Below are 72,089 nucleotides of genomic sequence, written 5' to 3'. Positions count from 1 at the left end.
CGGATGAACCACTGACCATCTTGTCACGGATGTCATCACAGACACGGACATATGAAAAAGGTCTTAAAGGCTATGTACACCTTTGGGGGCAATTTTTTTTATTATTGCATTATACTTTTTTTGAGCTAAAAATATTTTTTTCAATTGGTCTTTATTAACAATATGGACCACTTTTTTCTGTACAGAGCTGACATGCTTTACTAGCTGCCTGTGGATTGTTTGTCTTTTCCGTCATCTGGGGAGCAGACAGACTCCTTATCTCTGCTCTCTGACATTATAAACACTCATTACAGCTCAATCCTTATCTTACTGATAAGAATGTGGCTTAAATAAGTGTTTATGACCTCTTAGTAATTTACAGATAAGGGTAATTGGATGACCAGGCACAAAGTGAAAGTGAAAGTACCAGTCACTCAGCTAGAAAAACAGTTAACCCTTTGTGAGCGAACAGCTCAATTTTTTTTTATTAAAGACCAATTGAAAATATGATTTTTAGCCAAAAATAAGTTGAATGCAATCATAAGAAAATTGACTCCAAAGGTGTACATAGCCTTTAAAGTGACTCTGTCATGTCTTCTATATGTGCAGCATAAGATAGAGGAGGAAAAGAGAATCTTCGGGATATATACTCCGTTAAGTATTTTCAGGTATACAGCTGTTTACATGCTGCCTGGACTCATACAGAAAGCCAGAGAGTCCTGTTTTGTCCTCCCACATATTGATTGACAGCTTTGCCTGTATATAAACAAATCAGGAGGAATGACCAATCAATGTGTGTGGATGGGGTCGGCAGGACTCACAGGTATTCTCAATGAGTCCTGGCAGCTGCTGCACAAGTTTTCATGTGAAAATACTGATTAAAATAATGGAAACCATGTATCCTAGAAGTCTGGTTTACCCCCTGTATACTATGCTCCTCTGTACTGATGCCTTTGGAGAATGTTTCCATGCAGTAAGATTATGTGGTTTCTAGACAAATTTTGTACCTTGCAAAAATAGTCCCCCCCCCAAAAAAAAAGCAACAAATTTGTTTGGATTAGCATGAAGGTATTAAGGTTTCATTCACTGTATGGTGGAACATGGAGTCTGTCAGGCTGAGACTGGCCAACAGGGGTGCAGGTGAGTACCCCCCCCCCCCCCCCCCGCTGGGCTCTGAGCCAGAGAGGGTCCCTAATCCCCCAACCCTTGCAAAAGTAGCACATGGCACAGCACACTGACCGTACTACATAAAGAAAATGTAAGGGCAATGTACAGCATCTCAGCAAGTACTATTTGCATGTACCTGTATTGTAGGGGTCAGGTAATATTTGCATGTAGCTGTATTGTAGGGGTCAGGTAATATTTGCAGGTACCTGTACTGGAGGGGTCAGGTAATATTTGCATGTAGCTGTACTGTAGGGGTCAGGTAATATTTGCAGGTACCTGTACTGGAGGGGTCAGGTAATATTTGCAGGTACCTGTACTGTAGGGGTCAGGTAATATTTGCAGGTACCTGTACTGTAGAGGTCAGGTAATATTTGCAGGTACCTGTACTGTAGGGATCAGGTAATATTTGCAGGTACCTGTACTGTGGGGGTCAGGTAATATTTGCATTTAACTGTACTGTGGAGGTCAGGTAATATTTGCATTTAACTGTACTGTGGAGGTCAGGTAATATTTGCAGGTACCTATACTGTGGGGGTCAGGTAATATTTGCATTTAGCTGTACTGTGGGGTCAGGTAATATTTTCAGGTACCTGTACTGTGGGGGTCAGGTAATATTTGTATGTAGCTATACTGTAGGGGTCAGGTAATATTTTCAGGTACCTGTACTGTGGGGGTCAGGTAATATTTGTATGTAGCTGTACTGTAGGGGTCAGGTAATATTTGCAGGTACCTGTACTGGAGGGGTCAGTTAATATTTACAGGTACCTGTACTGTAGGGGTCAGGTAATATTCGCATGTACCTGTTCTGTAGGGGTCAGGTAATATTTGCAGGTACCTGTACTGTGGGGGTCAGGTAATATTTCCATGTATCTGTACTGTAGGGGTCAGGTAATATTTGAAGGTACCTGTACTGTAGGGGTCAGGTAATATTTACATGTACCTGTACTGTAGAGGTCAGGTAATATTTTCAGGTACCTGTATTGTAGGGGTCAGGTAATATTTTCAGGTACCTGTATTGTAGGGGTCAGGTAATATTTGCAGGTACCTGTATTGTAGGGGTCAGGTAATATTTGCATGTACCTGTACTGTAGGGGTCAGGTAATATTTTCAGGTACCTGTACTGTGGGGGTCAGGTAATATTTGCATGTACCTGTACTGTGGGGGTCAGGTGATATTTGCATGTACCTGTACTGTAGGGCTCAGCTCTCTCTGCAACTGAGAGGCCCCTTGCACTTAGATAAAGTTTAGGAGAAATCAGGGTCATGAATGATCACTTCATCATTCCTGGCGCTGTCAATCAAAGTGCAGAGGACGCGGTAGTTGCAGAGTGAGCAGAGCCTCTAGGAGTAACAGCGACGCCCCCGTTGTACTGCATGTTTACAAAAAAGATGTTTCATACAATCATTTATGGACTTAAGATCTAGTTTTTCTACCAAGAAACCTTCTTCATTTATCTCGGCTTAAGCTGCGTTTCCAAAGCTCGAAGTCATGAAATTCATTGCAATCCGGTTTCAAAATAAATAATTGTATTAGTTCATTGTTAATGTAACCGTATGTCTGCAAATGCTTTGTGCAATGTTTTATTCCTCCTGTGTGCAATTTATTATATCATGTAACACAAATCTGCAGCAACGATCCATTTTTACATGGAAGTCCCTTTCAAGTTACATGATTAGCCCTGAAGAAATGTAATGCTAAATTCTTGCAGAGATCAGTGGCTGCTAATAGGGCATGCAATGTCTAATTTCCATCTCATTTACCTTGGCAGTCTTCAAGAGGAAACTGTATGGTCACCCCAAGTCATAAAAAGTACAACCACTGAAGACCACTCTGTGACCGTTAGATAAAATAGACCAAATATTTATAGGTCTATAGATCTAAATGTGCAGTCTTTTTACATGTAAGAAGTGATGTGGGTTTAGATTTTGAGTACAAAAACATCTGTAACAACATAACAGAAAGATGAGACATTATAAATCTTACGTGACCCCTTCTTGTTATGATTTTTTTAATTTCTGTGTTCTCCTAAATCTTTGTTCATTATTTTTGCATTGTGACATCACTTTGTTTATTATCCCTGTACTCAGCCTGATGAAGGTGGCGGACTGCCACAGAAACGCATAGCTTGTATAGTTTGTTTTATATTTTTTATATGTTTTTAATAAATTCTTACTTACTTCTGGTGCAGCGCACTGTTTTGTGTACCTTTGGTAGACTGTTCCTGTCTCTATTATCTCTGTACTGTGACATCACTGTGTTTATTATCCCTGTACTGTGACATCACTGTGTTTATTATCCTGTACTGTGACATCACTGTGTTTACTATCTCTGTGCTGTGACATCACTTTGTTTATTAACCCTGTACTGTGACATCACTGTGTTTATTATCCCTGTACCGTGACATCACTGTGTTTATTATCCCTGTACCGTGACATCACTGTATACATTAACCCTGTACTGTGACATCACTGTGTTTATTATCCCTGTACTGTGACATCACTGTTTTTATTATCCCTGTACTGTGACATCACTGTGTTTATTATCCCAGTACTGTGACATCACTGTGTTTATTAACCCTGTACTGTGACATCACTGTGTTTATTATCCCTGTACCGTGACATCACTGTTTTTATTATCCCTGTACCGTGACATCACTGTATACATTAACCCTGTACTGTGACATCATTGTGTTTATTATCCCTGTACTGTGACATCACTGTGTTTATTAACCCTGTACTGTGACATCACTGTGTTTATTATCCCTGTACCGTGACATCACTGTTTTTATTATCCCTGTACTGTGACATCACTGTGTTTATTATCCCTGTACTGTGACATCACTGTGTGTATTATCCCTGTACTGTGACATCACTGTATTTATTATCCCTGTACTGTGACATCACTGTTTTTATTATCCCCGTGCCGTGACATCACTGTGTTTATTAACCCTGTACTGTGACATCACTGTGTTTATTATCCCTGTACCGTGACATCACTGTTTTTATTATCCCTGTACCGTGACATCACTGTGTTTATTAACCCTGTACTGTGACATCACTGTTTTTATTATCCCTGTACTGTGACATCACTGTTTTTATTATCCCCGTACCGTGACATCACTGTGTTTATTAACCCTGTACTGTGACATCACTGTTTTAATTATCCCTGTACTGTGACATCACTGTTTTTATTATCCCTGTACTGTGACATCACTGTATACATTATCCCTGTACTGTGACATCACTGTATACATTATCCCTGTACTGTGACATCACTGTGATTACTATCTCTGTACTGTGACATCACTGTATTAATTATCTCTGTACTCTGACATCATTGTATTATATCTGTACTGTGACATCACTGTGATTACTATCTCTGTACTGTGACATCACTGTATTAATTATCTCTGTACTCTGACATCATTGTATTATATCTGTACTGTGACATGAAGCTGGGGGACATTGTTTGGGTCCCAGAAACATGAGGTTGGAGACAATATTGATAAAAGTTCTCTATAGTGTTTTGACCCCTCTTTCGTAATTTTTTTGTTTTTCTTTTAGATGCATTTACTACATTTGCACTCTTCCTATATTTGGGAGGAAAAAATTGTTATTTCAGAAATCACATTTAAATGCTGTATTTGCAGTTTTCCTGTCATTCTGCGGCAAATATGATTTGTGAACAGCAGGGGGTGAGTAGAACATTCGGTCAGTACAGACTGTAAAGCCAGAGGCTGCAACCAATTGTCTGGAAACTGTTCCTTGCCAAAGTGTCTCTTAATTTCAAGACTCTGTTGGCGTTTTATCTGCATGGGGGAGATCCTCAGAAACAGAGAAGAAAACATATTTTTTTGTAAAACAAATTAAGTGAAACAATAAACAATGTGAATTTTACCCCACACATACAATTAAAAGAAAAACAGAAAAACGCTTAAACATTCTGCTGAGCCCAAGAGGCATTTTTGAAAACCCTTGTGTTATTAAAAATGCACAATAGTTTTCTTTCACAATACAAACATGGTCAGAAATTATCTCCCACAAATACAGTCTATTAAGCTGTACAAACAGCTGCAAGCAATAAAATGGTAGTCAGATCGACCCTATTGTTACTTTGGGCTGCTATGATTGCAAGGCTATGAATTTCAATAGACTGATATTGTAACCGCAAAAGACTGCTTAATGCATTTATGTAGAGTAAAATTATTAACATTGGAGCATTCAATCTCAGACACAGACTTAAAGGGAACATTCACATTTTAGCACCATGTAGGTTGTACTCTCTCTGGCTGACGTGTTGCTTGTGTGCTTGGCGGCTGAAGCCATCTGTGTTGGTCCCATGTTCTTATGTGCCCACATGCCTGAGAAAAAGGATGTTTCAATATATGCAAATGAGCCTCTAGGAGCAATGGGGGCGTTGCCGTTACACCTACAGGTCAAGCGCACATGCAACAGGTCAGCCAGTTTGATAGGTACCAAGCTGCTGACGGATGCCCTTTAAAGACATTTATTGTCCTTGTATAAGGGGTTCTAAAGATTACATGGTATCAGTAAGAAATGTCTCTTTCATTCCTTTCAATCCCTGTTAGGTAAGGATCTGTTTCCTCTACAAGTTGCTGACCAAGAACATGTATGTGGAGAAGTCTCTGCTCCAGAGCTTACTGGCGAATGAAGCATACAAGAGCCACACCAAGATCCTGCTTATAGCAAACTTGGCCATCAGATCACAAATGAAAGCACTGGAGACAAGATGACTTGGGCGATTTGGGGGGGGGGGGGGCATTATGGAGGTGACAAGTTCCCTTCATATTGCCTAGGACTTTTGCTATACAACTAGCTTAACCTTAGCTTTGATTGGTTAAGCTTCCTTTAAATGTTGTTGCTTTCTGTTGTTTAGTTGATGAGTATAGTGTGAATTCTGCATTTGCGTCCTACCGTCCTTTTTCTAACCTTTATTTGTTGTGTCAGTGCAACTTGGTCCTTCTGCCATACACTGCTTCACTGTGGACTCTGTTATAGTCTATTTGCTGAGTTTCATTTTTGATTTATCCCTGGGTCAGATCCTTCTTGTTGTCTTCCTTGGTTAGTATTGCAGAATGGGGTCGGTGTTTGTCACTGCCTATATTTCTGTTCACTATAATTCATCCACTCTCATCCTGTATATCGTTACCTTCTCCTTTCTGCTCCAATGCCGGACTGCCATCTCCTTCATCCATTTGCTACCATCATTCAGTTCCTGTCCTCTATCGGTGAGTTACTTCTGTTGATACATGCTTCATAATGTATTTTTGTGACCATACAGTTGTTGCATAATTTGGAACTACTGTAAGTCCTTGGAGTTTCTGAGACACTGCTAGTTTTTCGGAAAGGTGGCTACTATAGGTGAAGTCTTATGGACAACCGACGTCCTTACAGGTGGTTGATCGACACAACAGGGAGTTCAGGAGCCCCAAGCACTTTCCTATCTTGGGTCCACATATTTCTGATGATGGCCCTGATTTAAGGTTATATTTTGGTTCTGGTTCTGATTCTTAAAGAGGAATTTAACTGTAAACCTAAAATTGACTATTAGCAAATGAGAAGTTAGACCGAGAACTAAAGTTTGACACTTCTACTTGATTGATTTACATATTGTAATTTTCTAATCGATTGTGGACATTTTTTGCAAAAATATAATTGTAGCCCTATTTGTTGTGACCCAGACATCTCCCATTCTCTGCAATTGTCCCACTACTGTAAATGGGAAATTCCCAATGATTGCATAAAAATATTATCACATTTCTATTCAGTAAAAAAAAAGGAATCATACATGTAGACATTTCAGATTCACCTTTTTAGTTTTTCCCCCCGTTCTTACCCTGCTCTCCTATCATGAAACAATACAAAAACAGCACATAAGACAAGTACAGTATGTGCTGTTTTAAAAAAAAAATAAAATCCCCATCCCCTCAGAGGATAGATTTGCCAGCCAATCTGTTCTTTCATTCTGTTTTCATTTACATGGGCCCAACACTTTATTAAAACATTCATCAGGGCTTCAGGACAGAAGAATGTCTCTTCCCAGAGATGGCCATAAAATAAAACAACAGTATTCGGCAGTCTTGCGCCTGGGGCAGAAAAACAAGATGAAGCTGAGGAAAAGGAAAAGTTTGTTCATGAGCGCGAGTGGTTCATGTTGGAGACCGCCTCATGGTGTTATTCTATGAACTTGTGACCATCTGATAAAGACAAACACATACACGGGGAATGTTGGCACTTTTACCAAATGTTATTTTTTAGGTAATAAAGTCTCTTTTTGCCTGCAGAAAGTACCATTTGAGGATTTAGGTTGTAGGTCTGGAGACAAAAAGGGTGTAAATCATCGATGGAGCTGCACCGTTTGTACAACACATGTAGAAGAAGAGAAGTAAAATGGCCTACCTTCGAAATCTTGAAGGGGTCCAATGTTTTCCACCAATGAGAAGATCAATCTAATAATACAGTGAATTGTCTTTGAGATGACCACCCAAAATTTCATTCAAAAATAGACATCTGGAGGGGAGGTCCTCTCAAGGAAGAGGGCTAGTCCTGGTTTTTTCTCTGTAATATGGACACTAAGGTATGGAGCATCCTACTGCTGCTTGATTGCAGCCTAACAGGACATTTCTGGAAAAAAAATAATAGAAAATAAAAACCGTTTCCCATTCTCTTAAAGGGACACTACCATCAACAATATGAAATCACATATTAGCAGTCTACATATAAATATTCTTTGTAATTTTTCCCCCAAAAACCGATGAATAGTTTTCTGTATATCATTTTTGGAAGTCCCTCCATGAATTCCACTTCCTGTCCTGGCTCTTTAACATCCTCCTTTGTTTGGACTTCTAACATGGCAGACAGTCTCTCTAGACTTGCTCAATCAGACCATTCACTCTGACCAGAATGGAAAGGGGATGAGTTAGGGTCCGGATCTAGCAGATTGTCAGGATGAAAGCGTTCCTTCCTGACAATCTGCTGATCGCTAGCAGAACAAACCAGTGCATTTTCATGTACCGATCTCCTCCAGAGTATTGGGGGTAGTGATCGCTAATGCCATCGCTCTTCCCCATACTGTCTCGTTGTTTCCCAGAAGCAGATCGTGTTTACACAGCACGATCTGCTTCTGGGAAACAATGATCTATTGTGCTGCACAAAAGATACAATTACCCAATGAACGAGCATTTTGCTCATTCATTGGATAATCGGCGGTACAGTTACACCGCCAGATCATCGCTAATAAGCGTTACTAGTAACACTGGTTAGCCATGATCTGTTCAATTGTTGGCCCTTTACTTAAAGTGCAATGCTCTTCTGTTGACATCTTTATCTAGACTTGCCATATAGAACAATAGACTTGCCATTCTGTTATCCTAATTCCACCAGTAAACTATTTTACTAACAGATAACATTTTCCCATTACAGCAGCATTAAAGTGTCAATGATTTTTAACTCTCAGTGCTGACAAAAAGGACAATATTTGGTATTTAATTTTCAGTGATATAGTACTGGCGACGTGAAAAAGAAAAACAGCCAAAAATTCTTTTTCAAAACTGTTTTTGATGAATATTGAGTTAAAAAAAAAAACTTTCTGAATGAAGTATTCCCTTCGATGGGACTAGTGGACTTAAAGGTCATCAGTATTGAAATCCCGGAAAAACTCTTTAAATATGAGGATAACACTTTTATTGTAGGAAGGATAATAAAACTTGAACATGAAAAATGAAGCAGGTTATTTAATAGGTAAAGTGTGTCACTGCTTTAACGTGTGACCATTGTCCATTACATCTGATTAATATTTCCTTTTCAGATATTTCCCAGATGTCCTTGCTGAAAAAATATTAACGCATTCTGATAAAACTGTTTGTTACAAATGGCTATCTTTTCAATATCACAAAAGTTTTAAGAGCAACATTCAGACAGGCTAGTAAACATCGAGGACGTGGAAGAACCGTGAACTTTCTGAATGGAAGTGCACAATTAAAGCTGGAACTGGAAGACTTTACATTGATGCATAATGGTCTATAGTTCTCAGGTCAAGAAGGAATGCTTTATATAATATTTATAAAGCGGGATGACAACATCCATTCTGAATGTAAATGCTACAGTTGTGCTTAAACAGGACCTATCACCACTTCTGACTTGTCGGTTTTACTAAATCCTTGCATTCCACATCATCTACATCTTTTATTTTAACTCTGTATTGTTGTCAGGGATGTTGTAGGGGATAACACCAAAGGACAACAAGAAGGAAGGGAAAAGACACTAGGCCTCACCGCTAGGAAAGGAAAAGGGTCACCATCTATAAAACCCTGCTCCTGGCTCTAGCTCCTATCCGTATGGGCACCTCTCGATGGTAGAGATGCCCATACACAGGAACCTAGAAAACCCTGGTGGCCCTCAGTTGCCCTAATAGTAATGACCGGGCAGAGACAACCCGCTCCTTCCCTGGTGAAGGAACCAGCGTCTCGCTGAGGCCTAGTAAACAACAAAGGTGGGGGGGAATACAAAACACAACAAGCGGAACACTTAACTTCTGAGGCTGATGGATGATGGACGAACAGGACTTCACCACGAACCACACTCCAGCTCTTCCAAAAACCAAATGAAGCTATCCAGAGCAAGGAGTGATGGGTAAAGTCAGACTAAATAGGGAGAGGTGAAGGTCACATGATCCACACCTGAACAGGAGGTGTGGACATACCAGCAACACACAGACAAAGTGAAACCAAAAGAGGCTGTCAGATCACTCATGTGTAGATATTCTTTCAGACCTTCTCAAACCTGTCACTGGCGTGACAATTGTGCCTCTGTTATCTCTCCTAAAAGTTTATGGATAATTGACCACTGGGTGTTAACATTCCTTCTGTCAAAGGAAGTATCCCTACATAGTCTGACGGTGTCAGCTCTATCTACTGTGCTTTTGTACCTATATTTTTTCTTAAAGGGTCTTTCGTGCTCCTGATATTGATGGCCCATCCTCAAGATATTTATTCATCTGTCTATCTATCTATCTATCTATCTATCTATCTATCTATCTATCTATCTATCTATCTATCTGTCCCTCAATCTCATATTATTTCTATCTTATACTGTTTATCTATCTTGTTTTTTAATCTTTCTTTCTTTCTTTTCCTCAATTGGTCTATATCTATCTATCTATCTATCTATCTATCTATCTATCCATCTATCTATCTATCTATCTATCTATCTATCTATCTATTAGTGTTGAACGAATCGTAGTCCACAAAGTAGACTTCGGTCCAAATTTGAGGGAAAATTTGAGTCGCCGCAAAGCCGAATTTCCTCGTGCCTTGTGGAACGGCAGTAAAAAAAAAAGTTAAAATTCTTACCTCATTCATTTGATTGCTACGAGCCGGCCGCCGCCATCTTGATTGAAGATCTCACACGAAATCCTGTGCACTGTGACGTATGACATCCCTACTCCGGCCGACGTGATAACATCATCATGGGCTGTGTGAGATTTCGTGCTAGATCTTCAAGCGAGATGGCGGCGACTGGCTCGTCGCGATCAAATGGATGAGGTAAGTATGAATACATTTTTTTTTGTTTATTTTATACTCTGTTATCAGCTATCTGAGGGGTACAATGACGGGGGGCGTGCAATTGCCGTTCCCTGTCATTGAACCCACCACTTACAAAGACATGCGCTAACAAAGTAATTAGTCGCAAAAGCTAATTTTTTAGTAAAATTCTGAGAAGCAGCCGAATCGAATTTTACAATACTTCGCTCATCTCTATTATCTATCTTTCTATGTATTTTTTTTTTTTTTTTTTTACAACAGGCTTCACTTTGCAAACAGAACAGTTTTTACACTTCATCCTTTCTGCAGTTTAATGCAGAAAAGAAGCGTAAAAGAAGCATAAGGAGATGTCTTGACACAGAAGAAGAGGTCAGTGCGCACATGTTGAGTGACAGGACATGCCACAGCAGATGACTTCACTTTTAGACTCTTGTCTCTCTCAGGCTGTTCCTCTGTACGGAGGAGAATTGAATTGATTTTCCAGATTGGGTCTGGTGGCCTCACATGTTGACACAGCAATAATTTTTAATGAGAATTTTTTCAGTATTTGTGTGGGGGAGAAGTGAGTGTTGTATACACAGATGCAGTTCTGCCCACCATGCTGAGAGCCAGGGCACTCCCTAACATGCTGAGTTCAGTCCTAAAACAGATTCCTTTCAGGCTAAAAGAAACATTTAGGCTTACTCACCTTTGAACTGCTTGCAATTATGTTTACTTTGGCAAAGCCAAGAGGCAGCTTTACAGATATTAAATACAGTCCAAAGGGGAATCTGGAGGCCTTCCTAAAATTTAATCACCCAATTTAGCAGATTTTAGCAAGGGGTTACTAGCAAAGAGCTGCTTCTCATCGCACAAAATAAGTTAAGCCTGTGAAGTGTATTTATTTATCTCTTCCTAGGACTGGAACCACATTAGAATTCTGGATCCCAAATACTTGGATGGATTTAGGCAGCAAGATGTTATTCTTGGTAACAGTTGTGCTATCAAGTCATGTACATGTCAGTCTCCGTTACATCATACACCGGGAACAACGGTTAGGAAAATAAATCCTGACAGATATGAGATAGATCTGAGATAAATAGATTTGAGATAGATATTAGATAGGTATGAGATAGATAGGTATATAGATAGCTAGGAGATAGATAGATAGATAGGAGATAGGAGATAGATAGACAGATAGATAGATAGATAGATAGATAGATAGATAGATAGATAGATAGGAGATAGATAGATAGGAGATAGATAGATGTATAGGAGATAGATAGATAGATAGATAGATAGGAGATAGATAGATAGATAGATAGATAGGAGATAGATAGATAGATAGGAGATAGATAGATAGATAGATAGATAGATAGATAGATAGATAGATAGATAGGAGATAGACAGATAGATAGATATTGTGGGGATTCGCTCTGGTAGTTGGGATAAGCGTGTGCAGTACAGAGGCAAAGTACAAGTTCGTAATTCAAATGTCCGTGTTTATTCACACATAAGGATAAACAAAAAACACTGTTTGCAAGGTTGGTGTTTGCTCACACCGAGTAGAAAGTTCATGCATAACAAAAAATGTCACCTTGTTGGTGGTTCTGCCTCCAGCAGTATAAATGCAGGCTTTAGGTGGCCTGCACAGGGCTCAGATCACAACACACACCCTGTGTCTCTGCTTCTGAGCCCAGCTGCCTTTTTAAGGATAGCCAGGTGCTGTCAAATCCCCGCCTGGAACGTGGTGAATAGTCACCCACCCAGCACTTTGACTACTCCCAATAAGAGCCGTCCCGGATCAGCTATTTACAGCCATACTAAATAGCATTAGCTGCTGCTGACACATGAAAATACCGGCTCTTACTTCACTGAGGCCAGGAACCTCGGTGACACATACCTACCATCAATGACGACCCCTTGTACCTTCCTACAATATACATGAGATAGATGTATAATAAATAGATAAATGTGAGTTAGATTTAAAATACTGTAGATATGAGATAGATAGATAGATAGACATGCTGCCCTTTGTAATCAAGCAGTTGCTGCCGACAAAGTTTCCATATTAATAAATAAAGTTTTCATACTGCCAACATCTGCTCCTGCTTTTATTTACAGCAGATTTGTTACAAGTTTGTGTGTTTATGTTATGCTATCACATACACTGTGTTATAATGTAACCTTCTTTAAATCCCAGCTTTCTGCTATGCTTTGAATTAGAGGTTATTTCTGCAATTGTTGCTTAGTGCTCTCGGTTTAACTGTAATGGTTTACCTCAACAAGTTATTTGAACCTGGACAACTCTTCCACTGAATAAGTACCTTTTAGAGATCATTTGTCCAGAAGATAGAACCCACAGCGATCGGCTGATGTCTGCAGAATGGTTGCACACTTTTTATTTGCAGTGACCACTGCTGGAGAAATGTGGTATTGCATAATATTCATTAAGTTATCGGTGTAATCTATAATTAATCAGACTGGTCCTCCAGAGCTGAATCCACTCTTTATAGAGATTCTCTGCTATGGCTTATAGAGTGGTTGTCCAAACACGAGATACCCCCTCTGTGTTTCTGTGTAACATCCATATGCCCAAATCGGATATTTAGACAGAGGTTGCAATACTGGCATATCCCAGTATGGCAACCTCTGCAATCTGACACCCAGTGGTCTGGAAATCTTGCCTCCCCATTAAGGCCTGTTTCACATCAGCATTATGCAGATCCGGCAGGCTGCTCTGGCCGGGAACAGCCTGCCGGATCCGTCACTGCCGGAATTGTGTCCAGCCCCATTCACAATAATGGGAATTGGCGGAGATCCGGCACAGCAGGTTTCGTCCGGCCGATTCTCAGCATGTCTGCTGGGCTGTGGCTGGATCTCCGCCAGTCCCCATTATAGTGAATGGGGCTGGGTGGTATCAGGTAGCATCCATCAGTGCCGGACCCAGACATCTCCAGCAGGCTGCTCCCTGCGAAACTAGCCTAAGCCTGCTATACTTTATATACCTGACAGCTATTCCTCTCAACTTTATCAAGAACATGCATGTTTGGTTCATAAGTGTTTTTCTTTTCTTTTTTTTTTTTTACACTTTTTTTCTGGCAAAATTATTACTTTGCGAAGTCGCGCAAGACTTCATGTAATAACTTCGGAAGTTAATTATTACTGTAAAAAACCTTGGTACCAAACTCAGATTTGGTACCAAGGTTTTTTACAGTACTAATTAATTCCTGAAGTTATTACACAAAGTCTCGTGCGACTGCGCGAAGTAATAACTTCGGCTCCATCGGAGCCAATACAGTATTAGAACTAAGTTTTAGTGAATCAACTTCGGATGTACCATCTAAAGTCAATTAGCTCATCTCTACTGATGACCTAACCTCTGGATAGGTCATAAGTATCTGATCGGTGGGGGCCCGACACCCGGGATCCCCACAGATCAGCTGTTTGAGAAGGCACCAGCACTGTTTTACCATGGCCATCTCCGTGCGTACCAAGCACAGCGCGATAGATTGTATAGTGGCCGTGCTTGGTATCGCAGCTCATCCCACCCCTTCAATGATGCTGAGCTTCTCCTATACCATGCGACCGATTAACGCGTCGTCACTGGCCTAGAAAAAGCTGTGAGAAGGCCGCAGAGCTACTACGAGCACCGATGATCGGCGGAGGTCCCAGGTGTCAGACCCCCACCAATCTGAGGTGTCTGGCAGCAGCTTTCTCCTCTCTTGCCATTGAAAACACATGAACTCTAATAAATAACTTTTATCCCAACATGGTTAAAAAATAATTACACTGTGTCCATTGTGAGGCAATGACAGGCCTCATAGCTGTTAGGGGAGATGTATGTCAGGATTTTCCATATCTTCCCCATCAGTTGCCAGGTCTGAGGCAATACTAGGTGCCACAATCACCTGAGAATTAGGGCTCGTTCACGCAAACCTTTTTTGCGTTCCATATATACGGGCCATTCATTTCAATGGGTTCGCAAAAGATGCGGACAGCACTCTGTGTGCTGTCCGCATCCGTCGCTCCGTTCCGTGGCCCCTGCAAAAATTATGAGTCATGTCCTATTCTTGTCCGGACAAGAATAGGCATTTCTATAATGGGCCTCCTGTTCCGCACACGGGCGCCATTCGTTTTTTTGCGGATCCGCAATTTGCAGACCGCAAAAAACGGCACGGTTGTGTGCATGAGCCCTAAAATATACCTCAGAGTGAGAGAGGGTGGAGAGTGGGATCCTGGGAAGTGTGATCTTGGAGAGTGTGGAAGCAGAGTCTGGCAGAGGCTCTGTATTGGGATCTGAGGCTTGTGCTGGGCTTGGAGGTCTGAGACCAGCGTGAGGGTAAACAGGCCGCCCAGAGTCTGTTCATGGACTCTTTGAGGCAGAACTGCCAGCTGGGTGTAAACTAACACCAAAACCAAAAGGTGACTATTTGTTTATGAACTGCCAAGAGTTTGAATAAACACTGAACTGTTTGATTTAAGAACTGGTTGGTGCCTCTGTACTGCGTCCGCTTATCCTGTCTACCAGAGCGAATTCCCACAGTTGGTGGAGGATGCGGGCAAGACAACAGGTTGCTAGGAGCAATGAAAAGGCAAGGTGTTGCTGGGAGCAACGACAAGGCAGAAAGAGCAGGTGCTGCTGAAAACTGCTGTGTGGTGGTTTTAAGGGCCAGATGCCCAAGTTAAAGAGACTGACTCGTGGAAAAAAGTTTTGGTCAAAATGGTGACCTGGGTGAAAGATGGTCTGGTGTGGCAGAAAGTTCTCATACCGGAGGTGATGTCCTCTGTGAGAAGGGGTCCGGTTTGGCGGAAAACCGAGGTCACAGAGAAAGTAATGCAGCAGCTGGTGCAGGAAAAAAATTGCTTGTTGAGGAAGCCAAGTGCTGCACTGGGAGAGGCTGCTCTGAACCTGGCTGAGAGTCGAGTGCCGGAGGAAAAGATGATGGTGATATGTGCCGTTGCCAAGGGCAACCATTAGGAAGAAAAGGAGGTGGAGAGCGGTGTGGCTCTCAGGAATTCCTACGTTTCTGGCATGTGTGAGCAGAGTCCTAGAGAGGATGTGCGGAGGATCCACCAGGTGGTTGCTAGGGCAAAATCCCTGTTACCAGGCAGATTAGGTGTAATTTATACATCCCACCACTAGATGGGGATATAGTTCAGGTCATATATATACCCAGGTCAGGCCTAGTGAGGCAGATTAGAGTAGAGATGAGTTCAGACCAGATAAGAAAATGTAGTTCAGAAGAGAGCAGATCTGAGGGAGTCAGATCAGATTAGTGGAAGAGAATGTAGAGTGAAGACCTCATGACACAGATTAGTGAGTGGAGCCAACTTCGCTAGGAGGTGATACTCAGATGTGAGGCGCAGAAGAGCGTTTTCCTTCTGTGGCCGGACTATAGACTTGCATCCCTGACCAGTAGGAGAAGAGTTTGCCTCCCTGGAAAAGAAACAAGCTTTCCTAAGGAATCATCGGTGATAAGAGCCATTATTGAGGGCCACAGACACCTTTGCATGGTGGAGGACTTATAGCTTCAGGCAGCCACACCAAACTTCTGAGAGGCAGTCGAGTTTTCCTGTCTAAATATTCAGCTTGTAGGGAAAGACAAGGAATAGGATCCCACACATCAAAAAGGAACCGGGTACACCTAACCCACTGCTCCCAAAACTAAAAACCTGAAAAGCCTAGAAACAGTGGATTTGCAGAATTAACTCTGTACCATCAAATGACTGCATATTTGTACTGCTGCAACCAAAGACATCTAAAGTAAAAGTTGTGAGTTGTATCCTATCACTGTCTACCTTCTTATTACCACTATTGGTTGTACCACCATTAACGGTACTGGCGTCACGACAAAAACCATCAAGGGACTCAGCCGCAACAAGCACCCTAAGCACCCCTAACATCAAGGGCACCTCAACCACCATCTTGGCTGATGCTTCCTACCACAGAGCGTGCCCTGGAGGATTTCGTGCTGTCCACCTCAACACTGTGCTGCCGGCACAGGGAGGCTTTCTGCTAACCGTGAGTAAACTGATGAACTGTGTGTTATACCATTTGGCCCCTCATCGGTCCACCGTGCACCTCACGTGTTGCCCCTGCGACTGGCTGGCTGCACTGCTGGGCCGGTAAGTGATAAATCGATAGTTGTGAGGGACAATTATGCGGTTACTAAGAACTATCCGGTGGTTCTCGCTGAGCGTGAGAACTGGGGCTTTTGGACTTGCTGGTAAAGTACTCGTTCATGAGGTGAAGTGGAGCAGTGGTTTCCTTTTGGCATGGGGACTGTGGGGAAATAGAAACCCCCTCTGCAGAACCTGTACCTGTCCCTTTAAAGTAAAACAGTAGTACCCCTAGGGTGGAAAGTAAAAGTGCCCAGTCGGCTGCAGTACATAATGAAAACATGATGTCATGTGATGATGTTGATGACATGCCCTTTCCATTGCAGGTTGTAGTCAGGGGAGAAGCGCCCCCTGGTGGTGAAAAGGTGTATGATGAAAAAATGTTGGTTGATGTAAGAGCATTGTTAACTGCTGAGAGTATACAGCTGGGTCAACCAACAGGGGAAAGTGTGGCAATGCTAGAAAGTGTACCACACGTACCAGAGGTGGATGTGCGGTATCCACAAGTTTCTATGGTTAACGGAACACACTCAGATTGGGTCACTGTCACTAGTGGGGTACCTCAGGGGTCAGTATTGGGCCCTATTCTCTTTATATATATATTTATGAATGATCTTGTAGAAGGCTTGCATAGTAAAATATAAATTTTCGCAGACGACACTAAACTGTGTAAAGTAATTAACACTGAAGAGGACAGTATACTGTATATATATACTACAGAGGACAGTATACTGTATATATATACTACAGAGGACAGTATACTGTATATATATACTACAGAGGACAGTATACTGTATATATATACTACAGAGGACAGTATACTGCTACAGAGGGATCTGGATAGATTGGAGGCTTGGGCAGAGAAGTGGAAGATGAGGTTTAACACTGACAAATGTAAGGTTATGCACATGGGAAGGAATAATGCAAGTCACCCGTACATACTAAATGATAAAACACTCGGTAACACTGACATGGAAAAGGATCTAGGAATTTTAATAAACAGCAAACTAAGCTGCAAAAAACAGTGTCAGGCAGCTGCTGCCAGGGACAGTAAGATAATGGGTTTCATCAAAAGGGGCATAGATGCCCGTGATGAGAATATAGTCCTACCACTTTACAAATCACTAGTCAGACCACACATGGAGTACTGTGTACAGTTCTGGGCTCCTGTGAACAAGGCAGACATAGCAGAGCTGGAGAGGGTCCAGAGGAGGGCAACTAAAGTAATAACTGGAATGGGGCAACTACAGTACCCTGAAAGATTATCACAATTAGGGTTATTCACATTTAGAAAAAAGACGACTGAGGGGAGATCTAATTACTATGTATAAATATATCAGGGGTCAGTACAGAGATCTATCCCGTCATCTATTTATCCCCAGGACTGTGACTGTGACGAGGGGACATCCTCTGCGTCTGGAGGAAAGAAGGTTTGTACACAAACATAGAAGAGGATTCTTTACGGTAAGAGCAGTGAGACTATGGAGCTCTCTGCCTGAGGAGGTGGTGATGGTGAGTTCACTAAAAGAGTTCAAGAGGGGCCTGGATGTATTTCTGGAGTGTAATAATATTACAGGCTATAGCTACTAGAGAGGGGTCATTGATCCAGGGAGTTAGTCTGATTGCCTGATTGGAGACGGGAAGGAATTTTTTATTCCCCTAAAGTGGGGAAAATTGGCTTCTACCTCACAGTTTGTTTTTTTTGCCTTCCTCTGGATCAACTTGCAGGATGACAGGCCGAACTGGATGGACAGATGTCTTTTTTCGTCCTTATGTACTATGTTACTAATAAGAAAATGTCCCAGGTGGGGATTGACTCACAGGTGACCCTAAAGATCAGGATTAATGATGACACGAGGAGTATACATGAAACATGGGCTGTGACTAAAGGCAACTCAGTGAGTGAGCTTGCGACATCTAAGTCCGGTGAAACGAAGGTGGTTGCTAAGGGCAACCAGACGGCAACCAGACACACCAATCTGCCGTGTTTCCGACCCCTTAATCAAAGATGAGATTATCAGTTTTAGCGTCATGGATGCGACGGGTCAGCATTATGTGATCAGAGGCAGATGAGCGCGGAGGTAAGGAGCAGCGGAGTAAGACAAAATTACATAAAATAATTAGCTGGGTTATAATTAACCCTCGGTAAATATCTGAGGTTAAAAAATAAAACTATCCAACTGGTGTCAAGGTTGGATTTCAGTAAAAATAAAATAAAAGCGTTCTCAGCAAAGCACACAAACAAAATCTCTGCGGATGTTAAGAAAACATTAGTCTGCCAGTGACTCCCTCCCACGCAGTTCTCGCCTCCTCGCCGTAAACTTCTCCTTTGTTACTTACTGTCTGCCCCTGGATTTATAAACAGGTCCCTTTACACATCCCAAATTATGGGCAGTCACATTACATTAGGATGAACACAAGAGCATAACCGGTTATGGTGCACAGTTTACTGCAGCAAGAATCCAGTCCATAAATCATAGTTATGTGCGGGGTCTATATACTCCAATATAACTTAATAATGTCCGCACATGTTCTCGCAGAGGTGCATTCATCCACATTTCTACAAACCCTGAGGCTGGAAGGATAGTCTTGTGTGCGGTGGAGCAGGCTTGGGATTTTGCTCATTTACTTGCCATGATACAATGTATTGTACTTCCTTGAAGCAATGCTACATGTGTTATATGGCATCTCATAGGATATTCCATTATTTGTCATAAATTCTGAAAGAACATATGAGAAAAAGCTCCAGCCGCTTCCCTATTCCTTAGACTTCGAGCAAAGCTATAGTATGGCTCCACCAGTCCATAACATATAACATACAGTACAGACCAAAAGTTTGGACACACCTTCTCATTCAAAGAGTTTTCTTTATTTTCATGACTATGAAAATTGTAGATTCACACTGAAGGCATCAACACTATGAATTAACACATGTGGAATTATATACATAACAAACAAGTGTGAAACAACTGAAAATATGTCATATTCTAGGTTCTTCAAAGTAGCCACCTTTTGCTTTGATTACTGCTTTGCACACTTGGCATTCTCTTGATGAACTTCAAGAGGTAGTCCCCTGAAATGGTTTTCACTTCACATGTGTGCCCTGTCAGGTTTAATAAGTGGGATTTCCTGCCTTATAAATGGGGTTGGGACCATCAGTGGCGTTGAGGAGAAGTCAGGTGGATACACAGCTGATAGTCCTACTGAATAGACTGTTAGAATTTGTATTATGGCAAGAAAAAAGCAGCTAAGTAAAGAAAAACGAGTGGCCATCATTACTTTAAGAAATGAAGGTCAGTCAGTCAGCCGAAAAATTGGGAAAACTTTGAAAGTAAGGGCTATTTGACCATGAAGGAGAGTGATGGGGTGCTGCGCCAGATGACCTGGCCTCCACAGTCACCGGACCGGAACCCAATCGAGATGGTTTGGGGTGAGCTGGACCGCAGAGTGAAGGCAAAAGGGCCAACAAGGGCTAAGCATCTGTGGGAACTCCTTCAAGACTGTTGGAAGACCATTTCAGGGGACTACCTCTTGAAGCTCATCAAGAGAATGCCAAGAGTGTGCAAAGCAGTAATCAAAGCAAAAGGTGGCTACTTTGAAGAACCTAGAATATGACATATTTTCAGTTGTTTCACACTTGTTTGTTATGTATATAATTCCACATGTGTTAATTCATAGTGTTGATGCCTTCAGTGTGAATCTACAATTTTCATAGTCATGAAAATAAAGAAAACTCTTTGAATGAGAAGGTGTGTCCAAACTTTTGGTCTGTACTGTACATGGTCATTACACAAGGTCGGTATTTTTGAATTGAAACTGCTTTCACACGTTGCAGCCAGATCATGTTTTTTTGGCTGTCACTGGGATATTGTGATGAAATGCCATGGTTTTTCCCAGTTGCAGCAAAATCATAGCATTTTGCCACAGTTTCGCAGTACTTATGGCCATATGTGAATGTACCTTTGGTATTCAGCTGATCTCCGTGGGTTCAGGTCCTGAGAGTTCATCTGTCTACACATCACCGTTGCAATAAGCGCTACAGGGGACAATAAGTACTCGTCTGCCATTTTCATTAAATCGTTTTTTTTACAAGTTGCCTGCACTCACAGGACAGTTATGTCCCAACCATACATCCTCCTTACAACGTTCTTAAGATAAGAGGACGTCTCAGAGGTAGAACCTGCATCTCACCGTTTAAGGTTTCTGGTTCCTGTAGTTGCACTTCTCCTGCAGACTGTGGCAGATTTGTTTCTCTGTATTGTGGTCATTTATTTTAAAGGTAGACTGTCACCACCTCTTTCTGTTTTAAACTGTTCCTGGTGCCCTGTAGACATATGTATCTGGCACATCTGAACTCTGAGCAGCTTGGTATTATCCTGCTAATACACTGCGCTACAGCAGTTTTCGCAGGAAATACACCAGCTATAGTGTACCGTTTTTTTTTATACAGTGCTGATAATATATACGCTGCAGGTCACTATATATGGTAGCCATTGAATCCCCACCAGTTACGTTATACTGAGTGGTGGTTGGGCAGCCATTTATAGATTGTAGGGATTCACATATACTCCCTAATTTTAACGCATATCCAATAAAATATTGAAGTTTTATTTCACTTACAACGTTTCTCTTTGCATGGCATGTTCCATTGACATGACATAAAAGTGTAAAACCCTTTAAACATTTTTATCTACTGTGGGGATTCGCTCTGGTACTTAGGATTAGCGGGTGCAGCACAGAGGCAAAGTACAAGTTCTTGGTTCAAAACATCAGTGTTTCTTCACACGTGAAAGCAAAACAAAAACGCAAGTTGCTTGGTGATCGTTCACACACATGAAAAATTCAAATACAAAACAGTAACCTTTTCTCCCGGGTGTTACTTCACACCATGTTGGAAGTTCTGCTTTGTCAACTCCACAGGCAGGTGTTAGGCGGGGGTCTGAGCCCTCCAGCCCGGCTCAAGCCGCGGATCCCAACACAGCCCTGAGATCACAGCACACAGACCTCCTGAGCTCCACTGTCAGACAGAGGTGATCCTCCCCACCTGGCAGTGCTGGCTGGTTTTTATGCCTGGCAAAACCCAGCCTGGAACATGGGGAGTAGTCAACCACCCAGCACTTTGACTACTGCCAGTAAGAGCCGTCCCGGATCAGCTATTATAGCCATACTAAGTATCAAGGTGTCAAACAGCAACTGCTGCTGACACATAAAAAACGTCTCTTACTCAACCGAGGCCAGGAACCTCGGTGACAAGCACCTATTATCCACGATGATTCCTTGTACCTTCTTACACTACACACAGGATAGGTAATAAACATATGATTGCTGGGGTCCCATCGTTCTCTAAAACGGGGATCCCTCCTTATCGGGTGACTGCAGTGAGGAGGATTTTGAATGGTTTAGTGGCCTTGCTGCTCCATGTCTATGGGTCTAACAAAGGGCTCTGTTTTTTCCACCGGCTGTGTGTATTACTATTACTCCACTGAAACGTCACTTCACTGTTGTCCTGCCCTGAAGATGAATGGAGGCTTGGGGCCCATTTCTAGTGATCATCTGGGGGCCCACTAGTGAGGACTCCAGAAATCATATACTTATTCTTTATCTTGTGGATAGGGATACATGTTTTCATGAGATAGTGCAGCAGATTTACCTGCAGTACTCTAACATATTGTGACAGTAACTCACTGCTAATTGGTCTCCCCGTCACTAAACTTTCCCCTCTCCAAACTAACTGCTCATTCTCACCTTTCCAGCCCTCCCCCTACATCTCCTCCCCCATTTCTGTCTACCATCCTACCCGTGCTCTACTCTCTGCAAATTATTTACTTCTAAGGCCTTGTTCACATCAGCGTTCAGCCTTTCCGTTCTCCTGCTCCGTTATAGGAGCAGGAGAACGGAAAGGACGGATTCGGCACATAACTGAGCCGAACGGAGCCTACAGACCCCATAGACTATAATGGGGTCCGTTAGGTTTCCGCTCAGAAAATGATTTTGGAGCAGAGACAAAAGTCCTGCATGCAGGACTTTTGTCTCCGCTCCAAAATCATCTTCTGAGCGGAAACCTAACGGACCCCATTATAGTCTATGGGGGTCTATGAGGTCCGTAGGCTCCGCTCGGCTCAGTTATGTGCCGAATCCGTCCTTTCCGTTCAAACAGCTGGGAGTTGGACCCCCACCAATCAGATACTGATGACCCATCCAGAGAATAAGCTACAGTGCATGTCAGTCGGCGCTTCAGTTATGGCATTGTGGTGCACGTGTTTTGGGGAAGGCGTCCCGTATGAACAATAGTAGTAAAGGACACTCACCGGTAGTCTGCTTGCATCAGTTGTTTATTATGTGCCTTCCTTACACAGTAACTACTGTCATTCAGAGAATAAGTCATGAGTTAAAAAAAATCTCAGAAAACCCCTTTACAATTGGTTGGGAGTCAAATGAAAAACTTCTATATCTGTACCTTTTCTCTTGTTGCTTGTAGCTTATTGCTTAGCCACAAACACAAGTGATAAGGTTAATAAATATCTGACAGTGATACATCTCATGAAATGAAATACTAAGTAACAATGTGTTTGCTACCTTGTACAAGCAAAACAAAGGTCGCGTCCTAGAATGCTCATACACACAGGCAGAATACCAGTCAAAAGCTTTTTATTGGATTTTCTGTAAAATACTGGACTTACAGTCTGATCTTCAAACCCCTATTTCTAGGCTTGATTGACATCCCTCTGCCCACTCCATGCTACTAGCCTCTTTATTGAGCGCCTTCAAAGGCCGCTACTGTCTGGAAATCGACAGACACTTCCAAGACGAACACACTCTAGGGTCGTCATTCTCAATGTTTATTGATCTGCAACAACGTATCTAAAACCTTACTGAGGCTCATTCAGGTCACCATGTAGGCAGCAATGGCCTGATAATCTCCTTCCTCTTTTTGATGTTTTAGTTTGTTATTCTAACCTTGTTATAAGCAAAATGATGTCCTTTCCTAGAGAACTTGTGTTAGGCTTGTTGGTTCAGATCCAGGTTAGATGAGATAAAAAATTTGCACATTTTCTGAGGTGCATGGGTATAAGCATAGGAGGAGAGTCCCATGGTAAAGTAAAAGTGCCACCTTCCCCATGAAAGGCTTAATCTTGGTAATCTCTCCCCCCCTCCTTCCATTCCACCCGCTCTATAACAAAAAATGGTGCTCTCCCAAATAAACATGGCTGCTATAGTACTTTTGCAAGTTACTTTTAACAGGTAGTTCATTACAGTTTTGAACACTATGGTGGACATTTATCAAGCCCCATGAGCCAGTTTTATGGCATCAAAATAGTTGACTTTTTGTGCAAAAAATTTGCAGCTTTTTTCTTTGGAACTTTGTAAAAAAAAAAGTGGGCTGGCATTAGCAGACAAGGTGGGACGACCATCACCTAGAAAACTGGTATAAATTATAGCTTATGGCTGGCAAATATGTGAAAGAGGACCTTTCACAGGTCCTGATATTACAATATAAGTACCTGGCAGTGTGGGGCATATTGAGGAGATGTTATATTGCATTTTTTTTTTTTTCGATGAGTTGCTCCATTTGCCCGCTGTGCCCAATTGTCCTGGTTTCCCGCCCAGTATGCTAATCCATACCATCGGTACAGGGAGGAGGAAATGGCCATGTTTCTCAGGGGGCGTCTCCTTCTCCCTGGCTGTGAGCTGGCCAATCGCAGTGGAGAGCATGAGAAGGTGAGCTTTTTTTTTTCTCCCTGGGATAATGAAACATGGCTATCTCCTCCATCCTGTACCGATGGTATGGATTAGCATAGAGGGCGGGAAACCAGTACGGGGGGCACAGTGGTGGAACGGAGGAGCCCACCGAAAAAAAAAAAAAGTGATATCACATCTCCTAATCATGCCCTACACTGCCAGGTACTTATATTGTAATGTCAGGACCGGTGAAAGGTCCTCTTTAAGTTCTCGTCTACAGAGAGCACAAGATGCAACTAATTTATTAAGAAGCTTGTGCACATTTGGTTCATCTTACTGCGCTGGACTTTTGCTAGGGGTAAAACCACACGGTCAGGTTTCTGCATGCACTTTTGGGAGCCAAAACGGGTGAGAATTAAAAAAAAATAAAATAAATGGAGAAGTCATATGTGTCCTTTATACTTTCTCTCCTTTTATGATCCCCTCCTGATTTTGCCTTCCAAAAATGCATCAGGAATCTTGACCATGTGGCCGTGCCCTAAGGCCTCTTGCACACGAACGTTTTTTTTTTCCGTTTCCATTCCGTTTCTTTGCGTTCCGTATATGGAACCATTCATTTCAATGGATCCACAAAAAAAACTAAGGTACTCCGTATGCCTTCCGTTTCTGTATTTCCGTTCAAAGATAAAATATGTCCTATTATTGTCCGCATAACAGACAAGGATAGTACTGTTCTATCAGGGGCTAGCTGTTCCATTCCGCTAAAAACGGAATGCACACGGACGTCATCCGTATTTTTTGCAGATCTGTTTTTTGCAGACCGCAACATACTGGAAAAGCCATACGGTCGTGTGCAAGAGGCCTAAGACTGGTGCACGAAACACCAATGAATCTGCCCCCATATGATAAATGCAGTGGTGTGGCCCAGCCCCATACAGTACCCAGCGGGATAAGTTCACACCTGGTGCCCATACCTGTGGAAAGAAAGCTACAAAGGATTCCATTGATACCTTACAGCATTAAGTGAATATTTGGGCATTATACAGTTAACCCGGGCTGGGCATATACACATAAAAAGAAAAATAATAGTAGCGGTAATTATACCTTTAAAAGAAATTCTCAGCGGACAAAACTCAGCAACTGATGATGTCTATTTTATGGATTTCTCCTGACTTCCAAAAACATTCAGTTCATAGTAAATTAATAGTTAGTCAGATGAATCCTAAAGGTGAAGACTGGAATTTCAGCCTGTGGTGCAAAGTGGAATTTTTCAAAAAGTAAAAAAAAAATAATAGAAGCAGGAAAGAGACAAAAAAAGATATTTCCTATAAGTCAGAGATCTGGCTGCTGAGAGCTTCAGCTTCCCCGACCTGTCAGGATTTTCTCTGCGGGAACACTATCCATGTTGATTTTACTGAGATGGTTGTTATCCACATTTCACTCCTGATTTATTGGTTTTTAACCAGCTCCTTATGTTGAAACCATAAGAAAACAACTCGGTGCAACTCAAGAAGATGCCACAAATGGACACTCATCACATTAGAAAGGGAGAAGATAAGAATCTGTTATACAAAGTGCTGCTGAAGTGAGGAGACTTCTACACACTGATGCTTTGAGTGAAGAGCTTGCAAACTAGATTCTGCTCAGTCCAGGTGAAATGTGTGACGTCATTTGATTGATAACCCAGCCTACCAATTCCTTTTTTTGTTAGAAGGGTCTCTCGACTATTAACTGATTACTGCTATTTATTTTTTGTCTATAAAATATTCACTGGGGGCGACCATATTGAATCCACAGACATTTCCTTCCTCTATTTCTTGCAATGAAGGAACAGCAGGATGTGTGGGCTTTATTGCAGATGAAATGAATGGGAGTCAATTGACAGAATAATTTCCAAGGAAGTGATGCAGTGCAGTTTTCTTTCCCTAGAAACCAGGGGCAATGCATATAGTGCCTCATCTGCAAATACAGTGCAGCTCTTCTACCTTACATAGGACTCCAGCAGTACAGAAGAGCTGTCAATAATTTGCCCACCCTCTAATAATAATGTTATGACTCTCGCCATTCTGTCCCAGTCTACACAGCAAAGCACACTATAGAGAAGAAGAAATAACTTATTTTGATTGCCCTAGTGGTCAGCATATTAATGATATTAATAATAATAATAATAATAATAATTATAAATATTTATAATAGCATCTTTATTTATGTAACATACCATTTTCTGAAGGAACATCCCCTTTCAAAGCAATAGGTTGGCTGTCATCATGAACATCGTCCAGAGTGAGAGATGTTCTTCATAGTCACTCACCACTCTTATAGGGTTCCTGTTTGGAGGCCCCAGGGGCGTAACTACCATAGTGGCAGACCATGTGACTGCTATGGGGCCCAGGGCAAGAGGGGGCCCAGTCTTAGTTGGGATTATCTCCTCTTCTACTGGAGGTGAAAACTTGGTCAGGACTCTACCCTCTAAAGGAACAACTTTTAGCAAATGAGGCAGCGGAAAAATTGCCCAAAGGTGATTGAAAAGGGTTTAGGAGAAGACCCTTCTGTCCTGTGTGCGGGGCCTGGTTTAATCCTTGCTATGGGGCCCTTACGTCCCTATGTACGCCACTGGAGGATCCCCATAATTTCCCTAATAGCGTATGTGAACATAGGTTCATTTTGGCAGCTTTTAAGAGTGTTTAATGTCACAAACATAGAAGAAAATGGCATTGTGAACAGGTTTAAATAATGAACAGTGTCAAATAATGTAAGAATATAATTTTGTAAGGAGAATATACCTGATCTGCTCAGGAATAAGGGGTCCAGTTATTTGGTTGCTGAGCTCATCCATTCCATATCAATCTAATATATAAAGCTGAGTGTATGTATGTGTGTGTACAGTATGTCCACTAAAGGAATCCGCACCGTCGCATTTACAATCACGAAATTTGGCACACAGGTACATCAGGTGTCCGGGAAGGTTTTAGACCGGGTCTCCACTCTCTAGCACGTACCGTTCCTGAGATTTTCCCCAAAAATGCATTAGCCAATTGAAGCCTGGTCACATGACCCTTATCAGCCAATAGAAGCTCGCAGGCCCTTAGTCTCCACATACACACAGTTTAAAACCAGGTTTCCATAACAACCGAGCCATTTTTCTTCACTGCTGTAGGTCAGCTTTAAAGGGGCAGGGCGCTGTGGATGACACTGTTAAGGGAGCAGAGTGCTGTGGAGGTCACAGTTCAGGGGCAGGTAGGATGGCCATTCAGGCCACCCTCAAAAGAAGGACTTAAAAACCCGGCACCCAGGTCCGCTAAGCCACGCCCTGACCCTGATAGGCCATGCCCCCTCCCACTCCGCAGTTGACGGGGATTGAAACAATGAAGGTAAAAATCAACTTTTGTCAGCTGCAGGGGTGGGAGGGAGGGTGACTTTCTACCTGCAGCTCACGCTCACACTGCACAGTGCTGCTGTCTGAGAGTGAGCTGTTCAAAAGACATCCCTGTGTCCATCCAGGCCCTTCGCCAGACGGAGGACGGATCTCTGGCCACCCTAGGGGCAGGCTGCTGTGGAGGTCACGGTTAAGGGGACAGTCCGTTAAGGAGGTCAGTGTTAAGTAGAGGCCACTATTAAGGGGACAGGGTGTTGTGGAAATCACTGTTAAGGAGATGGGGTACTGTGGAGGTCACTAATAAAGGGGCGTCTAAAGAGGTGGGATGCTGTGGAGGTCACTGTTAAGGGAGCTGGATGCTGTGGAGGTCACTGTTAAAAGGGCGGGTTGCTGTGGAGGTCCCTGTTAAGGGGGTGGGATGCTGTGGAGGTCAGTGTTAAAGGGGCAAGTGCTGTGGAGGTCTCTGTTTAAGGGGCAGGGAACAGTGGAGGTCACAGTGAAGGGGACAGTCCACTATGGAGGTCAGTGTTAAGAGGCAGGGTGCTGTAGAGGTCACTGTTAAGGGGGCGGGTGTTGTGGAGATCACATTTTAATGGAACAGAGCTCTGTGGAGGTCACTGTTAAGGGGGCGGGTTATTGTGGAAATCACTGTTAATGAGACAAGGTACTGTGGAGGTCACTAATAAAGGGATGGCCACTGTGGAGGTCACTGTTAATGGGGAGGGCGCTGTGGATGTTACTGTTAAGGGGGCAGACCGCTGTGGAGGTTACTGTTAAAGGGGCGGGCACTGTGGAGGTCACTGTTATAGTGGATACTATTGATATCTTTTAACGACACACACAAAAATTAAATGAAATAGATGAAATATACCCGTGCGAAGCCGGGTCCTTCTGCTAGTCTAATATATAAAGCTGAGTGTATGTATGTATCTAAGTATGTCCGCTAAAAGAATCCGCACCGTCACATTTACAATCACAAAATTTTGCCCAGCCGCCTCCTGTGATTCGGGGAACGTCATAGACTATGTATTGAGTGGAAATTTTCACCCCGCACTTTCCAATTATTTGCTAAAAAATATGCTTAGTAACCGAACCGCCAAACTCCAGGAGCCATTGTCTGTTGGCTGTTGTGGCAGTTAGCCTGGATATTCATCAGGTTGCCTATAGCAACCAATCACAGCTCAGCTTCTATTTTGCTATAGGTCATTAATATGAGCTCTGATTGGTTGCTATAGGCAACAAAGAACATTCTTAGGATAAGACAGCTTATGTATTTAGCCAACGTTGTTGTAGAGGCTGATGTAACTCACAAGACCCTAAGTGTATACTAATTCTGTGGGGTTTTATATACTGTCAATTAAACGGGTTCTCCGGGAATGAAGAAAATGAAAATCCGTAAATATTACTTTATTATAGATATATTCTCAAATACATTTCATTAGTTTTAATGGCTCATTTTGTCTAAGGAGCAAAGATTAGGAGAAACAAAATGGCCGCGGTCATATTATTACACACCAAGCCTGTCCTAATCACACCGGAGGACAAGTTACTTCAGGACACTGAGCTAATGAGCCGCCTAAGCCTCCTCTCCTACTTGTCAGGGATTATGATCCTGAAAACAGGTGACAAGATCTTCAGCTGATCTAGTAATGAGGAGACATGAATTACAGAGAGGACGGACAGGACAGACTGTGGTAATGTGGCGCTATAATAATGGAGACTGCACACAAGTGCTGCTGCCTATTAGCCACATCTACTCATGAAGTACATTCCTACAGAGATTCTGCTAAAGTTCTCATCAGCTGTGTTGAGGATCACAATCCCTGACAAGTAGAGGAGGATGAGGCGCTCTTTACCTCAGTGTTGTCAAGTAACTTGTCCTCCTGTGTGATTAGGACAGGTTTTGTGTGCACTAATAGGATGGCGGCCATTTTATGTCTCCTAATGATTGTTCCCCAGACAAAACGAGCCATTATAACTAATGAAAGGTATTTGGGAATATATTTATAATGAAGTAATATTTAAGTATTTTCATTTTCTTAATTCCCGGAGAACACCTTTAAAGACAATAATGCCCCATAAGAAAAGGAATTTGATTAGACGATTGTCAGGCCACTGTGGAGGTCACTGTTAAAGGGGTGGACACTGTGGAGGTCAATGTTAAGGGGTAGATTGCTGGGGAGGGTCACTGTTAATGAGGCGGTCCGCTGTGCTGGTTTTTGTTTGGGGGGGCCGGTGGGGTGGGGTGCTGTGGAGGTCACATTTTAAGGGGGCGGGGCACTGTGGGGGGGCAGTGTTAAGGGATGGGCTGCTGCGGAGGTCACTGTTATGGGGGACACTGTTGATATCTTTTAACGACACACAAAACATTAAATGAAATAGTGGAAATAAACCCGTGCGAAGCCGGGTCATCCTGCTAGTATATAATAAGATCCAACTGGATTGGACCCTTTACCAATTTCTGTGGCATCTTAGGACATTGGGAGGTGTTATAACTTTAGGGTATGAAGAAAAACTTCCTCATTTTGGCTGTGGCTCTTTATAGTTTGGGGCCCACAATAATGACGGATTTACTATTGGTTGTAGAAGACTAGGCCTATGTTACGACTGTGACCATTGCTGTATTTCTTCAATAAATGTCTTTATATTTCCAAAATAGTAAATGAGGTTCCTACGACTTCCACCGATTAGCCAGAGCAGACAGTGGCTACTAAGAGAGTCTTCTGCTCTGGAGGACCCAGTGTGTCCATGCATTATACCAAAAGTGCATTGAATTCAATGAGAACTTTGTAATTCTTCATTCCCCCTGTGATAGTGTGGTAGGGAAATTTTACAAATTACACCTATCCCTGAAGGTCACACCCTGCGATCAGCTTAAAAAGGGGGCTGACTAAAATTGTACAACCCTTCTAATTTTGCTTATTGTTTTCACCCTAAAAAGTTAACCTTGCATTCTCTGTATTTACAATAGGCACAAAATATTAATAATTCAGATTTATTACTGCCTTCTGATGTGTTTATTAGCTTTGAAACTGCAAGAACCTATGGACAGGATTTACACATGTGCAAAACATTCAGTATTTATGGGAAGCAGACGCGAGTCAGACACCAAACCTGATGTGTGCCATGGGAGCAGCCATAAAGCTGTTTCTCAAGAACTGTCATGTCTTCATCTTTGGAAATAATGTTAGGCAAACAAATCTTCACGCTTGACATTGTGATGGGTTAAACCTTTATCATAAAGAGAGATTATTGTCAAGTGTCGTTACCTTAGTCCAGCTCATTTACCGAAAGCAAAGTGCCCTAACTTAATAAAGGAGAGAGACATAATATCTAATTTAAAATACACATATGTTTCATATTGAACATTTTGGGAAGGAGCCTTTAAGAGGTGTATATAATATAAAGATTCCCTGAGAAACTGTGACTACTAGGTAATTCACATTCATCTAGGCTTCATAGCTCTTGCTGTAGTGGACTCCAGTAATAATGATACTATGCTGATGGTGTGTGCCAACCAACCCAGGAGAAGCAGAGCATGGGAGTGGTAGTGGCTCTGGCTGGAATACTTATTCACAGTGGCAATCCTCACACCAATGCTCCCTAGGGCCAGGTATTTCTTCATTCGGTGCACGCCCTTATGTTGGGGCTCCTGCCTGATGGTAGTTAGGGTGCCCTTAGTGTTGTGGGTTTGGTGCGGTTGAAAGGCAAGTGTAGGTGCTGTGGCCGGCGAATGGTGCTGGAGTCAGTAACCAGGCAGATTGCAGAAAACTAGTCTCTTTTTACTAAAGTGCATAATGGGAGTTGTAGTACACCCAAGAATATCAAGACACAGCTCCAAGGCAAGTCAAAGTAGAGTCTCTTCTCAATAGCCGTGTATAGGAAAATGGCAACAATGATGATAACAGGAGTAGTAGTATCTGAGCGCCTTCTAAACACTTTGCAACCTTTCCAAGATGATCAAAGGCATGCAAAACTCTCAAAAATGTAGTAGGCATCCCAGACTACAAACCATCCATACACATAGCAAGAAAGTGCGGTAGGTGCCAGAAACTACAAGCCATCCACATGCAAAAAGTCTCACAATCAGTTCTGCACTACCTGGACTGAGGGGTGCAGATCGTTAGTCTGTCAAACCATTATATAGGGGGAAGAGTTGGCATCAGCTATTAATCCTTCTACAAGTAGCAAAGTCTCTATCGGCCATAACCAGCGAATACCTTGCTAGCACGCATGGCCTTGTGTTTCAAGATGGTCTATTAATGTCCTCTTCAGCTTTCACTCAGGGATTGTTCCTCAACAGGAATTATGTTTCACCTGGAACTAAACTGAACTAGCACCTGACCTGAACAGCAGGCAGAGCTAAACAGAAGTGGCTAATGCAATACTAACTAGCACATTCCACCCTTAGAGGGGAAAGCCAGTTTCCTCTGCTGAGTTGGGGCATAATTAACTAAACAGTGCCGCCTATAGACAGCTTTTTGGAATACATACAAAGCATTAGTCGTTTTAGTAATGTACCAAATTAACCCTTTGCAGGGCCCCTGTTCTTGTGTAATGCAGGTGTATGATGGTATATCTAGGGTAGGGATGAGCATATCGATTCTAATGAATTGATTCATCTCATTAGCAGGAGCTCTTCACATGTGAGGGGCTGTCCCCAAAGGAGAAGAAGCGCCCTCCTGCCAGTTGATTGACAGGGCCAAACATCTGACAATCTGGGCCCTGCTTTGCTGCACCAGGCACAGAAGCTAAAATTTGGCTTCGGAAACAGTGACCAGGGCTGTATTTAACACGGGGCAAAAGGGGCAGCTGCACCGGGCCCAGTTGGGCTCATCAATGGGGGGCACTAAGAAGGGGTATTTTATACTTGAACATTATGGGGGACACTGAGGGCATCTACTGGGGCACTATATATGGGGCATTTTTTACTGGTACATTATGGGGGGCACTAGGAAGTTTACTACTCTACGAGGTGTGTGGATTTTTTTGTGTGTATGTGTTGTGGTGGAGGGCGTGATTGCATGCTAGGGTGTGGGAAGGCGGGATCCAGGAGCCCAAGTAAATTCTTGCCCAGGGTCCAATCGATATTAAAGACGGCCCTGACAGTGACTGTTCATGGGACAATATTATATTTTTTTTTAAGTTATTAATTTCCACTTGCCACCAAGATATTTTGCAGCACTTTACCAAAATTGTTACCACTTACATTATTCTCTGTCCCCAATGGGGTTTACTTATTTCAGAAACACACAGTATGTTTAGTTTCATAGAAGGACAATTATTCTACCAGTATGTTTATGGACAGGAGGAGAGACTAGAGAAAATCAACACAAATATGGGGAGAACAAAAAAAAAAAAAAAATGCTTGCAGATACTGCTCTTGTTTGGACTGGAACCCAACCAAGGTAAGAATGGCATAAAAAGAAGGAAAAAAAAGTGATACTCAGCTGACTGACCTACCTGCTGCCCTCCTTTAGATACTTCCCAGGTACCTGCTGGTCTGTACATCCTGGTCCTTCTTGACAAACAGAATATGACCACTCAGCAGATCACTGGCCACAGGGGTGACTAACCTTTGACAGTATTTGGCTAAGCAGTAGTTTCCTGTGTGTTGAGGAGGATGAGGAAGTAGTCTAGAGACTAGGGATCCTGGAAGCATCGGAAAAGGAGTGGTGGTGGATTGGTGAGCATTTTTTAAAAGCATTTTCTGGCTAAACAACCGTTTGGGAACAAAGACATGTTTTTGTAAAACATGATTGATCCTTTGTGAAAAGCATTCTGCTGTCTAGAAATAATGGACCTCTACGAAGACAACCGATGTCAGTAGCCATTGCTTGTCCCTATACAGTGGAGGTAATTGCTGCATGTAGATGCAGCTCTTCATCTTAGCTGATGAGCAGGCAATTATAAGGAAGGAATGGTCCTTTCTTGAAAATGACTGCTCGGTCAGGCCATCTAAATCCAGCATGTGTTATGGATTTGCAGTCATAGTATTTTCTTCCAGGGCTTTCCATTGTTCCAGTTGTTGCGTTAAAGTAATTTTGAGATCCTGTTTCTCAAAGGTTTCTCCTGGAGGTTGGTCTTCTGGTTGTAGATTTAGATCTTCTAAGGTATCTTCATGATTTCTCTCTCTTCCTCCTTTCCATTCATTCATTCATTCATTCATTCATTCATTCCATAAGCTGAGATATAATGTCTCTAATAGAAGATAAAGCTTAACTCTGGTCATTCATGCCTCAAGTAGAAGATCAGACTTGATTTGGTCATGGATTCCCATGTTTGCTTTCCTTTCAGTTTATGGTAGTCTCAAAAGCCTTTGTCAACACCTAAAGCATCAATTATTATCCTGCCCTTGTCCTTCATTGTTCAGTTGTCTATCTATAAATTCAGCATAGCTTAGAAAATGACACAAACAACACAAACCTCTGAGCCAACCACTTAAATATGCCCAGAAATGGGGGTAGTCCTTTCAAAGAAAAAGTGTCTAATGGAATCAGCATTGTAAGTATTCAGCTCTTGCTTGGTTCTGGAGATGCGGTGCAGAAGGGACCTGTATTCAGACAATTCACAGAACATGTACGTGGTCTTCTCAAAGAGATTCCCACTGAAATATTTTCTCAAAAAAGTGGTCCTTCCTCAGATAGAAAGAAGAAAGCTTCCATAGAGTATAATGGAAGGAAAATTGGGTACAGAACAGAAAATGGTTATAAAGGGGGGTGGGGGTGCTTCTCAAACTGGTGGTCTTCTAGGAGGCAGGGGAGATGACTGTATGTGCCAATAATTCATACAAAGTTTGAGATCAGACACATAGGGTGACATTTCGATTTAGACGCCGATCTTCGCCCCTTCTGCGCTGGTGGTTTATCTGCCGGCCTCTACATAACTTAGGCGGACTTTACACTTTGCTAATTCTACGTAAGCTCCCTTGCTGGCGTAGATTTAGATCATTTTCTACACCTAAAACAGGAGTAGAAAATGATAAATGAGACGGGCCTGCAGACCTGCCTTTTTCACTGCCCACTCTACGCCCCCTATTTTAGTGGTAAAAGTCGCAGATTGCAGTATGAATAACCTAAGTTAGTCAAAGTGTCACATCTTCAGTGTTGTCCGATGAAAAGCTATAATAAAATATTTACATAAATGTGAGGTGTGTACTCACTTTTGTTGCCAGCGGTTTGGACATTAATGGCCGTGTGTTGAGTTGTTTTGAGGGCACAGTAAATTTACACTGTCGTCCCATGAAAAGATGCCAGATGCAGAGCAATCTACTAATATCATAAATGTGTATTGTGGGATAACCCTTTAAATCCTGACATAGTGTATATACTATGCATATGCCATTTAACATATAAAAATTGTGTGACATTTTTTTGTTAGCCAAGGGTTTACCTTTCAAGGACAGTCATATGATTAGACAAAAGCTATGAGTGTGTCATAACTTGACTATAGTCTTTCAAACAGGTTGACAGGTCCATGACTCATTGCACTATTGCAAATGCCCTTGATCCATAATGGATTTCCAGCAATAGTCATGAAGACTATTGAATGTTCCATACATTTTCACATATGTACCATCGTACGTAGACCTTCTACTGTATTAGAGATATTACTAAAATGAATGACATTGAATCATGTTCTCCGTGACCATAAAACAAAACACATCTTATAAGGGCTATTTTATTGTTATAGGCGTGCACTTGAGGTAAACCTCATGTGCTGGTACATGTATAATATACATGTCTCAATTTTATGTTTTTTTTTGTTGCTGAATAGTGATGAGCGGCAGGGGCAATATTCGAATTCGCGATATTTCGCGAATATTTGGTAGAATATTCATCATATATTCGAGAATTTGCGAATTCAAAATAATTTTCTTGATTGCGAAAAATCGGCAATGTAATATTCACGTAATACGCGCAAAATACAGGCATGGGTCACTATAGCTACATTTTTCAAGCTGCTAGAAGTTTCCTGAGACTGGAGAAAATGGTCGGCACGGCAGAACATTACAATGGCTTTATATGCAGATAGAGCGCTCCAATATATTCGCGATTTGCGAAATCGGCACCAATGATGCGAATATTTTGGCGCAATATGTGCAACTTCACATTTTAGCAGGTCTGACTACTTATTACTGATTGGTGCACTAAGTATTTTTGTGACATCGCAGCACTATGTCTGCTACACTATATCAGGATATAACCTACACTGACTATCTCCCACTAACTATCTGTATTATATATATAAGCTATCTATCTATCTAATGTAATGACACAGGAAAGCAGAGAGCACAGCAATGACACTGCTGTCTCACTCAGATCTGCAAAATACTGCATACATGGGCTGCTGGGGAGGTTCTTATATAGTAAGGGGTAGGCAACTTTCCTATTGGTTGCTAGGGATGTTGCTAATGTCAGACAAAGACATTACAGCCTTCTCATTGGCCCACAAGCAAGAAGGGAGGTTACTGATGAAAAAAAAATCTAGAATATTCGAAATTACGAATATATATTACTATATTCAAAATATTTGCGAATTCTCAAAGTCTCGCAATTCGAATATTCGAGCCCAACAATATTGCTGAATGATGGAGCCTGATGACAATTGATTACATTATATATTTATAGCCACCAGTATTGTACACATATAAAAAAAAACAAAAAACACTTATACAGTCCTGATCAAAAGTTTAAGACCACTAAATATCATATTTAGCATGTCTGGATCTTAACAAGGTTCCAAGTAGAGCTTCAACATGCAACAAGAAGAAATGGCAGTGAGACAAAACATTTTTTGAGCATTCAATTTAATGAAAACAACGAATAAACTGAAACAGGCTGTTTTTCAGATGAACAAAAGTTTAGGACCACACCTCCAAAAAAAACGAAAGCCCCCCAAAACAGAAATCCAACTTCCAAACATGAACTCAGTAATGAGTAGCTCCGCCGTTATTGTTGATCACTCCTAAAATTCGTTTCGCCATGCTTGATGAAAGCGTTTCCATGAGGTGAGTGGGAACATTTCTCCAAGTGGTGAAGACGGCCGCACGAAGGCCATCTACTGTCTGGAACTGTTGTCCATTTTTGTAAACTTCCCTTGCCATCCATCCCCAAAGGTTCTCAATTGGATTTACAGTAGATCAGGGGTTTGAATCAGGCATTTGAAATACAGCCATTTTGTGCAAAGATATATTTACTTCAGGCCTACAGAGGTTCAGGCCCTCTGAGATACTGCCTCTACATACAGGGGTTTGAATTAGGCATTTGAAATACAGTCATTTGAAATACAGCCTTTTTGTGCAAAGATATATTTACTTCAGGCCTACACAGGTTCAAACCGTGTGAGATACCCCCCTACATACAGGGGTTTGAATCAAGCATTTGAAATACAGCCATTTGAAATACAGCTATTTTGTGCAAAGATATATTTACTTCAGGCCTACAGAGGTTCAGGCCCTCTGAGATACTCCCTCTACATACACGGGTTTGAATTAGGCATTTGAAACTTAGCCATTTGAAATACAGTCTTTTTGTGCAAAGATATATTTATTTCAGGCCTTCACTGATTCAGGGCGTGTGTGATCCCCCCTACACATACAGGGGTTTGATTCAGCCATTTGAAATACAGCCATTTGAAATACAGCCATTTTGTGCAAAGAAATCTTTAATTGAGGTCTAGTCTGGTTCAGGCCGTGTGAGATACACCCTTTACATACTGTTGTTCTTTTTTACTATTAATTAAACACCCATTTAGGGCAAGATCCTAAATTCAAAAAATATGAGGAGAGCGTCAAATAAGGAACGTGGCCCAGGTCGTGGTGCTGCTGGTGGAGCTCCTGTTGCAGGGAGAGGATGTGGTCGATCCGTGCCAGCTACACGCACAAGTGAAACCCCTTTCTCAGGTGCGAGTAGGCGACAAAACCTGCAGCGGTATTTGGTCGGGCCTAATGCTGCTCTACGAATGGTGAGGCCTGAACAAGTACAGGCGATAGTAGATTGGGTTGCTGACAATGGATCCAGTTCCTTCACATTGTCTCCCACCCAGTCTCCTGCTGAAAGACCACAGTTGGCACCTGCAGCCGATGTCCATCAGTCTTTCACCTCACCCCCTTGCAAATCAGCCAAGCAGTCTGAGCCCCAAGTCATGCAGCAGTCTCTTCTGCTTTTTGATGACTCTGTTAGCAGGGTTTCCCAGGGCCATCCACCTAGCCCTGCCCCAGAAGTGGAAGAGATTGAGTTCACCGATGCCCAACCACTTATTTTTCAAGATGAGTACATGGGAGGACCATCGCTGCACGTCTCGGATGATGACGAAACACAGGTGCCAACTGCTGGGACTTTCGAAAGCATGCAGACCGACAAGGAAGTCAGGGGTGAAGACTGGGTGGAAGATGATGTGGAGGACGATGAGGTCCTCAACCCCACATGGAATCAAGGTCATGCGAGTGACCGATGTAGTTCGGAGGTGGTGGTCGCACAGAGCCACCAGCACAGCAGAAGAGGGAGCAGGGTGCAAAAGCGGAGCGGCCGTCGTCTAGACAGTACGCCTCCTACTGCCCACCGCAGCAAGGGACCGAGCACACTAAAGCCAGCTCCAAGGAGTTCCCTGGCGTGGCATTTCTTCAGACAATGTGCTGACGACAAGACACGAGTGGTTTGCACGCTGTGCAATCAGAGCCTGAAGCGAGGCATAAACGTTCTCAACCTGAGCACAACCTGCATGACCAGGCATTTAAGTGCAAAGCACGAGCTGCAGTGGAGTAGACACCTCAAAAACCAAGAAAGGTCTCTGGCTCCTCCTGCTTTCTCTTCTGCTGCAGTCGCGGCCTGTTCATTCTCCTCTGGAGTGACAGTGCCACCTGGCACCCCACAAACAAAGAGGATCTGCCAGCAACACCAACACCTGGGTCACCAAGCATCTCCACAATGTCCCACGGAAGCGTTCAGCTCTCCATATCCCAAACGCTGGAGAGGAAGAGGAAGTACCCCCCTACCCACCCGCGATCCCTAGCCCTGAAGGCCAGCATTTCTAAATTACTTGCCTTTGAAATGCTGTCATTCCGTCTGGTGGAGACGGATAGTTTTAAAGGCCTTATTGCGGTGGCTGTCCCACAGTACGTCGTGCCTAGCCGCCACTACTTTTCAAGGCGAGCCATCCCTTCCCTTCACAACCAAGTAGGGGACAAAATCAGGTGTGCCCTGCGCAATGCCATCTGTGGCAAGGTGCACCTGACTACGGATACGTGGACCAGTAAGCACGATCAGGGCCGTTATATCTCCATAACAGCACACTGGGTAAATGCAGTGGCGGCTGGGCCTGAGGCGGATAGCAGTTTGGCGCATGTCCTTCCACCACCGCAGATTGCAGGGCGCTTCAGTTTGCCTCCTGTTGCTTCCTCCTCCTACTCCGCTTCCTCATCCTCTACCAGCTCCTTATCCGCTCAGCGTAACACCTTCACCACCAACTTCAGCACAGCCAGGGGTAAACGACAGCAGGCAGTTTTAAAACGTATCTGTTTGGGGGACAAACCCCACACCGCGCAGGAGCTGTGGACGGGCCTTGAACAACAGACCGATGAGTGGTTTGTGCCAGTCAGCCTCAAGCCCGGCCTGTCTGCTACAATGTAGAAACCATATTGTTACAGTAAATACAGGGAGTTCAAAGCCTTCCGATTCTTCAGTGGTGACATATGTATAGACACTATGTCATAGATGTATTTTCATTGACTTTGTAGTATAGTGGGTTGCTGTATTAGGCTGTGTTCACATGGTGAAGTTAACAATAACAACTGAGATTTTTAATTTCATCCACTCCATGATTGGCCATTTTTGGGTAAAATAACTTTCTTACGGTACTTTTGGTGGACACGACACTTGTTACAGTTGGGGCTAGGTTTTTATGTTGCGAATGAGGTCTGGTAAAAAAATAAGCAATAAAAAAACGGTATTGTAAAAAATACACATGTATTTTTTGCAGATCGCAGGCGGACCCATTCATTTCTATAGGGCTGCAAAAAATGAGGCTATGTCATCCGTGTGCCGTCTGCATCCCTGCGGCTGTGCAGCAAATTATAGAACATGTCCTATTGTTGTCCAGGACAAAAGTAGGGGGGCGGGGCAGCTATAACAATGATACATTTACACAAGTACGCTTAGAAATGCTGAAATACTTTACCCAATACCTAAAACCGCAACAGGGAAGAAAAGTCCAGCTGTCTGTGGATGACACTTTTATAGAGAGGGGGATCTGTGGATGACACTGCTATGGGGGGGATCTGTGGATGCCACATACAGTATATAGCATCTTATGCTATATCTGTCATCCACAGATCCACCTCATGACAGTGTCATCCCCAGATCTCCCTCCTATAACAGTGTCATCCACAGATCTCCCTCCTATAAGTGTCATCCACAGATCTCCCTCCCTATAACAGTGTCATCCACAGATCTCCCTCCCCGCCTCTCACAGGAGTGTACATATATAAAATAAACATATTTCACATGAACACTTACAGTTACTTGGCTTGGCCCTTGGGGATCTCGGACACCACTTCAACACTTTGGCCGGGGGCTCGGCGGAGCTGATGTTGTGTTTTATCCTAATGAGAAAGATTTCATAATAAGGATTTGGAGAAGGGGCAGAGGGATAGTAGAGCAGAGAGAGACTGGTGCTGCTACTAGGGGGTCATACCATGGGGCAGTAATAAAACCCACCATAATGCCCCCCAGTAGAAATAATTCTCCTTATAATGTGCAAAACATACCCCCTTATGCCCCCAGTTGAGCTAATGTCCCCCATAATGTGCCAGTATAAAATACCCCTATATAGTGCCCCAGTAAATGCCTCCATAGTGCTCCTCTGCCCCCTTCCTGCTAGTGCCCCCCATAATGTACCAGTATAAAATGCCCCATATATCGTGCCCCAGTAGATGCCCTCAGTGTCCCCCATAATTTGCAAGTATAAAATACCCCTTCTTAGTGCCCCCCGTAGATGACTCCATAGTACTCCTGTCTCCCCTTCTCCATAGTACCCACCATAATGTGACCCAGTATAAAATGCTACTGTACAGAGCCCCCATATAAAAAACCCTTTCTTTGTGGCCTCAGTAGATGCCCCTATAGTGCCCACCAATAATGTGCCAGTAATAAGTGCCCTCAATAATGTGCCACTGCCAGTAACAAGAGCCCCCCAATGTGCCAGTAATAAGCCCCCATCACGTGCCAGTAACAAGAGCCCCCATCACGTGCCAGTAATAAGCCCCCCATCACGTGCCAGTAATAAGCCCCCCATCACGTGCCAGTAATAAGCCCCCCATCACGTGCCAGTAATAAGCCCCCCAATGTGCCAGTAATAAGCCCCCCATCACGTGCCAGTAATAAGCCCCCCATTACGTGCTAGTAATAAGCCCCCCATTACGTGCCAGTATTAAGCCCCCCATTACCTGCCAGTATTAAGCCCCCCCATCATGTGCCAGTATTAAGCCCCCCCATGTTCCAGTATTAAGCCCCCTCATCATGTGCCAGTATTAAGTCCCCCCATCTTGTGCCAGTATTAAGTCCCCCCATCATCATGTGCCAGTATTAAGTCCCCCCCATCATCATGTGCCAGTATTAAGTCCACCCCATCATGTGCCAGTATTAAGTCCCCCCCATCATCATGTGCCAGTATTAAGTCCCCCCATCATGTGCCAATATTAAGTCCCCCATCATCATGTGCCAGTATTAAGTCCCCCCATCATGTGCCAGTATTAAGTCCCCCCCATCATGTGCCAGTATTAAGTGTCCCCCCATCATCATGTGCCAGTATTAAGTCCCCCCCATTGTAATAATCCCCCCCATTGTAATAATCCCCCCATTGTAATAAGCCCCCCCATTGTAATAAGCCCCCCCATTGTAATAAGTCCCCCCAATGTGCCAGTAACACTATTGTAAAAAACAAACCAAAAAAACCAAAACACTTATACTTACCTCAGTGTCAGCGATGCGATGCAGACTCTTCCTGTGTCCCGCGCTGTAAGGCTCAGGCGGCGCGATGACGTCATCGCCCTGCCTGCGCCGGCCTCTGATAGGCTGCCGGCCTAGTGCCTGCAGCCTATCAGAGGAAGGGGAAGGGATACGCCTCTCCCTCCCCTGCACCTCCGCTGGCACAGGCAGATTACTAAGGAGATGAGTGCAATGGAAGTCTCACTTGGGGGGGGAAGGGGGGGGTCATTTTAGTTGGGGGGGCACACATGGGGGGACACAGCATGATGTAGGGGGGGCCGTGGCCCCCTCTGGCCCCCCCCTGGCGACAGTGGCGTCGCCAGGGGGGGGCCAGAGGGGGCCACGGCCCCCCCTACATCATGCTGTGCCCCCCCCCAACTAAAATGACCCCCCCCTTCCCCCCCCAAGTGAGCCGCCGCCGCTGGGCACAGGGAGATGAGCGCTTCCATTGCGCTCATCTCCTTAGTAATCTGCCTGTGCCAGTGGAGGTGCAGGGGAGGGAGAGGCGTGTCCCTTCCCCTTCCTCTGATAGGCTGCAGGCACTAGGCCGGCAGCCTATCAAAGGCCGGCGCAGGCGGGGCGATGACGTCATCGCGCCGCCTGAGCCTTACAGCGCGGGACACAGGAAGAGTCTGCATCGCATCGCTGACACTGAGGTAAGTATAAGTGTTTGTTTTTTTTTGTTTGTTTTTTACAATAGTGTTACTGGCACATTGGGGGGCTTATTACAATGGGGGGGGGGCTTATTACAATGGGGGGATTATTACAATGGGGGGGGACTTAATACTGGCACATGATGATGGGGGGGACACTTAATACTGGCACATGATGATGGGGGGACTTAATACTGGCACATGATGGGGGGACTTAATATTGGCACATGATGGGGGGACTTAATACTGGCACATGATGATGGGGGGGACTTAATACTGGCACATGATGATGGGGGACTTAATATTGGCACATGATGGGGGGGACTTAATACTGGCACATGATGATGGGGTGGACTTAATACTGGCACATGATGATGGGGGGGACTTAATACTGGCACATGATGATGGGGGGACTTAATACTGGCACATGATGGGGGGGACTTAATACTGGCACATGATGAGGGGGCTTAATACTGAAACATGGGGGGGCTTAATACTGGCACATGATGGGGGGGCTTAATACTGGCAGGTAATGGGGGGCTTAATACTGGCACGTAATAGGGGGCTTATTACTAGCACGTAATGGGGGGGCTTATTACTGGCACGTGATGGGGGGCTTATTACTGGCACATTGGGGGGCTTATTACTGGCACGTGATGGGGGCTTATTACTGGCACGTGATGGGGGGCTTATTACTGGCACGTGATGGGGGCTCTTGTTACTGGCACATGATGGGGGCTTATTACTGGCACATTGGGGGGCTCTTGTTACTGGCAGTGGCACGTTATTGAGGGCACTTATTACTGGCACATTATTGGTGGGCACTATAGGGGCATCTACTGAGGCCACAAAGAAGGGGTGTTTTATATGGGGGGCTCTGTACAGTAGCATTTTATACTGGGACACATTATGGTGGGTACTATGGAGAAGGGGAGACAGGAGTACTATGGAGTCATCTACGGGGGGCACTAAGAAGGGGTATTTTATACTTGCAAATTATGGGGGACACTGAGGGCATCTACTGGGGCACGATATATGGGGCATTTTATACTGGTACATTATGGGGGGCACTAGCAGGAAGGGGGGAGAGGAGCACTATGGAGGCATTTACTGGGGCACTATATAGGGGTATTTTATACTGGCACATTATGGGGGACATTAGCTCAACTGGGGGCATAAGGGGGTATGTTTTGCACATTATAAGGAGAATTATTTCTACTGGGGGGCATTATGGTGGGTTTTATTACTCCCCCATGGTATGACCCCCTAGTAGCAGCACCAGCCTCTCCCTGCTCTGCTATCCCTCTGCCCCTTCTCCAAATCCTTATTATGAAATCTTTCTCATTAGGATAAAACACAACATCAGCTCCGCCGAGCCCCCGGCCAAAGTGTTGAAGTGGTGTCCGAGATCCCCAAGGGCCAAGCCAAGTAACTGTAAGTGTTCATGTGAAATATGTTTATTTTATATATGTACACTCCTGTGAGATGCGGGGAGGGAGATCTGTGGATGACACTGTTATAGGGAGGCCGATCTGTGGATGACACTATTATAGGGAGGGAGATCTGTGGATGTCACTGTTATAGGAGGGAGATCTGTGGATGACACTGTTATAGGAGGGAGATCTGGGGATGACACTGTCATGAGGTGGATCTGTGGATGACACATATAGCATAAGATGCTATATACGGTATGTGGCATCCACAGATCCCCCCCATAGCAGTGTCATCCACAGATCCCCCTCTCTATAAAAGTGTCATCCACAGACAGCTGGACTTTTCTTCCCTGTTGCGGTTTTAGGTATTGGGTAAAGTATTGCAGCATTTCTAAGCGTACTTGTGTAAATGTATCATTGTTATAGCTGCCCCCCCTACTTTTTTCCTGGCCCCCAGTGTGCCCCCCCAAAATTTGAAAGCTAGAGACGCCACTGCCTGGCGACGCCACTGGGGGTAACTGTCTCTCTAAAAAAAAGGTGGATATGTTGATCAGGAATCTAGAAAAGCGGAATAACAACCCCTTCTTGAGATGAAACAACCTATCATATGATTTTTAAACCAAACTTTCCTGGAAATAGATTTAAATGTAAGAAATTGCTAAAATATTTAAGGCCATATGATGTGTACCTTTTGGGCCAATATTACTAATATTAGCATTGGGTCACCTTCTCAAGTTCCTGTAGGGACCCCCATGAAAAAAAAAAAGTAATCATTTACTTGCATTCCTCAAAATTGCCTGACAATTTCAAAAGTGGAACTTTGTATGCTTAAAAAAAAACAACTAAACATAACATAAATTCTCCCAGTCGCTGACACATGGGGATAGAAATGTGACCGAAATGTTTCCGAAATGTTTCCCCATACACATGAGCGCATCAATCCCAGTAAAGCCATCAACTCACATAATACCGCTGTGTGAGTGTCTGTCTTCTCCACCGCTGGCCACCAACTGCTGGGCCCAGTTGTCTGACCACCTGCAATGTTTCCTTAGAATTTGTCAAGACCCTGAGAGGCGTAGATAATGCGGAATAATAATATATGTGTTCCACATTAAACCGCCCCGGCCTGTCACACAGGAGGGAGGAACAGTTGCCAACATCGCCAATTATGCAGGGAATACTTTCCCTGCTGGACGAGATGAGAAGAGCGATGAAAAAAAAAAAATATTTGGCTTTCAGTTTAGCACTGATGCAAAAGTTTACACACTGGAAGAAGGAAAACAGAGCGGCCGGGATGCAATTACATTTTGATAAGAAGAAAACGTGGGATTCAGTGTTAAACATTGCACGCTCCCCACCACACATCTCCCCAGCAGTTTATCTTCTGCTGTGGCCAGGTTAACTGGGAATCGCTTTCTGAACGTGGTGACACCATGTGCTGTAGAACTGGGCCAGAGCCGCCAAAACAGACAGACGTTCCATTTGTTTATTTGCTTGTTAGAGTAACAACCCAAACCTGACTCCTGCCTATGGTGCCAAACAAATTTGGCATCGAGGAGCTTATATCACGTAATAGGGGCTTCTCTGCAGCCTCTGTCATTATAAACAGTTTATGCTTGGCTTTCTTTCTGCAAAAAGTAAATATGGTCCCTTGCAAAAGTACATTCTTTGCCCGGAAAATTCCCTGCAATAGTAACCAACACTTTTGTCCGGATTGCACCCATAGATTGTTCCAGGCAGTATCTCTATTACAAACTTGGATGCCTATAAAGAAAATATTCAGACTTTTCATTATGTAAAAGGAAAAATTGTAAAATGCAGGCTACAGAACGCAGATGAAAAATATTGCACTTGGCTCTAGATTGGCCACTAAAAATGGTCAGCTCTTCTGCTCACAGTCATTAGCATCAACGTGCCCCCAATGGGGCTCACAATCTAAGGTCCCTATCAGTATGCCTTTGGCGTGTGGGAGGAAACCTGAGAACCTGGAGGAAAACCACACAAACACAGGGAGAACATACAAACTCCATGCAGATGTTGTCCTTGGTTGAATTCAAAGCTAGAACCCCAGCCTTGCAAGGCCACAGTGCTGCCCCATGATTATGTATATATGCTATGTCATTGTAAAGGGGGATGTCAATAGCAGGTACTGTATTTGAGGTGTGTGCATGATCTGTCATTATTGGAGGTTGTGCCACTCACCCTCAGGGGCGGACTGGGAACTTAAAGTGGCCCTGGAAAAAAACTAGAAGTGGCCCCATGTTGTAGATGGGTCCAAATTGACAGAAGATGGGGAAACACATGTAGGCAGGGCCTGCAATACTATAGTGCAGCACAAAATACTACCCCAGCAGAACCAAATATTACAATGCAGCCTGTGGATGGTGGAGCTCAGTAGGACTCCTGTGGCCGTTGGCCAGGTGCACAAATACCTAATGCTCACAGCAATACTTAATGCTGAGAGCATGAGATCATTATGTACCTGGCCATGAAGTGGGTTAGGGTTGCCTTCTCGCATCTGCTCGCCTTGAATTTTCCATGTATGGTCTCTGGCCAGCCCACCTGTCACGGAACCATGAACCAGACGTACAACAAGAGATAAGTGAAAATAAGAAGGCTTTATTGAAAATAAAGCTGTAAAGCAAAAGTCCAAACGGATGGTGAAACCGAGCAGAGTCTTTGCGAAGCCATAGGTCAGGAACCAGAAGGGTAGTCAGACGAAGCCAGGATCAGGAACCAGCAGGGTAGTCAGACGAAGCCAGGATCAGGAACCAGCAGGGTAGTCAGACGAAGCCAGGATCAGGAACCAGAAGCAGCAGCAGTCTTAGAAGCATGTGAACACAAGAGGACCAAGCAAGGAACTGAAGCCACAGACCTCCTAAATATATGAGCTAGGCATCCAGCTCCTCCCAGTGGGAAGGAGGAGCCGCAGGGTGGAAGGCTACAAGAAACCCAGAAACCAAGATGGCCGCCAGCACATGTCAAACGAAGGAGAACAGCAAGAAGGTAAGACCATGACAGTACCTCCCCCTCAAGGGCCCCTCTTCCGCGGAGCACAAAACGGTTTCTGAGGGAAGCGTGCGTGGAAGGCTTGGAGCAAGGCAGGAGCATGGACATCTGCGGAGGGAACCCAGGAACGCTCCTCTGGACCATAACCACGCCAATGGACCAAAAAACTGCAACCGACCGCGGACCAGGCGCGAGTCCAGGATATTGCTCACCTCATATTCCTCACGATTGCCCACTTGGACCGGACGAGGCCGAGGAACCGAGGAAGTGAAACGATTACACACCAGTGGCTTCAACAGGGAGACATGAAACACGTTGGAGATCCGCATGCCAGGAGGAAGCGCAAGGGCATAGGCTACCGGGTTTACCCTGCGAAGCACTCGGAAGGGACCAACAAAGCGAGGCGCCAGCTTGGGAGTGGGCACTCGAAGGTTGAGGTTGCGGGTGGACAACCATACACGGTCTCCGACCTGGTAGGAAGGAGCAGGCGCTCGTCTGCGATCAGCCTGGAGTCTCTGGCGCTGCACAGAGACCTCAAGGGACTTCTGGATCTGTACCCAAGAAGCACGTAGGACGGAAAGGTGATCCTCCACAGCCGGAATATCCTGGGGAGAGAATACCTCCGGTAACACGGCAGGTTGGAACCCATAATTGGCCATGAAGGGAGACGTCCCAGAGGAAGAGTTCACCGCCGTGTTCCTGGCAAACTCAGCCCAAGGCAGGAGGTCAACCCAATTGTCTTGGTGATCGGAGACATAGCAACGAAGGAATTGCTCCAAGGCCTGATTGGATCGTTCTGCGGCCCCATTGGACTGAGGGTGGTAGGCCGAGGAGAAGGAGAGATGAATCCCCAACTGGGAGCAAAAGGCGCGCCAGAACCTGGACACAAACTGACTCCCCCGATCCGACACAATCTCCTTGGGCAAACCGTGCAACCGGAAGACCTCCCTGGCAAAAATCGTGGCCAACTCTTGTGCAGAGGGTAACTTCTTGAGAGGAACACAGTGGCACATTTTGGAAAACCGATCCACAATCATGAGAATGACCGTATGGCCTCGGGATGCAGGGAGGTCCACAATGAAATCCATCCCCAGGTGTGACCATGGGCGCTCCCCGGTGGCTATGGGTTGCAGAAGGCCCAACGGAAGGTGCCGAGGGGACTTACTCTGGGCACAAACGGAGCATGCCGCTACATATGCGGCGATGTCGGAACGTAGGGAAGGCCACCAGAACAGACGTGAAACAGCCCAGGACAGCTGATTCTTTCCAGGATGCCCCGCGGTCTTGGAGTTATGGTAGGTTCGCAACAACCGAGTGCGCAACTCCTCAGGCACAAAACATCTGCCGTTGGGTCTCCAGAGGGAGCACCAGATTGAGCCGCCAAAATCTGCTCACCCAGGGGAGAGGTCAGGCTGGTGCGAATGGCGGCCAGGATCTGATTCGGAGGTATGACCGAAGTCGGAATCGACTCCTCCCTGGACAGCTCGGAGTACTGCCGTGATAAGGCATGCGCCCTGATGTTCTTGGAACCGGGTAGGTAGGAGACCACGTAATTAAAACGTGACAAGAACAGAGCCCATCTGGCCTGACGTGGTGTCAATCTCTTGGCCTCAGAAAGGTAGGTCAGATTCTTGTGGTCCGTCAGGATGAGAACCGGAACCACCGAACCCTCGAGCAAGTGCCTCCATTCTTTAAGGGCCTGCACGATGGCCAATAACTCCCTGTCACCAATCTGATAGTTGCACTCCGCGGAAGACAGTTTCCGGGAGTAAAACCCACAAGGAAGCAGAGGACCCTCTGGTGTTCTACGCTGAGACAGAAGGGCGCCTACTCCCGTCTCAGACGCGTCCACCTCGAGGACAAAGGGCAACCCAGGGTTGGGATGCGACAGAATCGGAGCCGACACAAAGGCGGACTTTAGGGCCTCAAAAGCTCGGATGGCCTCGAGCGGCCAGACCTGGGAATTACTGCCGTTCCTGGTCAGATCCGTGAGAGGCTTGGCCAGCATGGAAAAGTCCCTGATGAACTTCCGATAATAATTGGCGAAGCCCAAAAAGCGCTGCAGGGAACGAAGACCACTGGGCTGGGGCCACTGTAAGACAGCCGAAACCTTCTCAGGATCCATGGAGAACCCCTCAGCGGAAATGATGTAACCTAAGAAGGTTACCTGGGATCGGTGAAATTCGCATTTCTCAAGCTTACCGAACAGCTTGTTCTCTCGTAACCGTTGCAACACTCGTCTGACATCCAGAATGTGGGCCTCCATGGATTCAGAATATACCAAGATGTCATCCAAATAGACCACCACACACTGCTGCAACAGGTCACGGAAAACATCGTTGATGAATTCCTGAAAGACTGCGGGCGCATTGCACAACCCAAAGGGCATAACCAAGGATTCGTAATGACCGGTCCTGGTGTTAAACGCGGTCTTCCACTCATCGCCCGCCTTGATCCTTACCAGGTTATATGCCGCCCTCAGGTCGAGTTTGGTAAAGACCGTGGCCCCTTTAAGGCGATCGAACAGCTCGGAAATCAAGGGTATCGGGTAAGCGTTCTAGATCGTGATGCGATTGAGACCCCTGTAATCGATGCAAGGCCTCAACTCACCGCCCTTCTTTTTCACAAAGAAAAATCCAGCCCCTGCCGGGGACGAAGATTTGCGAATGTGTCCGCGTGAAAGCGCCTCCCTCACGTACTCCTCCATGGCCTCATTCTCCGCTACCGACAGTGGATAGACTTTGCCACGAGGAGGAACGGCACCAGATTGTAACTCTATGGCACAATCGTATGGGCGGTGCGGAGGTAGGGCAACCGCGCGCACCTTATCGAATACATCCCGGTACTCCTCGTATTCAGGAGGCAACAGAGAGTCCGAGGAAGTACACAGCAACTTGACAGACCCATGGATGCAACTAGCCCCACACTGCGGTGACCACGAGAGGATCTCGACCGATCTCCAATCGAAAGTCGGATTATGCTTCTGGAGCCAGGGGTACCCCAAGACCACCGAGTAGTGTGGAGACGAAATAACCTGGAGGCAGACCGACTCTCTGTGAACGGCACCAATGGCTATCCCCACTGGAAGGGTCTCATGAGTCACGTGTGGCGGCAGAAGGGGTCTGCCGTCTATCGCCTCAAGAGCCAGTGGGGAACCTCGAGCCTGCAGAGGAATGGAATTGGCGGCAGCGAACACACTATCAATGAACAAACCACCAGCACCAGAGTCCACCAACGCCTGGGTCGTCACCGAGCCCCCGACCCAGGAGAGGACAACAGTGATCAGTGGTTTGTCAACACGGAAAACCGGGGACGAGGAGACTCCACCCAAGATCTGCCCCCGACAGGATCTCAGGTACGAGCGTTCTCCCGGACGGTTCGGACATGCCAACCGAAAATGCCCACCGAGACCACAGTACATGCATCGGCCCTCGCGTCTCCGGAGTGCCCTCTCCCCCTCGGACAGGCGAGCAAACCCCAGCTGCATGGGTTCACCCCCAGACAAGTCATCCCCAGGAGGCGTGGGAGGAGAGGGAGGCACGGGTGGGACAGCAAACGTAGGCACCAATCTGTTAGAAGACCTCCGCAGGTTCTCCTTAAAGGAAGGTCTCTCCCTGAGTCTGGTGTCAATCAAAATCAGGAAAGAAATAAGAGACTCGAGCTCAACTGGTAGGTCCTTAGCTGCAACCTCATCCTTCAAGGCATCCGAGAGACCATGAGAGAAAGCAGCGACCAGAGCCTCATTATTCCAGCCCACCTCTGCTGCCAGGGTACGAAACTCAATGGCGTATTCAGCTACGGATCGTGAACCCTGTCTGATGGACATAAGGAGCTTCGCAGCAGAGGCAGCACGAGCCGGCACATCGAATACCTTCCGAAGAGAAGCAACAAAACCGGAAAACTCGGCAACCACCGGATTGTTGTTCTCCCATAAAGGGCTGGCCCAGGCCAAGGCCTTGTCCGAGAGCAGCGAGATCAAGAAGCCCACCTTTGATCTCTCAGTGGGAAAGGCATGTGGCAGCAACTCGAAATAAATGCCCACCTGGTTAAGGAAACCTCGGCACTGAGTTGGCTCTCCCCCAAAGCGCTGTGGAAGAGGGGCAGAACCGGTCATACCCCGAAACACCGCAGGCGCAACAACAGGTGTCGGGGTAGACTCTGGCGCAACAACCGGAGCGGCAGTAGGAGCGAGCCCAGGAGCGACAACCGACCCATCGGCAACGGGAGCGAAATGAGCCGTGCGTTCAAGCAGGGTTTGCAATGCCACAGCGAACCGACCCAACAGGTGATCCTGCTGATCAAGTCTGGCAACCAGCGTGGGTAGCGAGGATGGCCCTGTACCGTCAGAATTCATGGCTTGGTCCTAATGTCACGGAACCATGAACCAGACGTACAACAAGAGATAAGTGAAAATAAGAAGGCTTTATTGAAAATAAAGCTGTAAAGCAAAAGTCCAAACGGATGGTGAAACCGAGCAGAGTCTTTGCGAAGCCAGAGGTCAGGAACCAGAAGGGTAGTCAGACGAAGCCAGGATCAGGAACCAGCAGGGTAGTCAGACGAAGCCAGGATCAGGAACCAGCAGGGTAGTCAGACGAAGCCAGGATCAGGAACCAGAAGCAGCAGCAGTCTTAGAAGCATGTGAACACAAGAGGACCAAGCAAGGAACTGAAGCCACAGACCTCCTATATATATGAGCTAGGCATCCAGCTCCTCCCAGTGGGAAGGAGGAGCCGCAGGGTGGAAGGCTACAAGAAACCCAGAAACCAAGATGGCCGCCAGCACATGTCAAACGAAGGAGAACAGCAAGAAGGTAAGACCATGACACCACCCCTGATCACCCTGATGTCCTGGTCACCAGAGGCTTGCACCCACAATCCCCACACTTGGTACTACAACCTATGGGGAGGCAAATACCCAGGTTGCAGCTTTTTTCCCAGTTTTATTGATTGGTCAGTGCTATGTCTGCATTTTTATATAGGCTCTATACATTTGGGCACTAATTGGTATACCATAGAAAGGAGAAGGGGGTGTCAAAGGACAATTGACCCACAATGCATAGAGAACTAAGTTAAACGACTGAATACAGTTCTTGGCTTTTTCTGTTGGCCCCATAGACATTGAATGGAGTGGATGGGTGAATGCATGACAAATGCTCTATTCAAGCTCCGCCTAATGCATTTCTGAAGCAAGATGAATGGGTCTTTTAGGACCCCCGGTTTAGAGAGGCCCAGCAATCAGATATTTATCCCTTATACTATGGCTAGGTGATAAATGTCCTTCATGGGGTAATCCCTTAAAAGGTTTTGCAGGAATGATCTCCTGAAAGATTCATACTTACCCCTTCCCTGCTGCCCCAGTTCGATGCAGTGGTTCCTGTTCCTCCTTGTTCCGGTCACCAGCTTGTGTTCTTCTGGCTGGGGCATGGACATGGCCATGGGTGCGGTTGCAGCCAATTACTTTCTCCAACCTGGACTGGTACTTAGGACCATACCCAGCCAGGAAGAAAACAAGCTGGGGACCAGAAGATAGAGGAACAGGAGACAGCGCATAGGATTGAAGCAGCAGGGAGCAGGTAAGTATGAATCTTTCAGCATGCAATGCAGGCTAGGGAACTTTTGTTAAAGAGAATCTGTCAACATGATCTGCCCTAGTAAACCAGGCATTCAACCTGCTAGGTTAATAACACTGAGTGAAAGGACCCCTGTCTTGCAGCAATCCAATGCGTCTTTATTGAGAAATTCCTACTATTATTAAGCTAGTGAGGTGTTTGGAGCACCGAGGGGCGGGTCTGGACCCTTGGAGCACCATCTCATCTCCTCTTTTCTGCTTTAGCCACTCCTTCTCTCCCAGTGATTTACAGGGCCAAGCATCACCAGTGCTCCAAAGCCTGTCCCTAAACTCCTGTGCAAACTGCGCCGACAGCTCATGCGCTAGATTTCAGGGCCAGTCTTGAATAGGGAATATTCCGATCCCAGAAGTATGTTAGAGAATTGCTAATGTATAGGAAAACTACAATGTAAATAATTGCAGCATTCCCTCTGCATGATACGCTAGGGAAGGTTGTGGTGTCCCTGCTCCTTTAAGGATAGAAGACATTTCTCCAAGTCTTATTAACAGGGACATTTTTATAGAGACACGGAGCAAAAGAATCCCGGTCTCAGGCCTGGACAACTTCCGATGGAGTGAGATGGGTACTTAGAAGACAGTCGGCTTAAGCCCTATAGAATTGCTGTGGCCAAACGAGGAGTTCGGAGAACATCTGCAGAATTCATTAGGCCGGTTTGATTGGTCCATGTTAAACAAAGATGGGATAGGGTTACATGCATTTTCTGTGGGAGTCTGGCTTGGATTTCAGCTTGATGATTTAGTCAGGTGTAAGCATGAAGTTTCCAATTTAAAGAAATAAATCTAAAGTGATTTTATTACCCTCTGCTTTACCCTGACACCCTGCTTCACCCTAGCTCTCTGTCAAAACATATGATGTGTTTATATACCTCGTCCACACTGCTTCAGACTGCACAAGGCATGAAACGCGTCCAGGCTCCATAGGGCTCCAATATTTCATCATGGTCTCTCTTCATTCCTCCTTGGTCATTTAGTCCTCTTCCTAAATTCTTTGCATTTCTGCTTCCTGGAACATGTGCTCTGCCCCACAGCTGGGTATCCCACACGTAAAAAGATTTCTCAAGGAAAACTATTATTCAAAAAATGCAGAGACATTTGTTTCACATTATCCGGCCAGCCTCCCTCTGATGGTAGCTGAGGGTACAAGTGAAGAAGAAATCCCACACCATAGGCACCTTCTTAATTCGTCTGGGGGGAAAAAGCAGGGTTGCTCCCAACACGGCCACATTATAGCTATCACAGCATGCAGAAAATAAGGGGGACTCATAATAAAGATCAAAATTGGTTCTTCAATATGGAGTTGGGTTTGCCAACCAGGAGAGAAGATCCTGGTGTTTGTTTCCCCCTTTTCATTATCCTTGGGCCAATTGCTCAAGTTCTTGCCACCTAGTAGTATAGGGAATGGGGCCAACTAAGTTTGGGTCCTCCTCTCTGAAAGGGCCACTGTGAACGGTGAGAATTTCTACCACCAGCATATCCACCTATCTTCCTCTATGCACCAACCTGTGGCCCGCTGCACTGGTAGACCACACTCACACTTACCGACATTGCAGTTGGTAAATTAGGGAACACCCCAAACATCAGCTTACATAAGCCCAGCCCATTTTTGGCTCAGGACAACCCAAATTCATTGGACTGTCTTTAAAAATTAGAGATAGTACATGCAAATTTGAGACTGTAGACAATTATGTGCACACTGTTGGGTAAATGTGCTGGAAGACAGGATGCCATAGTACCACCTACAAATCCGGCATGGTCAGGATCCAGGCCTGAGTCCCTTTTCAGTGTAGCTCCCCATTCTGGCTCGTAAGCAAGGGGTCCTGACCAGAGGATCCCCCCTCATTTCTGCAGTCTACATCCACTAACAGGTCATATAGGCAAGAGTGGTCATCATGAGACATCCGCTTTAGGCCTCAAGCACACGACCATAGTTTCTGTCCGCATCCGATCTGCATTTTTTGTGAATCCAACACGGGCCCATTAATTTCAATGGAACCAGAAAGGTGTGGACAGCACACTGTGTGCCGGCTGCATCCGTATGTCCATTCCGTGGCCCAGCAAAAAAGTCCATTTTGCGGACAAGGATAGGACATTTCTAGAGGAGTTGAAAAAAATGGTGGCATGCACTTTGCTGGGATCCATGTTTTGCAGATCCGCGACTTATGGACAGCAAAATGGATATGGTCGTGTGCATGAGGCCTTAAGAAGATATGTAATGACATCTCTATATGTTCACAAAACCTTTGGGGAAATTCCTTGGGTGATATATGTAAGAAAAAGTATGTGAACCCTTTGGAATGATATGGATTTCTGCACAAATTGGTCATAAAATGTGATCTGATCTTCATCTAAGTCACAACAATAGACAATCACAGTCTGCTTAAACTAATAACACACAAAGAATTAAATGTTACCATGTTTTTACTGAACACACCATGTAAACATTCACAGTGCAGGTGGAAAAAGTATGTGAACCCCTAGACTAATGACATCTCAAAGAGCTAATTGGAGTGAGGCGTCAGCCAACTGGAGTCCAATCAATTAGATGAGATTGGAGGTGTTGGTTACAGTTGCCCTGCCCTATAAAAAATACACACCAGTTTTGGGTTTGCTTTTCACAAGAAGCATTGCCTGATGTCAATGTTGCCTCGCACAAAAGTGCTCTCAGATGACCTACATTTAAGAATTGTTGACTTGCATAAAGCTGGAAAGGGTTATAAAAGTATCTCAAAAAGCCTTGGTGTTCATCAGTCAATGGTAAGACAAATTGTCTATAAATGGAGAAAGTTCAGCACTGCTGCTACTCTCCCTAGGAGTGGCCGTCCTGTAAAGATGACTGCAAGAGCACAGCGCAGACTGCTCAATGAGGTGAAGAAGAATCCTAGAGTGTCAGCTAAAGACTTACAAAAGTCTCTGGCATATGCTAACATCACTGTTAGCGAATCTACGATACGTAAAAGACTAAACAAGAATGGATTTCATGGGAGGATACCACAGAGGAAGCCACTGCTGTCCAAAAAAAAACATTGCTGCACATTTACAGTTTGCACAAGAGCACCTGGATGTTCCACAGCAGTACTGGCAAAATATTCTGTGGACAGATGAAACCATAGTTGAGTTGTTTGGAAGAAACACACAACACTATGTGTGGAGAAAAAGAGGCACAGCACAACAACATCAAAACCTCATCCCAACTGTGAAGTATGGTGGTGGGGGCATTATGGTTTGGGGCTGCTTTGCTGCGTCAGGGCCTGGACGGATTGCTATCATCGAAGGAAAAATTAATTCCCAAGTTTATCAAGACATTTTGCAGGAGAACTTAAGGTCATCTGTCCACCAGCTGAAGCTCAACAGAGGATGGGTGTTGCAACAGGACCACGACCCAAAGCATAGAAGTAAATCAACAACAGAATGGCTTAAACAGAAGAAAATATGCCTTCTGGAGTGGCCCAGTCCTGACCTCAACCCGATTGAGATGCTGTGGCATGACCTCAAGAAAGAGATTTACACCAGACATCCCAAGAATATTGCTGAACTGAAACAGTTCTGTAAAGAGGAATGGTCAAGAATTACTCCTGACCGTTGTGCACGTCTGATCTGCAACTACAGGAAACGTTTGGTTGAAGTTATTGCTGCCAAAGGAGGTTCAACCAGTTATTAAATCCAAGGGTTCACATACTTTTTCCACCTGCACTGTGAATGTTTACATGGTTTGTTCAATAAAAACATGGTAACATTTAATTCTTTGTGTGTTATTAGTTTAAGCAGTCTGTGATTGTCTATTGTTGTGACTTAGATGAAGATCAGATCACATTTTATGACCAATTTGTGCAGAAATCTATATAATTCCTAAGGGTTCACATACTTTTTCTTGAAACTGTATGTTGCAGTGTTTTAGAGTAAGACATACATTTTCAGAATTTTCCAGTAACATGGAACACTATTGCCGCCTACTCAACAATTCTCTATGGAAGTACGGCGCACATGTTTTTTGTTGTCTCCTTGTAGACGACGGACGTTCACGTCTTGAGACATACATCTCCTTGACTAATTACAACTGAAAACCCAAGCTAAATGTTTTTCTTTCTTCCTTACCAGTTCTTCTATCCGAGTCTGCCAGGATGTGGAACGTGCTCGGCGATGGGGGTCAAGGACAGGAGATTGCTGGAATCCGCATCCACGAGACGATTGCTTCAATTAGCTTTTGTTTTGTGTTCAAAATCCACAGATAAATGTGTAACATCCCAGCAAACAAAACCAAGTGATAACGCGGCGGCCACGTTGGAAAACAGTCTTTACTGCAGACAGAAAAAAACTAATGAAGCAAATGAACTAATTATTGGAGAAGCTTCTAGACTGAACAGTAAATTCATTTCCAGGAATTATTCTTTTTTTTTAATTTAATACAGTTTTAAACTTTCACTTTTTGGGTTCCATGAAATTCTGAATCACTGACTGATTTACAATTCAAATTGAAATTTGGTTTTATTAACTATAGAATATCTACCATTTTATAATTTATATAAGGTAGTTTAATCTATTTAAAACATTTTTTTTATTTATCTATCTATCTATCTATCTATCTATCTATCTATCTATCTATCTATCTATCTATCTATCTATCTATCTAAAAATGCAAACAGGCTGCAAACAGGACATCCACATGGATGAATAAATTTATTTTTCTATTTACTTGAGTGTGCAGCCTGTTTGCATTTTTACCTTTTGGGCAATACTCTAGTCCCGTTAGGCTTGCACCTCTATTTTTTCTGATTTGCTCTTTGTTCTGGTGCTGCCATTTTTCAGCTTTTTTATCTATTCTTTTATCCACCTCATATCTATCTATCTATCTATCTATCTATCTATCTATCTATCTATCTATCTATCTATCTATCTATCTTCTATCTATTATCTATCTATCTATCTATCTATCCATCTAACTATCTATTTAACCATTACCGTTCTATCTATCTATCTATCTATCTATCTATCTATCTATCTATCTATCTATCTATCTATCTTTCTTCTATCTATCTATTATCTATCTATCTATCCATCTAACTATCTATTTAACCATTACCGTTCTATCTATCTATCTATCTATCTATCTATCTATCTATCTATCTATCTATCTATCTTCTTACTTTTACCACCGGCCCCTGTCTCATCTATGTGTTAAATAATGGTCATTTGTCTCCTGCAGTTTGTGGCTGCGGAACAATGCTATAGACTATTCCAGTTGGCAGGACGAGCCGTGTAATGCATTAAGTGACAGCTGTTTAGATGCCCATGATAAAGGACACTAATTGAGCATTAAGATCCTGCTGGATGGCTGACCTACCACTGTAATTATTAGCCTGACTGTCTTGTTCTGCAGCCAAGAAATGTAAGCAGTTGTCATCTGTATCTGTCAGGGGTGGTCCGGGGAAACATGAAGCTTGGCAGAGGGAGGCTCGTCCACTTGTAGGAGCTCCAGCTATTAAACAAAGATTTAGTGCTGAGGATCCTATGTACTAAGCGAGGGTTGACTTTCATATCATTCCTGCGGTTGCCAAATTTCATGAGAAGATGGATGACACTTTATATTGGGTAAATGTTTGCTTTGGTGGAGAACCTACATCAAAGCTTCCTCTTACCTTAAAAATAGCTAGACAGCAATGTCCATAACATACTAATTAAAATGAAAATAGCAATGTATATCTGATGGGGGCTGAATTATAGGGAGAGGACAAGAGACAGGTGCCCCAGGGCCTCCACCCCTTAAGGCTACATTCACATGACCATATGTATTTTGCTGTCTGCAAAATGCAGATCCGCAAAAAGATACAGATGACGATCCGTGTTGTATCCGTTTTTTTTTCTTTTGCGGATCCATTGTAACAATGCCTATCCTTGACAAGAATAGGACATGCTCTATATTTTTTGCAGGGCTATGGAACGAACATACGGATGCGGACAGCACACATTGTGCTTACAGATGAGCACATTTTTCAAAAATTCGATTCGGCCAGAATTTTTCAAAAAAAGTTGGTTCGATCTGAATTTATTCATGGTGAATCGCGTTAAAAGACGGCTATTTCCTGGCTGCAGAGAGCCTTTATAGTGGTGTAGAACACTGTGCCTTGCAGTAACACGCATAGGGAGTCTGCTGTGGTAGTGAAATAATACTGTGGGTCAGAATGACATGCAGATGACAGGCGTCGCTCTTAGAATCACTGCATATTTCACTTATTTGGGCAGTCATGGGGCCAAAACTGACCAAATAACTCAAGTATGAACTCAGCCTTACAGGTCGATGTTAGCGCCAAGAAGAAGCGCACTCCTTTTACACCGTCATCAGCGGATTCCACATAGATGTCTACAGAACCTGTTCTATTAAATGCTTATACAAGTAGAACCCCCTGGACAGAGTGGGGAGGGTGTTGCAAAAAGACTGTCACTTCGCATGGATGACGATATATAAGTGAATTTATTGGTCACATATTATATCATAGTGACGCGTTTCAGCATCAATGCATCACTATGATATAATATGTGACCAATAAATTCACTTATATATCGTCATCCATGCGAAGTGATGGTCTTTTTGCAACATTGTTTCCTTGGACGCCAGTTCACTGACACGTGCACTGCAACTTCAGAAGCAGTGCCGACCTGTTATCTAACTTAGAGTGGAGAGGGTGTCAGCAGTAAGTTTGTGTTGACGTCACTGATTATCCTGTCTGTTGAGCATCCGCCTTCACTCGGTCAGCATTTGGTCAGTAATCCATCAGTATTGATAATGCCAGAAAAAACAGGAGTGGATCCAAAACAGAGATGACACGTGAATGGAATATTTGCATGTCTTCTGTGTTTTGTACCCACTCATGCTTTTGGTTACCAAATCACAATCCAATTCTGATGGGACCATACAGGCCTTACAGCTGCTACACAGACAGGATCCGTTGTGCATCTCATTTTTCCTTCCTTCTGAGCGATCAGAAGAAGGGTCAAATAAATGATGATTTCAGCAGGGCCGAAAGGCAAAATAGTGGCCCAGTCATGAAGTGGGGAGGGTGGGAACAGCATGAAAAGTCCACAGAGTGGCCCTATGACATAGTGGTGAGGTGGAAGCAGCATCAGGAGGCTACAGAGTGGCACAATGACAGAGTGTGGAGGTGGCGGCAGCATCATGACGAGGCCACAGTGTGGAGGTGGCAGCAGCATTAGGAGACCACAGAGGGGCAAGGTGACATAGTGTGGCGGTGACAGCAGCATCAGGAGACCACAGAGTGGACCACAGAGTGGACTGTTGAAGACTGGAAAAATGTTGCCTGGTCTGATGAGTCTCGATTTCTGTTGAGACATTCAAATGGTAGAGTCCGAATTTGGCGTAAACAGAATGAGAACATGTATTCATCCTCTGATGGCTACTTCCAGCAGGATAATGCACCATGTCACAAAGCTCGAATCATTTCAAATTGGTTTCTTGAACATGACAATGAGTTTACTGTACTAAAATGGCCCCCACAGTCACCAGATCTCAACCCAATAGAGCATCTTTGGGATGTGGTGGAACGGGAGCTTCGTGCCCTGGATGTGCATCCCTCAAATCTCCATCAACTGCAAGATGCTATCCTATCAATATGGGCCAACATTTCTAAAGAATGCTATCAGCACCTTGTTAAATCAATGCCACGTGGAATTAAGGCAGTTCTGAAGGCAAAAGGGGGTCCAACACTGTATTAGTATGGTGTTCCTAATAATTCTTTAGGTGAGTGTATAACTGCATCGCTGAATGGCAAATATATTTTTATTTTGCCACTATTACATGACAAAAAGGGCTTTATAACATATAATTGCACCGCTGAATAGCAAATATATTTTTATTTTGCCACTATCCAGAAGGATATTGATACTTTGGAGAGAGTTCAGAGAAGAGCTACTAAACTGGTACATGGATTGCAGGGTAAAACTTACCAGGAAAGATTAAAGGACCTTAACATGTATAGCTTGGAAGAAAGACGAGACAGAGGGGATGTGATAGAAACTGCTAAATACATAAAGGAATGAACAAGGTAAAAGAGGAGAGAATATTTAAAAGAAGAAAAACTGCTACAAGAGGACATAGTTTTAAATTAGAGGGGCAAAGGTTTATAAGTAATATCAGGAAGTATTACTTTACTGAGAGAGTAGTGGATGCATGGAATAGCCTTCCTGCAGAAGTGGTAGCTGCAAATACAGTGAAGGGGTTTAAGCATGCATGGGATAGGCATAAGGCCATCCTTCATATAAGATAGGGCAGGGGGCTATTCATAGTATTCAGTATATTGGGCAGACTAGAGGGGCCAAATGGTTCTTATCTGCCGACACATTCTATGTTTCTATTGCACCCCAATAACAAGAACGGTTTGCTGGAATTACAGAGCTGTATAATGGCAATTTGGATTCGCAGTCAGTGCAGCAAGGTGTAATAGGATTGTTCCCCAGGCTGTCACCTCCCCTACTGAACCCTGTTCAACATAAATGCTGTGGACTGATTCCTCCCTATCCTTTCCCTACACCTTGAATAATCTTGCCCTGCACTTGTAAATAGTTTTTTTTAGCACAATGAAGTCTTTCCTAGAACTGTCCCTAGCGCCTGCTGACGTCTCTCCCTGCACTAAGCACACTGGTAAATGGCAGAATCCAAGATGGCTGAGGCTACTTATAGGACTGTGACATCACAGGGCTGGCTGCTGATTGGCTGCATGCATGGCATTATGGGTGATCCCGCCTTCCCAGAGTTCCTTGCTCCATGTCCTCACACGTGCAGCAGCCATTTTAGGAAAAAATGCAATTCGTCACCACGAATTGCGAGGAAATTTGGATTCGGTGCGACTCTAATAAAACCTGAAATTCGGATCGAATTTCACTTCGTCAACTTCGATTCGCTCATCTCTAATAATAATTATGGAGCACCATTTCCGTGTGTCTGTTATCATTCCCTTTGTCAAAAGGGTGTGTCCTCACATAGTCTGACACTGTCATCACTGACTTGACAGAGCCAGACTGTGTATGGATCTGCTGTATTGACATTGGGAATGGAAACTCCTAGCTGTCACTTTATTTGTACTTTTCCTGGAGGAATAACAGAGGAACAGCAGGCATTTCTAAAAAAGTTTAACAGACTGAACAGTATGAGCTCCTCCAGAGCTGCCTACATCAAATTTTACTGTTCTCGAAATGTTTGCAGTTTTTTTCCATTGGTGTAATATAAATTCAAGAACATTTCCTCCCTTGTTGTCGCCGCCCGGGGCTATGTGTTTTAGTGTTCTTTCCGTTACCATGTGACAGCCAGGGGAACATTAACAAATGAAGTATAAAAATTATGTCCGTCTTCCCTATCAGGTTGTTTCTACAGGGTGGGAAGAAAAACATTTTCCAATGTAAGCCATTTAGTGCAAAATTGTGTGTGTGTGGGGGGGGGGGACGACGACGGGGGCTGTCACTTTGCTACGAGCTCTCACCGAGACATAAGTCAGAGCGATTTGCACCGGGATTAGAACTGGTTATTTTCTTCACACTAGCAGAAAATGTCCATGTGGTGGCATTTCCTATGGGAAGGAACGCGTCTGGTTTCTGCATTCATCTCCGTTGGTTGCCTTTGATGAAGAATGTAAGCACAGTTAACAAGACCATCAGTGAAAGTAATGATGGGACTGATGGATCAAAGCTTTTCCATACAATGTAAGTGATTCATCCATCGCAGAGCAAAAAACACACGATTGGCTCCATGGCTTACAATGCTTCGTGGAATCTACCGCCAGTCAAATCTCAGATTCGAAGGCATATTCCCGTTGTTCTGCTAAGTAGGCTCGACCATTGACCACAAAGGCCATCAGAAAATTGAAGTTATTGGAATTTTTTTTGAACGTGTTCACAGCATGAGTGAAAGAATTGGGCACTTAAAGGGGCTGTCCATTTGGAAAACCTCTTGGCAAATCAAAGATACCCGAGCTATCAACTGCAACTCAAAGTTGTGTATCAGCTGTAGTCACCATGCTATTCATGAATGCCTTTCTACCAGCTCTATGTTCTGGCTAGAGGGTGTTCTGAGCGGATAGAGGGTGTCCCCTAGAAAAACAGATGGAAATGACTCAACAATTTACAACTGATGCAACAGGATCCGTTTTTTACAGGATCCTGTTTTTATCCCCTCTGTCTCTTCTTCTGACAGATCAGAAGAACGGAAAGCTAAACGGTGATGTGAACTCAGTCTTAGGAGTATGTACACATCGGGGTGCCCTGGTGGGGTATGCTCTTTTAACACTAAGGCCCTGATCCCTTTTGGATAGATGGGAAAATGGGGGCAAATGGTCCCACCTATGGCCAACTTTATATTCAACTTACTGACTCACATTTATTAATCAGTTTACGCTAGTTTTTGGTGTAAACTGAGCCCCCAAAAGGTCGCAAATTGCACAAAAAGTTGCCAATTGTGCAGAAAGTGTTACTTTTTGCACAGTGCTCACCAAAAGTAGAAAAAGCAGGTATTGTTTAAAACTTTTAGACACATATGACAATACAAAAGCTGGAAAATGTTGCAAATTTTGGCTCATAGCAGATGTAGATACGTTTCTGATTCTAGGACAGTCCAAAATGCTATACTATGAATAAATTTGGCACAAATCGCTCCAATAATATTTTACTAGACAGGCATAGAAATCTCCAGTGTTAAAAGATTTGATCCAAGGGGGTCTTAATGCTGGGACCCCCACTTATGAAGAGAACCGGAGTCCCATGTTCCCTGAAGCATGGAGTGATGGTTGAGCTGCTGCTTCATTCATTCTTTATGGGACTCCTGGGAAGAGACGAGCACTGTACTGTGGAATGGGGATAAGTTTGAGAGCAAGATATTTCCAGGAAATCGGGGCGCTTACAATTTGGGTCAAATGTATTCAGACCCAAATCAAATCAGATGACGGAATGAGATTTGAATAGAATTTTCTGATACTCGCTCATCTCTAGTCATTACATGGACTGATCCATAGTCTCTGCAAGTTAAATATTTTAATTCAAGATATATAGTTTATTATTGAAATCATTTGATCAAGCCAGGTCAGAAGCTGATCCAAGTTAACCCCACTCAATGTACTCCCCCCTCTATTCAGCCAGTTTTACTGAGCATTTGAACTGGAGAAACATAGAAGATGAAGGAGATACATATATTTGACATTTTGCATTTTAAACACTTAAAGACTGATCTCCTATAAACCCATGTAATATAAACTTTTGCAGTGTGTCACACATTAAGATAGTATCGTATTTCTAGAGCCAAACATTCCAGGGCTCATTCTACCCGGATCATTCATTTAACTGTATTCACCTCTTGAATCGATCTTATCTGGATTTGCATTAGTCGTTTGAAGAAAAGAAAACAGATTTATTCAACAAACTGCGTGTGATTGGAGTCTGGAGTCTTTACTGTTCTCATCTTGGTTGACATAAGAAAACATTTCCTAATCGGAATAACTTGTCAAGGAACAAACCTAGAGATTGTTTAACACAACATTGGCGGAGTTAATGTGAAATAAATGGAAATACTGTAGCCATTTAACTCATAACAATGGAAAAAGTTTATTTTTATAAAAGTCTGCAAAATGTCCAGGGGTCATTTAACTAAATGAGGACAGTCCAAGCAAACAAATAAACCAATTATCTTTTTTTGACCCAACTTTCTATAACATTGCACCCCTAATTGTCACGGTTCCCATATAGACCTCATTCCATCTTGTCCTATTAAAGATAACCTTACAAGATTTCTTTGCACCACTCCATCAATCATTCTTTGATTGTTCCACCTTCTTATGGTAGTCTTTCTTCATCTTGTCCCCTATGGGTTGAAAACCTTCCACATTGCCACTGATCACCTCCTTCCATCTTGTACTATCAAAGATAATCTTCCATAATTCCCCTTGGGCCACAACACAAAAACTTCCTTGATTGTCCCACCTTCTTATGGTAGACTCACTGCATCGTGTCCCCTATAGGTTGAGATCTTTGCAAACTGCCACTCATCACATCCTTCCAACTTGTCCTATCAGGCATAACCTTATATGATTCGACTTGTCCCACTGCATGACAACATCCCACCTTCTTAAACTGGTATACTGGTCTACTCTCTTCATCTTGTCTCCTACAGGTTGAATGGCTTCCATATTGCCTTTTTATCACATCCTTACCTCTCGCTCCTCCCCACAAAACAAAGGGAATGAAACATTTAATAGGCAAGGTGGAATGGATACAAACAAGTACAAGATTACTGAATAGAGTTATCTATTGGAAAGAGTTGATGGGTGTCAGTTTGGAAGATGTCTTGCTTGGTATATGGGATGAGAAAAAGTGAGCCTATGGAGAGGACAATGTAAGCTATACACTATAGAAGGGTGAGACAATGAGCTAGGTCATGATGGAGTGGAAACAATATAATGCAAGGGGCATGATGTTTTGATACCTATGACAATGTATGTTTTCAGGTACATAGGTAAAAAATGGAGCTGAGCAGATTAATATAAAGTTTTGTGTTAAAAGATTCCATATAACTTGAATTTCTCCTTTGTTTTTGCTTAGGAGTCCAGTGGGTGGTCTCATCACTGATTAACAGCCTTGCTTGTGTTACTGTGCGTGCAGATATACTGTAGATAATACAAGGAACCCTATGAATCTGAATATATAAAGCTGAGTACATAGATGATATAGGAGGCTTGTACTCTACCTCAAGCTGAATATATGATGCTAAATACATAAGCAATGCAAAAGAGACAGATTACTATATTCTGCCAAAAAAGTGATAATATGATTGGCCAATGTGCAGCGTCCCACTCAGGACACGTGGGAACTGCAAAATTACTGTAAAACAACATTATCCTATTGCATGTCATTTTGTATTACAACACCTGTTGTATCCCTGTTCATAGGCTGGTCTGGTGTAATTTATACATCCCACCACTAGATGGGGATAGCACTTAGGTCCTATAAATACCTAGGTCAGGCCTAGTGGGTCAGAAGAGACAGATTAGTGATGACAGGGTGTTCTAGAGCCTGGAAGTTTAGGTTAGAGGTAGCAGAGTCAATGGTTACTCTGAGGCTACACACCACACATTAGTGGGTGAAGCTAAGTGCAGAAATGAGGTAGAGCCAAGGTATAAGGCGCAGGAGAGCGTTTTCCTCCTATGACCTTTTTAGATCCCAGAACCTACAACCAGAGGATAACATTTTCGTCCCTGGAAGGAGTTAACCAAGCTAAAGAGAGACATCGGTGATAACAGCCATTACTAAAGGCTTAATGGGCACCTTTGCGCATGGTGGAGGACAATCTAGCTACAGGCAGCCTCACCATACTTTGAAGAATACAGATTAGCTACCTGTTTAAAGGCTTGGAAGATACAGAGACCAAAGGACTAAGCATACCAAATAAGCATTACAGACAACCTCACCAAATAGCTCTGATTTACTAGGGATCTGAAGCAAAGTTACCTACCGGAACTACTTCTACAGAACCTTGAAGCTAAGCTAAACCCAGCCAAACCTATTAACAGGGGATCAACAGGATTCCTTTAAACTGCAAAAGACTGTATTCTGTCTGATGTATATGCTGCAACTGGAACCAACATCAGTAAAAGTTGTGAGTTGTATCCTACCACTGTCTACTTCATTCTTACCATTGGTTGTACCACCATTAACGGTACTGGCGTCACGACAAATGCCATCAAGGGACTCAGCCGCAACAAGCACCCTAAGCACCCCTGACACCAAGGGCACCTCAACCTCCATCTTGGCTGATGTTTCCCTACCACAGAGCGTGCCCCGGAGGATTTCGTGCTGTCTTCCTCAACACTGTGCTGCCAGCCCAGGGAAGCTATCTGCTAACCGTGAGTAAACCGATGAACTGTGTGTTATTGTTTGGCCCCTCATCGGCCCACCGTGCACCTCACGTGTCGCCCCTGCGGTTCTGGCTGGCTGCAAATGTGCTCTATGGAACATACACAGGTAAGGGCTCTTTCACACCTGCGTTGTCCGGATCCGGCGTGTACTCCATTTGCCGGAATTACACGCCGGATCCGGAAAAACGCAAGTGAACTGAAAGCATTTGAAGACGGATCCGTCTTCAAAATGCGTTCAGTGTTACTATGGCAGCCAGGACGCTATTAAAGTCCTGGTTGCCATAGTAGTAGTGGGGAGCGGGGGAGCGGTATACTTACAGTCCGTGCGGCTCCCGGGGCGCACCAGAATGATGTCAGGGCGCCCCATGTGCATGGATGACGTGAGCCATGTGATCACGTCATCCATGCGCGTGGGGCGCCCTGACGTCACTCTGGAGCGCCCCGGGAGCCGCACGGATGGTAAGTATGCTGCTCCCCTGCTCCCCACTACACTTTTCCATGGCTGCCAGGACTTTAGCGTCCTGGCAGCCATGGTAACCATTCAGAAAAAGCTGAACGTTGGATCCGATAATGCGGCGAAACGATGTTTAGCTTAAGGCCGGATCCGGATTAATGCCTTTCAATGGGCATTAATTCCGTATCCGGCCTTGCGGCAAGTGTTCAGGATTTTTGGCCGGAGCAAAAAGCGCAGCATGCTGCGGTATTTTCTCCAGCCAAAAAACGTTCCGTTCCGGAACTGAAGACATCCTGATGCATCCTGAACGGATTTCTCTCCATTCAGAATGCATTAGGATAAAACTGATCAGGATTCTTCCGGCATAGAGCCCCGACGACGGAACTCTATGCCGGAACAGAACAACGCAAGTGTGAAAGAGCCCTAACACAAAAGATAATACTATTCAGATGATCCACACAGCACATCTACTTATATGAAAAAGTAACCAGCTACTAAGGAGAAGGAGCCCTATAAGGCTACAACAACCCGATTATGAATATTCAGCATGCCTAATTCTTGGTTTCCTGAACATTATACATCAGGGAATTGTTGGGCTGCCCCTTACAAATTAGATTTGACCTCCATTTGATTCAGAACTAAGGGCCCAAGTGCTAACCACTGAGCCTCCAAAGTGTGCTCCTATCGTCAGCGACATGCTACTTGTATATTGCTAGAAGGAGAGTAAGAATCCAGATTCAAATGTTATCTATTACTTAGACACATCACTGACCTCAGGTCCATTGATACTTAAGACTCCGATCATTTCAGCAATTTCTACTCCAGAGGACACTTTTATTCCTCTTCTCCTTTGCTGCATCTTTATCATTGTATACATTGTGTATTTTATACTGAAACATTGCAAGAACAGAACTATTAGACTAACAGATACTGTAAGAATGTAGCAAGTGGAATTGCAGCATTGCCATCCTAGTGCCGATCACGCTGCCCAAGACACGAGCAGCGTCTACCGCCGGTTCCTAGATAGAATTATACTACTGCTTCTGAGACTTTATGCCTATGCTCCTGATGAAGTGTCCGACGTATATGGGACACAGAAACGCGTTGAGCTGGCTGAGGTAGCTTAGTTAGGTATTATCTGGTGGTAGTTGTGATCACGTTACATTCCACTGAGTAGTATCTGTAACAACCTGTTGGATATAACGAAAGGTCCATTGGTAAAGATTAGGATACTATCTATAAAGTACAAGTTGTGTTAACTAATAGGGACACAGTATCCTTGGGTGGTATTTGTAACTATATAGTGCACCCTGTTTATCCAGGTTAATCAGACAGGCACACCTATCCTGTCCCGGATCTTCAGCTTATGGTGCACATTCAGGATCTAGAAGCAGCGCTGGGTGTAGCTATTACACACCTATACAACTGTCTGCATCCATGATAGATTATTTGTAGGAATTTGTTCCGCACATGTGCTGGTTGGAGTTTGGGGGCTATTGCTGACCTCAGGTAGCATAAACCCTCCTCTCCCAAGGGACCACTGTAGATGTTGAGTGGGCTAACAGAGTTATACAGGACCTCTCAGCACACAATTTCCCACAATTTGCCTGTCTCTGCAAACTAAGAAAAGAATAGCCCTATTTTATTTAAAGGGGTTGCTCCACAAAAAATATTCTACACTATTCAAACCAGCTCCTGGATTTGAATACTTTTGTAACTGCATGTAATTAAAAATTTTGCATATCCACAGAGTTATTCAATAAAATGTATCTGTATAGCGCCACCTGCTGTTTGTTTTTTTCTTATTTCTTTGACCTGCTCACTGAGATGGCCGCACATGCTCAGTTTCATCTTTCAACTGCCTCCTGAGCTGTGATAGGGAGAGCTGAGACACGCCCCCTGAGCTGCAACAGAAAGGACACTCCCCTCGAGCTGTCAGCTTGATATAAATCTAGCAGAGCAATGAATGGGGAGATCTCTGGATCCATGTGAGGTACAGGGCTGGTTCTGGTTCTCGTTAGAAAGAGGATGTACTGTCCTTTACGATCTCTGATTTCTGTTTTTTAACATTAGTCATGGGATAACCCCTTTAAGTATTTCTAATAAAGATTTTTTTCTTTTGTTTTAATTGACCATTCAGGCAGTGAGATATTTTGGAATTGTAACATTGCCAAATATATTTATACATAGTTCTGCATTTCCAGAGAAAAAAAACAACCAATTAGTGTATTTTACATTCAATTTTTTGGGGAATTTTAAGTCTGTGTTTGCATTGTGTGTCTGCGCCAAATTTATGAAATTGTGAACCTTAATAATATATTTGCTGTGAGTGCAATGTGGTTTACACCTATATGTGTAAAAGTACACAGGGGGTTGCCTGGTGTAGGTTGCGACTTTTTTTTGCAACTTTTGAAAAGGTTGCCGATAGTAAATGTGCCATAATCTAGGTGTAATCTCACTTTTAGCTATTAAATATAGACCACTGTGAAAAGTGGCAAGGAACAGCAAATGACAAAAAATTTGACCAAATCACACAGAATATGTCACAATCAGCATCACATGCAACATTTTTAACCCAAAAAACTGATGTATATGATATTTTAACTGTCCCCCTATGTGTGCACTTTCCATTGGAAGTACTACTTATGGACAGCATCTATTGTGTCCCTTAGTCAACTAGGGGGCTTGTGTTTAGATGGTATGAACTCCACGACTTGGAGGAGCTGAATGTCTAGTCACCATTTTGACCTGATGTTTATAAGGACTAAAACAAAAAAACAGCCATTTTTAAAATTTCTAAACAAAAGTAAATAGAATTCTAATAGACCAACTCATCCAGAGCTGTACATTGTTGAACCTTCTGAGTGGGAATGCAGACCTGAGAAAAGAGATAGAAGATGGTTCAGACCCAGTGGAACCATGAATCTTGTTGACTGCTTCTGGGTCACAATGTAAGGCCTCATGCACACGAACGTTTTTTTTCACGGTCCGCAAAAACAGGGTCCGTAGGTCCGTGATCCGTGACCGTTTTTTCGTCCGTGGGTCTTCCTTGATTTTTGGCGGATCCACGGACATGAAAAAAAAAGTCATTTTGGTGTCCGCCTGGCCGTGCGGAGCCAAACGGATCCGTCCTGAATTACAATGCAAGTCAATGGGGACGGATCCGTTTGACGTTGACACAATATGGTGCCATTTCAAACGGATCCGTCCCCATTGACTTTCAATGTAAAGTCCGGAGTCCCCTTTATACCATCAGAGCGGAGTTTTCTCCAATCCGATGGTATATTTTAACTTGAAGCGTCCCCATCACCATGGGAACGCCTCTATGTTAGAATATACTGTCGGATATGAGTTAGATCGTGAAACCTCATTTCCGACAGTATATTCTAACACAGAGGCGTTCCCATGGTGATGGGGACGCTTCTAGTTAGAATATACTACAAACTGTGTACATGACTGCCCCCTGCTGCCTAGCAGCATCCGATCTCTTACAGGGGGCCGTGATCAGCACAATTAACCCCTCAGGTGCCGCACCTGAAGGGGTTAATTGTACTATCATATCCCCCTGTAAGAGATCAGGGCTGCCAGGCAGCAGGGGGCAGACCCCCCCCCTCCCCAGTTTGAATATCATTGGTGGCCAGTGCGGCCCCCCCCCCCTTCCTCCCTCCATTGTAATAATTCGTTGGTGGCACAGTGTGCCCCCCCCCGCCCCCCCCCCTTCCTCCCTCTATTGTAATAATTCGTTGGTGGCACAGTGTGCGCCCCCCCCCCCTTCCTCCCTCTATTGTAATAAATCGTTGGTGGCAATTATTGGCCCCCCTCCCTCTATAGCATTAACAACATTGGTGGCCAGTGTGCGGCCTCCCATCTTGCGCCCCCCCCCCCCCCCCCCCCCCGATCATTGGTGGCAGCGGGTTACTAGCAATAGTACAAGATTCATACTTACCTGGGAGCTGTGATGTTCGTGTCCGGTCGGGAGCTCCTCCTACTGGTAAGTGACGGTTCATTTAGCAATGCGCCGCACAGACCTGTCACTGTCACTTACCAGTAGGTGGAGCTCCCGGCCGGACAAGAACATCGCAGCAGCAGGTAAGTATGACTCTTCAACTATTGTACTATTGCTAAGTAACCATGGCAACGAGGACTGTAGTAGCGTCCTGGTTGCCATGGTTACCGATCGGAGCCCCAGCGATTAAACTGGGACTCCGATCGGAACTCCGCTGCCACCAATGATGGGGGGGGAGATGGGAGGCCGCACACTGGCCACCAACGTTGTTAATGCTATAGAGGGAGGGGGGGGGGGGGGCAATGGGGGGCGCACACTGTGCCACCAACGATTTATTACAATAGAGGGAGGAAGGGGGGGGGGGGCGCACACTGTGCCACCAACGAATTATTACAATGGAGGGAGGGAGGGGGGGGGGCGCACACTGTGCCACCAACGAATTATTACAATAGAGGGAGGGGGGGGCCGCACTGTGCCACCAATGATATTCAAACTGGGGAGGGTCTGCCCCCTGCTGCCTGGCAGCCCTGATCTCTTACAGGGGGATATGATAGTACAATTAACCCTTTCAGGTGCCGCACCTGAAGGGGTTAATTGTGCTGATCACGGCCCCCTGTAAGAGATCGGGTGCTGCCAGGCAGCAGGGGGCAGTCTTGTACACAGTTTGTAGTGTATTCTAACTAGAAGCGTCCCCATCACCATGGGAACGCTTCTGTGTTAGAATATACTGTCGGTTCTGAGTTTTCACGAAGTGAAAACTCAGCTTTGAAAAAGCTTTATGCAGACGGATCTTCGGATCCGTCTGTATAAAAACTAAACTACGGCCACGGATCACGGACACGGATGCCAATCTTGTGTGCATCCGTGTTCTTTCACGGACCCATTGACTTGAATGGGTCCGTGAACCGTTGGCCGTGAAAAAAATAGGACAGGTCATATTTTTTTCACGGCCAGGAAACACGGATCACGGATGCGGCTGCAAAACGGTGCATTTTCCGATTTTTCCACGGACCCATTGAAAGTCAATGGGTCCGCGAAAAAAAACGGAAAACGGCACAACGGCCACGGATGCACACAACGGTCGTGTGCATGAGGCCTAAGCTAATTATTATGGCCCAAACTACAGTCATTTATTTAGTTTCAATTACATTTTT

General features: G+C 44.2%; 2 long non-coding RNA genes across 2 annotated transcripts; both read left to right on the top strand.

Annotated features, from left to right (window-relative positions):
- The first annotated feature begins 20,614 nt into the window (after positions 1-20,614).
- Positions 20,615-32,552, top strand: LOC120979541. The gene is made up of 3 exons (XR_005774316.1): positions 20,615-20,983; positions 25,957-26,142; positions 32,497-32,552. It is a non-coding gene; the product is annotated as an uncharacterized LOC120979541 (long non-coding RNA).
- A 47-nt stretch (positions 32,553-32,599) lies between these two features.
- On the top strand, positions 32,600-56,993 carry LOC120979542. Its single transcript, XR_005774317.1, has 2 exons — positions 32,600-32,639; positions 56,670-56,993. It is a non-coding gene; the product is annotated as an uncharacterized LOC120979542 (long non-coding RNA).
- The last annotated feature ends 15,096 nt before the right edge of the window (positions 56,994-72,089 follow it).

The sequence above is a fragment of the Bufo bufo genome, chromosome 9 (genome assembly GCF_905171765.1).
Source record: "Bufo bufo chromosome 9, aBufBuf1.1, whole genome shotgun sequence".
In the NCBI taxonomy this organism is placed as follows: domain Eukaryota; kingdom Metazoa; phylum Chordata; class Amphibia; order Anura; family Bufonidae; genus Bufo; species Bufo bufo.
This window is presented reverse-complemented; position numbering and strand designations above follow the sequence as displayed.